The 72,089-nt window shown below is 42.1% G+C and overlaps 5 protein-coding genes, 1 long non-coding RNA gene and 1 pseudogene across 7 annotated transcripts; 6 read left to right on the forward strand and 1 right to left on the reverse strand.

The window, feature by feature from the left end:
• Positions 1-4,636: 4,636 nt before the first annotated feature.
• LOC308085120 (retinol-binding protein 2-like) lies at positions 4,637-7,121 on the forward strand (the record flags this gene model as incomplete). The annotated part of the gene is made up of 4 exons (XM_080428202.1): positions 4,637-4,764; positions 5,939-6,117; positions 6,455-6,556; positions 7,071-7,121. The coding sequence occupies exons 1-4, from the start codon at positions 4,692-4,694 to the stop codon at positions 7,119-7,121; spliced, it is 405 nt and encodes a 134-aa protein (XP_080284328.1). The 5' UTR covers positions 4,637-4,691.
• A 3,814-nt stretch (positions 7,122-10,935) lies between these two features.
• Positions 10,936-33,044, forward strand: LOC308084887 (coatomer subunit beta'-like). Its single transcript, XM_080427849.1, has 22 exons — positions 10,936-11,060; positions 12,376-12,513; positions 12,983-13,069; positions 13,326-13,452; positions 13,587-13,735; positions 14,946-15,092; positions 15,744-15,843; positions 16,057-16,199; positions 17,927-18,126; positions 18,454-18,564; positions 18,857-18,945; positions 19,154-19,260; positions 19,928-20,071; positions 20,265-20,395; positions 21,632-21,839; positions 23,978-24,088; positions 26,663-26,877; positions 26,992-27,084; positions 27,448-27,628; positions 28,149-28,220; positions 28,831-30,066; positions 30,774-33,044. The coding sequence occupies exons 1-22, from the start codon at positions 11,058-11,060 to the stop codon at positions 30,864-30,866; spliced, it is 3,885 nt and encodes a 1,294-aa protein (XP_080283975.1). The 5' UTR covers positions 10,936-11,057; the 3' UTR covers positions 30,867-33,044.
• A 1,173-nt stretch (positions 33,045-34,217) lies between these two features.
• LOC308085589 (succinate--CoA ligase [ADP/GDP-forming] subunit alpha, mitochondrial-like) lies at positions 34,218-35,212 on the forward strand (annotated as a pseudogene). Its single transcript has one exon. The product of its transcript is annotated as a succinate--CoA ligase [ADP/GDP-forming] subunit alpha, mitochondrial-like (transcript).
• Positions 35,213-38,288: 3,076 nt separating this feature from the next.
• On the forward strand, positions 38,289-38,837 carry LOC308085206 (uncharacterized protein; the record flags this gene model as incomplete). The annotated part of the gene is made up of 1 exon (XM_080428288.1): positions 38,289-38,837. One exon carries the CDS (start codon positions 38,289-38,291, stop codon positions 38,835-38,837), a length of 549 nt encoding a protein of 182 aa, XP_080284414.1.
• A 2,530-nt stretch (positions 38,838-41,367) lies between these two features.
• LOC308085552 (proteasome subunit alpha type-6-like) lies at positions 41,368-42,108 on the forward strand (the record flags this gene model as incomplete). The annotated part of the gene is made up of 1 exon (XM_080428751.1): positions 41,368-42,108. The coding sequence occupies one exon, from the start codon at positions 41,368-41,370 to the stop codon at positions 42,106-42,108; it is 741 nt and encodes a 246-aa protein (XP_080284877.1).
• Positions 42,109-44,905: 2,797 nt separating this feature from the next.
• On the reverse strand, positions 44,906-53,318 carry mrps22 (mitochondrial ribosomal protein S22). Its single transcript, XM_080428064.1, has 8 exons — positions 53,184-53,318; positions 51,145-51,305; positions 50,728-50,892; positions 50,012-50,155; positions 49,494-49,577; positions 48,979-49,124; positions 48,643-48,751; positions 44,906-45,592 (listed from the first exon to the last, which is right to left on the reverse strand). Exons 1-8 carry the CDS (start codon positions 53,311-53,313, stop codon positions 45,500-45,502), a joined length of 1,032 nt encoding a protein of 343 aa, XP_080284190.1. The 5' UTR covers positions 53,314-53,318; the 3' UTR covers positions 44,906-45,499.
• A 1,099-nt stretch (positions 53,319-54,417) lies between these two features.
• Positions 54,418-55,475, forward strand: LOC308084852. The gene is made up of 3 exons (XR_013933122.1): positions 54,418-54,497; positions 54,741-55,021; positions 55,381-55,475. It is a non-coding gene; the product is annotated as an uncharacterized lncRNA (long non-coding RNA).
• Positions 55,476-72,089: the final 16,614 nt, after the last annotated feature.

Below are 72,089 nucleotides of genomic sequence, written 5' to 3' on the forward strand. Positions count from 1 at the left end.
TGTGTAATATCGAGCCTAAAGGAGAGCTGTGTGTATTTTAACTTAACAGAACAGTATAAAAACTAATAGAATACGCACATAACTTCATTGAGGTGCTGGGTCGGAAAGTAATATGAAGAAAAAGAATAAACCTGCACACTCGTCTGCTCCAAGGATAATTTTATTGACAACGTTTCAAGTTCATCAGGTCAAACTCAAGAAATAATAAATACAGTGTTCAACATTTACATATCCACAGAACAGCAGTGGAAAAAACACAAATGGACACTTGATTAATAAAATCTATAGCAAACAGAATTTAAATAATCAGGTACATTAAACATAGGCAACAAGAGTTATAATTAAAGAAAATGGTTATAATTAAAGAAAATGGCTGATTGGAAAGTCCTCATTCATTCCTTTAGGAGACATCGTGTTTAAGGTATAAATCCAAAAGGATTCACGCTGTAGCAGTAATCTATCAAGATCTCCTCCTCGTCTAGGGCATTTAACATGTTCAATCCCCTGATATCTGAGAGTGGCCACATTGTGCTTAGCGGCAATGCACTTCATGTCCGCTCTCCTAAAGGAATGAATGAGGACTTAGGAGCCAACCAGTGCCTAAGCACTTGCCTGATTGCCTTTGCCTTCAAAAGAGAAAGTGTCCTTTTTATGCCTACATAAATTCTCTAAATTATAGCCCTCGTGCTGAACCATAGTTGTTCTCCATTCATGCTCTCATCTATCTATCTATACATTTTCAGCTTTTCGCACACACACAGCTGTTTGGTAGGTGTTTGGGTGGCTCCGTGACGTAGGCTCCGGTGTTGCCAGATTATGTGAGTGAAACAAGCGACCAGGTCTATGAAAAGCGCCGCTGTTTGATTGGGTGGCTCTGTGACGTAGGCTCCGGTGTTGCCAGATTATGTGAGTGAGACAAGCGACCAGGTCTATGAAAAGCGCGACTGTTTGTTTGGGTGGCTCCATGACGTAGGCTCCGGTGTTGCCAGATTATGTGAGTGAAACAAGCGACCAGGTGTGTATTGATGCAATATTAAATTGAAGGCAATACAACGGTTCCTGAAGGCCTGAACCATGTAGAATTGATTGCCTTAACTAGAACAGTCCTCCTCAACTCAACTCAACTCAACTCAAATTGTATTTATAGAGCACATTTCAATGACCGAAGCCAACCAAAGTGCTATACAACACAGCAAATAGAACAACAATGAAAAAATAGAATAAAAAAATAAAAAAAATTATACATTTGCAGTAATAAAACTATTAAAAAAGTGCATAGCCAAAAATAGTGAGGTAGGATCAGTGGTCATGGAGAATCGGATTAGCTGTGCTCAAAGGCAAGAGAAAAGAAATAGGTCTTCAGTAGTGATTTAAAAATGACTGAGCGGCTCTTATATTAAATGGAAGGCTATTCCAGAGCCTCGGGGCAGCCGCGGCAAAAGCTTGGTTGCCTCTAGAACTTTTTTTGGTCGAGAGCTCAGTCAATAGCAGCTGATCGGCCGACCTTAAGGGTCTGGATGGAGTGTAATTATTGTTAAGGTCAGAGAGAAAAGGTGGGGCTAGCCCATTACGTGCTTGAGGAGGCGGGCAACGGCATTTTGGATGAGCTGCAGACGTCTAAGCAGCAATTGGTCTATGCCAATGTAAAGCGAATTACAGTAATTCAGCCTGGATGAAATGAAGGCGTGGATTAGCCTACTCTCTCGAGGTCGCTGGGAGAGGTAGGGCTTGACCTTTGCCAATAGGCGCAGCTGGAAGAGTGCAGATCTCAGAGCGCAGATCTCCGCCAGGCCGGGTTGTCTACCCAGGGCCCGCAAACTTTGGAAGGCAGTCATAGCCACTTGGAATGCGAAAAAAGCGTAACTTTTCAAAGAATGTTAACTAATCTTCTTAAATAATCTGAAGGGGGCACGGTGGCGCAGTCTGGTTGGAATAACATGTTCCTTCCATGCACTAAGTCCTACGGGAGAAACTCCCCCTGTCAGGTGATAAGAAGCGGCCTGCTTACTCTTCATGCATTGAAGGAAGCATGAGCTCAGTTCGGGGCTCTCCCCAGGCTGGCAGAGGGAGAGTAGCGCCCAGGATTACATGCTTAGGCATTGGCACTGGATTTGAACCCACAACCTCTGTGGTGGTGGGCAGGGACTTTACCACTGTGTCACCGAGCGCCACAATCAGTCAATTCTTAGTGCGTGCGTGCGTGCGTGCGTGCGTGCGTGCGTGCGTGCGTGCGTGCGTGCGTGCGTGCGTGCGTGCGTGCGTGCGTGCGTGCGTGCGTGCGTGCGTGCGTGCGTGCGTGCGTGCACCTCCCCCCCAAATATTGCCCCCTACCAATTCGGAATGAGTATGAAAATATTATGGTTTTATAAACACTTTGCTGTCTTGTCTGTAACCGTAAATTAATAATGTGACTTTTTTTAGCCCTCTACTTTTTTCTGAAATGTCGCCTCTGTCTACTTGCTATTTGGTGATCCTCTTTTTCTACACCCAATTACAGATAAGCACAGTATAAGTTATGTTAATTTAACTCAAGGATTGATGCAAAGTAAACATTACACTCCCAGAGTAAAATGAACACTAAGGATTTCACTGCGGATTAATTTCATGTGCTCCATAATGTATTTTTAATCACTATTACTACTACAACTGTTACTTAATCTGAAGGACAAACATTAGCCCAGCAACGGACTGTTGTACCGAGACTAAAGACCAAAGATTTTTTTTTAGTTTTTTTCCGCCTGAGGCTTTACAAGGACAAAACAAAACAAAAAAACATTGTACACATAGTTTGCACATACTGCACAGCATGCCACAGCAATATTTCTCTGCTTGTACCTGTATGAGTGAGTGACAAATAAACCCTCTTGAATCTTGAATCTACTTAGTACTACCTCTGAGATTGCATTACTTCATATGTCACAATGAATGATAATGATCAGGACTAAAACATGTAGTGCTCTAAACCCTGAAGACGCCTCCTTATCAACAGAGGAATATTGGGCGTGAGATAACAGGCGTCAGTAAGTTCACCATTGCCAGTGGGTGAAATGTTCTTCAGTCATGTTCAGTTGCGCCACCTTATCAGATTCCTGATAAAACGTGTCCCGGTTTGACCACCTTAAAGGTCACCAAAAATTGGCCACAAATAGTACCACTCTCGGATGGCTCTGTGAAGGTTGTGAAATCTCCAATCGCGCATGCAGATCACTCTGAGAGAGAAAACTAGAGAGGTGAGACAGAAAGACGAGGCGAATAAAGGACAAGGTAATATCCGCTTCTGTTTCCCTAAACATAGACACTCAGCTGGGATCAATAACACCGCCAGTATCCCTGGCTGAGATTCTGCATTATCATCAAAGCCCTGCGCTGCGGTTTCCAGTCACTGCAACTCACCCACAGCAATATTACACAACGCATAACTGCACTGATATTAGGTCAACAGAGGCCAGGTCCGGACACACGTGTGCTGGCACTAGACGATACATATCTGTCTGGTCTGTCTAGGTCAGTGGTTGCCAAACGGTGAGCTCACGACAAGTTGCAAAGCGACTTGCCCTTGGCACTGCTTTAGTTGATAGGATGACTGATGTATGAACACAAATTATTGACACAAACACACACACAAATCCCCTTGTATGTACACACAAGCACCTGCATGAGCTCAGCCCACACACGCTGAAGTTCCCATGCTGACAAAGTAAACAAAAGCCCTGGTGCAGCCCCTGTCATTGATTCTTCAGGAGTTGAGAAATACAGTACACGTACGTATCAGAGGAATGAAGATCAATCAAAGCCAAAAAAAACTGACCACAAATATCTTCAACTTTCCTCTAACTTTTGCTCATTGCCTGCTATCACAGAAAGTTGGATTCCAGGCGGCAGGCCAAAAAAGTCCAGCCTAATAATGTGCTATATCGCAGAGTGGATAATATTGCAGAGTTGCGAATGTGTCACATCAATGTTCTGGCACAAGCAACTGCTTACTTAGGCTAATTCAAAGTCTGTGTCCCGTCTGAGAAACAGACTTTGGTTGGTGACATGAAAAACAACGGAGGAGCCTGTTTTCTGCAGCAACTCCCACAGGCTCAGAGCCCAGTCACCGAAATATGAGAATAATACAAATTAAATCCACTCTGCAGCCTTGCTTTGTGTGCTGGCTTCTAGAGGCGGCAGGGGTAATCAGCCCTCATTTGTGTGTCTCTTTCTCTCTCCATTCTCCTCCATTCTAATGCATTAGCATTGGTGAGGCTGGCCAGATAGAAGGAAGACCACAGCGGACTCTTAAGTGGCTCTCTGTCAGTGCATAATGCACAGATACAACCCCACTCACACACACAAACAGTGTACATGAGTGATTGTTTTCTCATTCATACGCACGCACGTGCACGCACGCACGCACGCACGTACGCACGCACACACACACACACACACGCACGCACACAAGCACACACGCACACACACACACACACACACACACACACACAGCCATCTCTTTCTTATTCACACGCGTGTGCATGCACTGCTCAAACAGTGAACCCTGGCCTTAGGTCCATACGTACAGACACCCAGCACGCTCCGTACGGTATATAAAGGGTGGAGCCCTGGGCCGTCCCTCCCCACTGTGTGCCCCCGGAGAGAACACTATACTGTCCTCTGGCTCCACAGCAGCAGCAGCACCTCAGCCAGCCAATATGCCTGCCGACTACAACGGAACGTGGGAGATGGTGAGCAACGAGAACTTCGAGACCGTTATGAAAGCCCTCGGTAAGCTGCTGCCTCTCTGCTGTCCGCTAGACTGAAATAACAAATAACACATTCTACCCGGGGAATGGGTTCTGTGGCAGGAGAAGAGACAAAGAGAGAGAGAGATGGGGGGGGGGGTACAAGAGACAGGGAAGCGAGTGCGAGTGACGGACTGACTGAGGATGCGTGTATGAGTGTGCACGTGTGTGTGTGTGAGAGAGAGCGAGAGTCAGAGAGAGAAGTGCAGAGAGTGACAGAGGGATAAAGAGGAATGCCGCAACCTGCTTGATTTCCTTATTGAGCTTCTGTCAGGCCGGGTTAACCTTAGCTCTGTTACCATGACAAATACATATTGATTCACTGCTTTACGCATTTTTATCCCTCTCATCCCGGAAAAGGGGGATGACGTTTTCTGACCCTGGATCAGGCCAGCCGGGCCTGCTCATCTTTCTGGCAAAAGATGGTTTCCACGCTCGGCATCTCTTCTCGGCACATCATTGATCAGGCCCGGGATGCCTTTCATTATTCACGACTTTATCTGCAATTGAAACCCCGAGTCCTGGCATGCTCAGCCATGCAAATGCCCCAAAACATCGTGACTCCCCAAAGCCTCATTTCTCAGCCACGCTGGCTCATTTCCATCGGGCGAATTGGAAAATGACATCCGTATGGAAATGGTTCAAAAAATACCATTTGGATGGATAAATAAAGAAGCTTAATTTAAAAGAGCGATGGAAAGAAATAGAATTTTCACATTAGGACAAATGGGATGTGAATATCTAAGCGGGGCAGTGGTGGGTGGTTTCTCTTTGGTTGAATGGGGCGGAGAAACCCATTTGGCCCATTCTGGCTGCAAGCGAGGTCATTTTTAAAGGCTAAATGAGACTGTCATCTGGGCAGTTGGAGAGGAATAGTAATAAGTAGCCAGCGGTGTCATATGCCAGCGTGTGTGTATGTGTTTCTGTCTGTGTGAATAATATAAAGCTAGAAGGGTTTACTCATTAGGCAGTGAGTAAACCAGTGGGACATTTGAAAAGGCAGATGATACATCGTCTGCAGCGAAACTACACGCCTAATGTGCTGTTGCGATTTTAATGACGTTCCCGCAAATTATTCATCATAATACCACTGTGATATGATCATTAAACTCTATCCCATCGTGTGTATGTGTGTTTGTGTATGTGTCTGCGTTTAGACATTGACTTTGCCACCAGGAAGATAGCTTCCCACCTGACCCAGACGAAGGTGCTCGTCCAGAATGGAGACAAGTTCGAGACCAAAACCCTGAGCACCTTCAGAAACTACGAAGTCAACTTCACGGTGGGAGAGGAGTTTGACGAGTACACCAAGGGCCTGGACAACCGCAATGTCAAGGTGGGCTTACAACAAATCCTAATTATGAACGGTTCCTAGGACCCCAGTTCTGACAATGAAGCGGTTGCACGCCATCATTGCCCTATGCCCGCGTTGGCCCTGTATCGTGCAAATATTTGCCTTCAATCATCTGATGTTGTCTGTGTGTGTGTGTGTGTGTGTGTGTGTGTGTGTGTGTGTGTGTGTGTGTGTGTGTGTGTGTGTGTGTGTGCGTGCGTGCGTGCGTGCGTGCGTGCGTGCGTGCGTGCGTGCGTGCGTGCGTGCGTGCGTGCGTGCGTGCGTGCGTGCGTGCGTGCGTGCGTGCGTGCGTGCGTGCGTGCGTGCGTGTCTCCTGCAGACTACAGTGGTCTGGGATGGGGACAAACTGGTGTGTACCCAGAAGGGGGAGAAGGAAAACAGAGGCTGGACACATTGGATCGAGGGAGATATGCTGCACTTTGTAAGAGACTGAGACATAATTATATCTGAATATATACAGTATAACTGAATTGAAACTAACAGTTGACAGTAAGACAAAGGGGGTGCATCATTATGGTGGTGATATGTATATGTATATTGTATATAGGGTTGGGTGATATGTAAAATTATTCCCATCGGCCACCGTCAGCCCAAATATCAGCGATTGCCAATTCAAGACACATTGCTGGAAATGCCGGCTTCAAAGGTTTCACAAGAAGTCAAATATTAGACGGCATGTCTGTTTAACAATCATGAACCAATATTTGCTTTATATTTCTGACCCAACCATAATTAGCTTAATAGTGTCTTATTCTACATTTATAGCCCATAACTGGCCTATCTATGAGGCCACATTATGGCGTCATAAAGAACTGATAAGACCCAAGTGACAGTAGTAAAGTACAACTCGATGATGTAACTCAGCAAATAGAAGATTGAACCTGACGTTGGGTTTCGTATTTTGTAGTCTGAAGACGACTCCCTTTTTCTTTCAGGAAATGAGAGCTCTGGACAAAGTGTGCACCCAAGTCTTTAAGAAGAAATAATAAGACGGGACCGTTTTTACTGAAGCATATTTCTGTTTTATGATGACATCTATTTATAATGAAATTGTAAATAACTGTAATATTTGTTTCCTTTCTTTTGTGAGTTAATGTACCATAACAAAACTGATAAACCAGTTTATGGTCTAATCAAAGGTGGTGTCAACTTATTGTAAAAGCATCCGAGTCTCTCTGATCAGGGTTTTGTGGGTCAACATTATCTGTCAAACAAGGTCATATTTAAGTGACTATTAAGTACTTTGACGAACCTTTGATCAATGGGAGAAAATGTGCTGAGTTCTCTAAATGCTCTGTATCAGTGGTTCTCAATCGTCTTCAGGTCAAGGACCCCCAAATTGATACATAGGCCACGGACTCCTATTTGAAAAGATTTTATGTCAGGGACCCCCATAAGAGAGAATTCTTTAATTCTACAACTATCTATATAGTTTATACTGGAGGGAGGGAGATAACAGTGGAGAGAATTAAACCAGTGACCTGAATAGTCATTCTTATACCTTCTCTCACTGAGCTATCTTCTACCTGGTGAAACAATAGTGAAATTAAACTGGTGCTCATTTTTCTGGGGACCCTCTAGAACCCCCTCGTGGACTCTTGGGGGTCCCCAGACCCCACTTTGAAAACCACTGCTCTATATAGTATATGATGATACACATGGCCTTTCACTGTATGCCACTGTATCTGTGCTTTCAATAACTGACAGCTGTGCTATGCTAATGACCAGGGCAGGCCTCTGAGCCACAGTCAGCACTGACGTGACAGAGAGGCCTTCAGAACCCTAGGATGCAGACTGAGATCAATAACACATCCACAGCCTTTGCCCAAACAGGCTTTCTGAATTAGCTCAGTAGTCGACATTCTGGTGCTCGCGCGGGGACCTGGCTTCAAATCCTGGGTAGGACATGAAAGAGGGATAATAATACATTTTCTTTGATATCATATTAAACAATGCTGTAAACATCTTACCAGGCAGTCTTGTGTAATACTGGATAGATTATGATGGACTGGACATCAGCCAACTTGGTGCCATTCTGAATCTGACAACCTGTTATGAAACAAAATGGCAGTATGATATGGTAAATGGTGCATACTGTGCATAGCGCCTTTATACAAAGCGCTTTACAATGTGAGATGGGAATAATGATTTTGTGGTATTAAAGGTTTGCATATTTTAAGTGGTTAAGATTTAGAGTACACCTATTATTGACTTTTAAAAAAAGAGGAAAAAAAACTAATTTTATAATTAGATTTTAGACACTGTAGCAAGCACCGTCATTCACACAAGTGTAGATATGTTGTGTTGGGTCTCTACAATGAGATGGTTCAGATATAGTATATATCTGAACCATCTCATTGTAGAGACCCAAACTGGCCCTTACTCCTTAGGGTCAGACCAGCTCAGGAGACAAGCTGTACAGCCAGTATGTCATGTCAGCTTCCAGTTAATGTGCTGTGAAGAAAAATACAAAATAAAATCAAATGGTAAACTTTGGTTTAGATGTATATCTCCAACTAGGACAAACTGGCTTTGGAATTGTCACAAAAAAAAGAAAAAGAAATAAAGTTATGATGACAGATCCTTTTAAATAGCTGTTGAAAACCGTAGTGCAGTAAACCTATTTAGGCCAAATGTCAAGTTTAAAACTGACTGATGTTTAAAAAAAGAACAAAGGAAAATGAGAGAATCTAAAAACAGGTGACATGTGAATGATGGGATATTTTTAATCCTATTTAAAAGACCTTTTGGCAAATATGGTACATAGCCTAAATATTGAAATACATAGAGGGTAAAGTAGGCCCAGGAGGGCTTTGCAAATTGCATGCAAAACCTCAAAAGTCTCATTTTTTCATATACTGATATTTACAAGGGCCCAAGAAACACATTCCATTAATTATTCTCAACAATACAAAAATACATTAGTGTGATGCCAGGTGGCCTGAAGATCACATTTGACACCATTATGATTAGCTATCATGCTTGTTGTTATTACATTAGCAATCTGGGAACCCATCTTCAAATAAAAAGGAAAAACAGCGCCCTCTGCTGTTTTTCTATTAATCTGTTCTTGAGAGATTATTACATTACTGCCAACAATAAACAACCACCATCAAAATTCACATTGAGAGTGTTTGTCACACTGTATAGCTATACATCCACATTAAACAAAACAATAGACCTTTTTCATGACAGCCATATTGACAAATAGTAGTGTAATGTAAGGTTACTTGAGAGATCAATAGCAACCACAGCCTTTGCCCAAACAGGCATTACTGAATTAGCTCAGTAGTAGAAATGTTGGTGTTTACACAGGGGGAAATATGGAACAGAGGACAGGAGAGCCTAATCAGTAGCTCTATCATTGGTGACATGACACCTGTGAAGGAAGTAACATATTACACAACTATTTATGTCAATAGAGCTGCTGTGAAAAAGCTCTAGTGGCTTGTAGGTCAACTCTGTTTATCTATTATAATTATGCCCAAAATAGGGCCATGGGTTGAAAGAGGTCAGACAGGTAAAGGTTTTTGTTTGAACACTGGACCAACTTCTGAATTATTTATTTTCTGCAAGTACCCAGTGGTGGAAAAAGTATTAGTATATTCAAAATGTACTTGAGTAAAAGTACAAAAGTATTGGCATCAAATTAGGCTATACCAGAAGTAAAATAACTCATTATATGCAGAAATGTCACAAGTTTTCAATGTTTGAAAATAGCAGATCTACAAGCTCACAATGCTTCTCCATGCATCTTAGATCTGCTATTTTCAAATGGCCGAAATGGGTTGAAGTGGGTAATGTATGTTTTGTAATAATAATCCAAATCTACAAAGTAACTAGTAAATAAAGATTTCAAATAATTGTAGTGGAGTAAAAAATATACAATATTTAATTTGCCTCTGAGATGTAGTGGAGTAGAAGTAAACTACTGAAAAAGTACTGAAATTTGGAAATACTCCAGTAAAGTAAAAAAAAAACTCAAAATTGTACTAAAGTACAGTACTTGAGTAAATGTATTTAGTTACTTTACACCACTGCAAGTACCTCGGTTCACCTGCATGTGTCGTCCATTCCATTACTGTACTGTGTCTGTGTGTTTTACTGTAATAAACGGGATGGTACAGCATGTTCTAGTTCGTCACCACCAGGCCTCGTCACCACCAGGCTTGGCGGCACCACCCGTGGAAAGCCTGGTTTCTATTCTGCATTAACTAGTGTGGTCCGGTCTAGAGCCCGCCCACTTTATCCAGCTATTTGCGTATACTCCATACATGCAAGCATCGTTTCCGTATCCGCTCTCGAATAAGACCGGATCTGTGACACGCAACGTGAACCAATCGCAAGTCTAGTTCTCCACCGGATCTTGCGAAGGGCTCCCACAGGAAGCTCCACAGGATTAGCGTTGCCATGTCTGCTTATTATAAGGGACCTTGGGGTTTTCTGTAAAAAATTACTTGTAAATATTGGTAGTTGTGGCCTGCGGATTGCGTTTATTTGGGGCTTGTTTCTAAAGTGTAGTTGATTATTTGGGCTTGTTTCTAAAGTGTAGTTGATTATATGGGCTTGTTTCCTAATGTTGTTTAAACAATTGGTTCTCCAACATTTTCAAGTCAAGGACCCCCAATGTATGTGTCTGCGGACCCCCATCTAAAAACATGTTATGCCAGGGACCCCGGCCCTACCAGATTTGTGTTGTTAAAATGTTTCAAAAAATATTTCTAATTTTTCATGTGGCCCAGTCGCTACTTTTGGGCTTGTTTTCCTAGACCCGGTTGCTTATTTCTCTCTCAGAACCTGGCAACACTCCAGAGGATCATCCACGTCGCCAAAAGATTGTCACCGAGATCGACTAGATCAGGCCGACGTGTGAAGCAGGGAGGTCGGGCACTTCTATAAACACCACCCGCCAACGTGGAATCATGGTAGGTTCAACGAAAATAACACGAACAATTGAGTAAAAATCAGCTATAATTGCGTGAACTTCTGTCACGATCAGTGCATACACCCCGATTCTGACAGTGGAAAAGGGGCTTTGAGTGATTGATTGAATACTTTATTAACAGTTGGCAAAAAAAGCACAGAAAGTACAGTTCAAAATTATGCTAAAAGGATTAAACCCAAGAAAGCGCTATGGCTTGTTTCCATTTGGGTTCCTGTGTATTCATTTCATCCAAATATTTAATGATTGTTTGCAAAAAGATTGTGTTTTTCTACTTCAAGTCCACAGTTTAAAATGAAAACAACCACGCAAATGTTATGTAGATAAACTGTTATATATTACCTATCAATCAGAAACGGGTTATTACGATTACATCGTGTCATAAAACAAACGTATGGTAGCCTAGCTGTTCACAACAGCACAACACTACCAATGGTCATTCTGCAGTTGTATTGGAAAAGTTACTTTTAGAGCACAAACAAACAGAGGCTTTGAATGATTTGCTTGTCTTGAAAGATTGCAAATAACCATTGGTTATTTGCAATCTTTCAACAATCTATTAAACACAGATGCATTCATGCAGCTCAAATGTGGAATGAATGAATAGTATAAACAGACACACCCCCTCCTCAATTAACTATCTCCAGGAGTTGCACAACATGTATTATAATATTTGCATCTAGTTTGTCATTGCCATCACAAAAGGAACTCTTACAGAGACATTCCAAACGTCCTTCCTAGCACAACAGACCCTTGATGTGGACAAGTTACCGTGATTGGTGATGGATGAATAGGCTCTATGCACAGCAGCCATATTTGAAAGAAATTGGGCCTCTTCCTTACTTCCTTCACAGGTTTTACCAATGATACTAATGAAGGCTCTGTTCCATTTCATGCAGCACAGCGGTTCTCAAACCTTTTAATTTCAAGGACCCCCATAAATCTGAGACTGTACATTACGGGGCCATTTGGTTCCATTTGTACACTCTCAGAGTTATGTTACACACCTTTTTAAGGGGCCATTTGGAACCCCCTCGAGGAACCATGAGGGTCCCTGGACCACACTTTGAGACCCACTGGTGTAGCAGTGTTTCCAGTGCACAATATCAGCACCCTGACCCTGTTTGACCAGAATGGAACAGAACCTTCCTTAGTATCACTATCATTGGTAACACCTGTCAAGGAAGTAAGAAGAGGCCCAATGTCTCTCCAAAATGGCTGCTGTGCATAGAACCTATTCACTTTCGCCCTGTTTCCCCTCGCTCCTGTCTCATTCTCGGCCTGTCTCTGCCCGTCAGCCTCTGCGGCTGGACATCAAGCGGAAGCTGACAGCTCGGTCAGACCGCGTGAAGAGCGTAGACTTGCACCCCACGGAGCCATGGATGGTGGCCAGCCTGTACAACGGCAGCGTGGTGGTCTGGAACCACGAATCACAGGTGACTCAAAACAACACACATTCAGTCAAGGCAGGTCAGCAAGGCAGCTGGCCCGAAGCTGTCCATGCACATCAGTCAGTGCACTCATGCACTGATATGCAGTCATTCGTGCACAAGTCCCGCATCACAAACACTCACACATTCAGGCAGGCAGTTATTCTGTCTATTCATGCTGCATAATCTCATGCATGCATTCACGCTCACTGCACAAACTCGACTTTCTCACTCCTTCATTTATTCATTCATTCACTCACTCACTCACTCACTCACTCACTCACTCACTCACTCACTCACTCAATTCATTCATTTACTCTCTCAAACATGCATTATTTGTAACTCACTTGCTCTCCATGCATTCACTCATCTCACTCATCTTCATCCATTTGTTCATGTCTTGAAGATTACCCGAGTCAGGGTGAAATGCATTCCTTCTGATGTTAATCCTGTGTGGATCCTCCTGTGTTTGTAGACCCTGGTGAAAACCTTTGAAGTGTGTGACCTGCCCGTCAGAGTGGCCAAGTTTGTGGCAAGGAAACACTGGGTGGTCGCTGGAGCGGTAAGCCGTCTGGATGTATCTCTGTATAGTCATGTTTTTGCAGGTTTCTGGACCACAGAAAGTGGTTCTAATGTTGCTGGAATTCTATGTACCGGTTCTGATCTATATTCCAATGATAAAAAATAAAAACGTGTTGGCCATCAGTATCAGCAGTATGTTTTATATCAGTACATTACTAAATACTTGGACACAAAAAGCTAGAATATGAACATCAGTATAATTAATCTTTTCTCTGTGTCTCATTATCTGATCACAGGATGACATGCAAATCCGTGTGTTCAACTACAACACCCTGGAGAGATCTCATATGTTTGAGGCCCACTCTGACTACATCCGCTGTATCGCTGTCCACCCCGTACAGCCCTACATCCTCACTAGCAGTGGTACAGGAAACAATCATCAACAGTACACAACTCGCCCTACAAACACTGTCTTTTTGAAAATCCACAGATTTGAGATGATTGTATGTGTATTTTTCATTTTGTCACCCCAACTCTGTGTGCCTGTGCGCGAGTAGATGACATGCTGATCAAGCTGTGGGACTGGGACAGGAAGTGGACGTGCAGCCAGGTGTTTGAGGGACACACTCACTATGTCATGCAGATTGTCATCAATCCCAAAGACACCAACCAGTTTGCCAGTGCTTCCCTGGACAGGACTATCAAGGTACAGTGTACACACACACACACACACAGGTACATTCCAATGCTCACAATTAAACCTACACCCCTAAACTTCTCTGTGATTCACACACATATTTCAACAAACACACGTCACCTACTCAGTTGCATGCAACTATTCATGAGTAAAGACATCCTTATTAAGGCATGCGAAAGGCAAGTAACTAAGGGACAATCACAACTAGGTGTGCGTTAAAGGATTTTAATGTGCGAGGTGGATGCGACCAATAACCCAATGCAAAGTGGAGGGTGGCTGCCTCTGCAGAGTCATTCCAGTAAGTATGCTGCTGGCTACGACCGAGCAGCCAAGGAATGATTCGAGGCCCTTTCAAAATGGGTGAGGTAAGCGATGGCTATACTACTGGAGCATCGCTGTCACATGTTATAAAGTATTAAACTTCAGTTTGATTGTTTAGGTCAGAATAGTCTCATATATTTTCTGAATAAGGCTATATGAGGCCTGTCTGTACGTATGTCTGTCCGACAGTGTCCGTACGTCTGTAGTTCATGTATTAAAATCATACAGTCGCACACCACTGTCAAAAAGATCAACACATAACAGCTTATTTGCATTGTGGTCCATTAAAGTGAAATGTGTTTGAGTGTGCGTGCGTGCGTGCGTGTGTGTGGACCACGAAAAGGAGCATGAGTGGCTGACAAGTGCTGATGGATTGTATTGGAGCCAGTTTGTGGAAGTATTGCACATATAAACATCAAGCTGCTTAGTTTACTCGTTAATGCAAATATATTGGAAGGAAAAATAAGGGTTTTAACTGTGCCAATAACATTAAAGCTTTGATTGTTTACTGTTGTTTACGCTAGCTACTGCATACTGTAACTCACTGCAGGCCAGCTGCAGCTATGGTTAGATAGATACAGTATAGAGTTATAGGTTAAATTTGCTGCCGGCGTAGACATTTAGAACGTTCATTAAACTTTAGCCAAACTACATTAGGGTTGCGGTTATATTCTGTATATAAAGTTTATATAGACCATAGTATTCATCCATTCCAGACCATTGTATAAGATATTTTAATGCACTAAATGTCTAATAGGTCTTACTGAAAGCAATTCCAAATTAAATATAGCATCCAAAAGCAGCAGCATCCAAAGCTCCTTGTTCAGCTCAACTTGACTCAAAATGGCTCCTACACACTGACATGCACTCAAGGCTGTGTACTTTGTGTGTTTTTAAGGTGTGGCAACTGGGTTCCAACACTCCTAACTTCACACTGGAGGGTCATGAGAAGGGGGTCAACTGTATTGACTACTACAGTGGAGGAGATAAGCCCTACCTCATATCGGGGGCAGATGACCGTCTGGTGAAGATCTGGGACTACCAGGTAAATAATGGACAGCATCATTATTTGCAAAAAGTACCATTTCACTTTTAACCCATTTAGACCTGAGGCCATTTTTTTAAAAGCCTTCTAAATCCTGTCCTAAGTTTTCTGAAAAACTTCAAATATTTATTCAAAAAATTACCTATTGCTATTTACTGTACATAGCAACAGGAACCTCAAAAGTGGTTCCCGTCTTGAAAGGTATGGTTACAAATAGGGGTTCCCGCCCTAAATGGGTTAAACTGATACACAATATTCAAACAATTTATTGCACTTGTCTAAGAGTAAGTATGTAACCTTGGAAACCAATGGTTCAATGGGTGATTGAACCTGACCTCCCCATCTCTGGGCGGACACTCTCTGTGCTGGTAAAAAAAAAAAGAGTAGTAGAGTAGGTAACTTTAAAAAAAATAATCATGAAATACAGAGACAAAATCTCTATATTTTAAAATAATGGACTGCAATTAATGATTTTTCCTGAATTTGACATATAATGTTTCAGTAATAGACTGTATGTAGACGGAGAGATGTGTACACGTAGTGTAAACGTATTGAATTTCCCCACTGATCTTGAGGTGTATTTTAGTAACTTCTCTCCCATTCTCTTCTGGCTTCGTGTTGACCGACTCTGACCCATCCTTTCTATATTAGAACAAGACGTGTGTGCAGACCTTGGAAGGTCATGCACAGAATGTGTCCTGTGTCAGCTTCCACCCTGAGCTGCCAATCATACTCACAGGCTCCGAGGACGGTGAGTCATAGGATTCATTGATTCAAGATGATTATACATAAATTACTCAAACCCTGTAACCGCATTTACCTCTGCTGAGAAAGTCCTGATACCTTCCTGCTGTTGATTTCAGCACAGGTAAATCATATTAGTGGACTGCCCAGTCTTCTCTACTTTAAAAACAAAACTCAGCATATCTTTGTCTGCATTCTGACCTTATTGTCACATTCTCAGGTACTGTTAGAGTCTGGCATTCCAGCACCTACAGACTGGAGAACACACTCAACTATGGCATGGAGCGGGTGTGGTGTATAAGTAGCCAGCGTGGCTCCAACAATGTGTCTTTGGGCTATGATGAAGGCAGCATCATTATCAAGGTATTCTGTGATATTATGTATTACCTCTATATTACACATTTCTCAGAGGTGTCGACTAAATCTACAGTTGATTTAGTCGACTAAAATGTTTTTCACTTAGCTGCATGCCAAACATAGCCGATCTACAAGCTCACAACGCTTTGCGCTGCGACGCGTTATTAGCTTGTAGATAAACTATTTTCGGTCTGTGACACCCACGCGCACCCTTGATGACTTGTCTTAGTTCTACTGGATTCAATTCAATTCAATTTTATTAAAGTGTCAAATCACAACAAGTTGTCTCAAGACACTTTACATGTAGAGAAGAGACCCGACATCCCACCCTGAGCAAGCAATTTTGCGACAGTGGCAACGAAAAACTCCCTCTTAACTGGAAGAAACGTCAGGCAGACCCTAGGCTCTAGGGTGGCGGCCTTCTGCCTCGACCGTGTCGGGGGAAAGAAGAGAGAGAGAGGGAGAGACAGACAGACAGAGGAGAGACAGAAAAGAGATACAGTGCAAGTAGTAACAATAACAATAGTAGCAAATATAATAGTGTAAGATAGTATATGATAATATAATATAGTACAGCAATAGTGTGTATGCAGTATATAATGGTATAATAAAAGAATGTTAAGATAATATACAGTATAGTGTAGTGGTATAGTGTAATGTAGTAGAAATCCACGGTCGTGCTCCATGGAGAGGCCCGGTCCGCAATCACAGTATTGAGCCGCAGCTGGGGGTCCATGGACCTGCGACGTGGGAAATAAAAGAAACTCTGGGGAGCGGGTCCCCGGTTGTAGAATTAGTGGCAGGCCTTACTAGAGCGTGAATCCGTACAGGGTTAATTACGATTGTAGCAATGGGACACAAACCCACACAACCAAAGGGAGGACGAGAAGAGAGAGGACGAGAGGAGAGAGGAAAATGGGGGGGGGGGGGGGGAGAGGATGACTATAGGGTGACTGAGTCTATACACTTCGGCTATAGGCTTTATCATAGAGAAAGGTTTTTAGTCTAGTTTTAAATTTACAGAGTGTGTCTGCTTCACGGACTGAGACTGGGAGAAGGTTCCACAGCTGAGGTGCCTGAAACTTAAATGCTCTGCCTCCTGTTCTAATTTTTTGGGGGTTTCCTGGAGCCGTAAGCATTTTTTCATACTGTGGACGCAATGGTGTTCTGGCTGGTTTATAGGGCTCGATGAGTTCTTTGAGATATACTGGTGCCTGTCCATTGAGAGCCTTGTATGTGAGGAGGAGAACTTTAAACTCTATTCTGTATTTAACCGGGAGCCAGTGCAAAGAGGCCAATGAAGGAGTGATATGATCTCTTCTTCTGGTTCCTGTCAGGATCTCTTCTCCATTCGTCCCTCCCAAACATTTTAGTCTAGTTTTTATTTGTTGACGAGATTGTCAGTATATTTAGTCATAGTTTTAGTCATCATAGCTTAGTTTTTATTTCGTTTTCGTAAGTGAAAAAAGGTAGTCGACAGACAATTTGTCATAGTTTTAGTTGACGAAATCAACACTGCTCAGAGGTCACTGGAAGTTCACTTCTCTTCTCTTCTCTTCTCTTCTCTCGTCTCTTCTCTTCTCTTCTCTTCTCTTCTCTTCTCTTCTCTTCTCTTCTCTTCTCTTCCCTCCTCTCCTCTCCTCTCTCTTGCACCATCTCCTCTTTATTTGAATTCCTAATGCCCCTTTCCCGCCCTGTCTCTGTCTCCCCCCCCCCCCCCCCCCTTGTTTCAGCTGGGCCGTGAGGAGCCGGCCATGTCCATGGACTCCAGTGGGAAGATCATGTGGGCACGGCACTCTGAGGTGCAGCAGGCCAACTTGAAGGCCATGGGGGAGGCTGAGATCAAGGACGGGGAGAGGCTGCCCCTGGCTGTCAAGGATATGGGCAGCTGTGAGATCTACCCCCAGACCATCCAGCACAGCCCCAACGGGAGGTGAGGGACCGGGCTTGATTCACATGCTGGTGGAGTGGGTTTACATAGAGAGAGAAGAAGTGTCATAATTATAAACTGTTGGCAATGAATATCATATTTTCACCCGTGCACTAGGCATCATTATTATAAACACCACAATAAAACAGAACTGTCGTAAAACTAATTTACAGTTTGTATTCAAGGAGCTCTGTGGAGAACTGTGTGAATGAATGAAAGATTGTGTGTGTGCGGGGCGGGGGGGTGAAATGTGTTTGTGCCGATTGTGGATGAGGTTGAGTATGTATTCGTCTTTGATCAATGTTCTTAATGTTAATTATGTACGTTCAGGTTTGTGGTGGTGTGTGGAGACGGAGAGTACATCATCTACACTGCTGTGGCGCTGAGGAACAAGAGCTTTGGCACAGCTCAGGAGTTTGTCTGGGCCCACGACTCCTCAGAGTAAGTTCCTACACACCTGGACCAGTCCCAACCAACACATTAACCACTTGAACCCTAGCATCCCTAGTCTGGGGCTATAATGGCCGATCTACAAGCTCACAACGTGTCGCAGTGCAACACTTTGTGAGCTTGTAGATCAGCTACTTTCAGTGAAGAGATCTGTTGTAGACGGAAAACATTTGCAGACCAAGTATAGAGCCCTGGGCTGCCCCGTCAGTAGTATACAGGGTTTAAGTGGTTAAATAAGTTACGCCACTTTCATTGAACACCTATAATATGTCCCATTTGTTAGGTATGCGACCAGGGAGAGCAGCAACATGGTCAAGATATTTAAGAACTTCAAGGAAAAGAAGGCTTTTAAGCCTGACTTTGGGGCTGAAGGTGAGTTTTACTTCCTGTTCTGCCATCAAGGATTGTAGGGCTGGAAGTGTTTATTGCTTGCAGGCATGTTTATACATCTGGGTTATTATAATTAAACACTCTAAATGGCACTGACAGTCTGACACCCAGTACAGAGAGAGAGAAAGTGTGTGTGTGTGTGTGTCAGCGTTATGTCCTTGCTAATCTTAACTATAATGATGTACCCCAGGTATCCATGGAGGCTTCCTGCTGGGTGTGAAGTCGACCAACGGTCTGGCCTTCTACGACTGGGACAGCACTGAACTGATCCGCCGCATTGAGATCCAACCAAAACATGTGTGTTTCACATTCTGTTGTTGCATATTCTGGAGACAAAGGACAGTTTAATGTCACTAGATGTTTGCGATTTATGCGATTCTCAGGAAAATCTAGTAATACTGAGCATTACATCACGCACAATCTGGGAACCCATCGCCAAATCAAATCCAGATGCTACGTTTGTGATATATTTGTGACCACATTTGACCTATCAGATCCGGATGTTACAATTGGAACCCGTTTGTGACCGGATTGTAGCCAATCAAATCTGCATGTTACGTTTGTAACATGTTTGTGACTGGATTTAGCCAATCAAATCCAAGTGTCACGTTGTGATGCCCAATTTTAATATATAAGATAGAACACAATAGAATAGGCTATTTCTGAATTACATAAAGTGGAATAGTTTTAGTTTTTGTGGATATATCTGCTATGTAAACAAAGCTTAAAATGCTTTTACGCATTTTATTTGATATAAGACACGAACAGGCTGTATTTCTTGGCAAGGGTGCTGACTAGGATTGATTAGACGGCTAGCATGACAGGAACACCTGGTGAATGCAATTAACTTCCCAGTAGGATAGAAAAGCCAGAGTCCCTGTGGACCAGGGTTGGAAAAACCTTGCCATCAGAGTGTGTTATGTGTGATGCCACTTAAAACCACCTGTCTTTCTCCTGTCTTAAGATCTTCTGGTCAGACTCTGGGGAGCTGGTGTGTATCGCCACAGAGGAGTCTTTCTATGTGCTGCGTTACCTGCCGGACAGAGTGGCTGCAGCCCAGGAGGCCAAGGAGACCATGACAGAGGACGGGATAGAGGACGCATTCGAGGTCTGCATATGTACATAATTAATGTTATTGTGTCTCGTAGTGTGGCTAATTGTTTTACTTATCTTAGATGGCGTTTTAAACTCTTTTGTTTACCTTGTCCGCCTGCTGTCGCCCTCTCTCCTTTTCCTCATCTGGTTCTCCAATCTCTCTCTCCGTCTCTCTCTCCATCTCTCTGTCTCTTATCGCCGCCCAGGTGCTGGGAGAGATCCAGGAGGTGGTGAAGACTGGAGTGTGGGTCGGAGACTGTTTCATCTACACCAGCTCTGTCAACAGACTCAACTACTATGTTGGGGGAGAGATTGTCACCATTGCTCACCTGGATAGGTGAGTCTTTATATAGTCAGTCAGCAATTGAGTGTAATTGCAAATATACAGAGAAGAACGTTGACTTATTGCATCTATGTTCGTTTTTACAATCACAACAATGACATTATGAAACAGTTAATAACTAGTTAATAGATTATGTGGTGTGAATTAAGATCTCATGACTATAACCTCATGGTGTACTATATGTTCAGTTGCCCCATCTTTCCTCTCTTAAGCCTAAAATAGATCAGACTGACTGTCAGCTATCATCTACTGTATCATCAGAACAAATTAAGAAAATGCCATGATGACTATTCTGTATCAAAAACCGGATGATATGTTTGCTGTGTGTTTTTAATATTCACAGCATACTCAACTGTATAGTGATTGGCTTACTACGACTACGGGTGATGGCCAAGAGTAGATCATGTTTTTTATCAGGCCCCGCCTACGACCTCTTCAGTGAGGTCTGAAGATAACTGAAAATACGCCATACTACCCTACTACACTAATTGTTTTTATTCATCATATCCGCAATATATCAGCAATACAATTATGCCAGTACACATAGATGCATCATGAATAAAATAAAATAAAAGACATTTATACACATATACAAAACCACAAAGGTTCAAGAAAAGAAAATGATAAGCAAACCCACCCACCCCTCCCAGGACCAACCATGCCACGAAAAGCAAAGGCCAAACACAATGCATACCTGTGCAAAGTTACACCACTGTGTGAGGACAGCCTAAATCAAGCCCTAACCCCTGCTGTTTTTAACCGACTGTCAAACTGGTCTGGGAATGCATCTCTGTCATTTTTTATTTCTTTGGCTAATATAAAATAGCAGATCTACAAACTCAGCGCGGCGCTATGAGCTTGTAGATCTGCTATTTTTGAAAGATCGTATTTTTGCAAATATTTGAAAATATATTTTTTAAAGCGAACATTTGTCAAATATTTTGTTCCAGGGACCCCCCAGAAACAAAGATTTGCGTCACAAATGTTCACTTTAAAAAATATATATATTTAAAGATTTGCACAAATGTTCCAAGATTTTAAAAAAAATAGCAGATCTACAAGCTCATAGCGCGGCACTCGGTGCCGCGCTATGAGCTTGTATATCTGCTATTTTTGAATAGCCAAAGAAATCTAAAATGACAGAGACGCGTTCCCGTATTGAGTGGGTTAACTGAACTGTGTGATCTAATAGGAGCTATAACTCGGTTGTCGTGTCGGCTGTACTTTTAGGACCATGTACCTGTTGGGCTACATCCCTAAGGACAACCACCTCTACCTGGGGGACAAGGAGCTGAACATAATCAGCTACTCCCTGCTGGTGTCTGTGCTGGAATACCAGACAGCCGTCATGAGGAGGGACTTCGGCATGGCCGACAAGGTCCTACCCACGATCCCCAAGGAACAGCGGACGCGCGTGGCCAACTTCTTGGAGAAACAGGTAAAATGTGATCCTGCTCGTCTCTCGTAAGCCCCGTGCAGACCAAGAAAAGCTTAAAGGATTAACTGGCTTTTATTTTAACGTAATCTCTATGCAAATGAGCGTTTTAATGTTTGTATTAGCGTCCAGAAGCTAGACAACAAAAAGCTTGTTTTTTTTCTCCCCTAGACCTCATTCTTGAAGCAGCTTTTAAAAGCTGCTGTGAAGGTCAGCCAATCAGAGCACAGCATGATCTGAGTAGGCGGGGATTAGCTCATTCAGCCAGGTCCCGACAAAATAAATGTCAACTCGAGTCTCGCATCAATCCTTCGACCCCTCTCCCCGGGCAGAGGAGAGACATAGTGCCTCTGCCCTACTCCTCCTCCTCCTGTTCACTGACAGGCCCCATATACTCCATTCTACTTCTCCCCCCAGAGAAGGGTGGGGGGAGCGGGCGGAGGGGAGAGGCAGAGACGGGCTCTTTACCATACCATGCACTTTCCCTGGGGCAAAAAAAAAAGTCCTGTGTCTGTCTACCCGACTTTCCTTTTTCCTTTTTACTAAATAATAAGTGTATTATAGAATAATGTTGCTCCAGTATTAGCGAAGCATCAAACCATGAAATAAACAATCGGTCTGTCTACTGGCTCCGAGTCCGACCGTGGAGGGAACAGGAGTCTCCTCTGCCCCGACACAGCAGTAGTTGCGCGGGGAGACCAGAGGCAACAGACTCCAGAAAACAGGATGTACTGCAACAAGATGCTTTCTTTTTACTTGTTAATTTGTGTATCTAAAATATAGATTCCCTGTCGAATCCCCTAATTACACCAACATTGTTGTTGTGAAGTAGTTAGTTTGTGCTTTTTTTTAAATTAAGTTAGCTTTTGTCATTTCTGGCAGAGGGAAGCACAGTGGTGCTTCGTGGTGAGACAGACTCCTCAGACAAACTCCCTGGAGATCAGGCAGTGATAGCGAGCAGAACGGCTCGTTCGGTTGTTTAGCAGCTTGTTTATAAACGTTCTATACATTTTTTTATCCATAAATAGGTTATGTAGTAACTAAATATAGACTCTCATCTACAGCTGCTATTTTACATTTTAGATTTCAAAATGCGCTCCTGTTCGGCCAAACAGGCACACCAGCTGAGACTTACTTGAGTGACAGGTAACCTTGGACACGCCCAATTATTGATAAAAAAGCTACTCCTACTGTATTTCTGCTTCTTTTTATGTTTAGCTTTTTTTGGTCTGCATGGGGCTTTAGTCCTTGCACATCTGTTATTTTCTTCCTTTGCCCAAGATGGAAAGACGGGATTATGCACATGCACAAATGTATGAGTGTGTATGAATGATTGATATGGTCAGAGCCTTTGGAAGCACAAGGCATCCAGATGTACTGTAGTTCACCCTCTAGGCAGGAATGTTGTCTGTTTTATATTTTATATTATCTTACCTTGATTTATTCATTTGTGGAAGGGTTTAAACTAGAGCATGCTCCTCCTCAGCTGTTGGCCACTGAACAGCTACTCTGGAGTAGATTTGGGTCGATTTCCAGTTTGTCCGGTCCGGTTAAAACTTGAAACGGTTTGGGCTCTCAGCCGACCAGCAACAACAAGGATACCAAATTTCAGGTGGCTGTGTGTTAAATGATGTGTGTGCCATGCGTATCTTCTGCGCATCTGTGTAATAAACGGAGGAAACTCGGTAAACTGAGGTGAGCTAAAAAACCTAGGCAACATGTAAATGCTGCCTGGAAAAAGTATGATTTTACTTGATAAGTGTGACCCCAAGTGGTTAAAGACTGTATTAGCGGTCCGATATCATGCTCAGTATCATCACACTGGTTTGACAATGTTCGTACTATAGCCCAAATCTATTCTGAATCGAGGGAAAAACATGATTTATTCACTATCCAAACACAGATAGTTTTTCCCCTTATGAATTCAATGACAACTTTCTGTTTGCAGAGCTCCATGTTCATCCTTTATGCTACTGTCAGCGCCACTGTCTTCCACTGCAGGGCTTTTGAGTCCAACATTATTGTCTTGCACATCTGTTGTTTGCTTCCTTGTTTTTTATTTTCCCTGAGCATGAATGTTGACGATGATTGATTGCAGTACTTGAAATCCTGTTGGTTGTGTCATTTGCTGTGTTCTATAGGGTTTCAGACAACAGGCCCTGGCGGTGTCCACTGACCCAGAACACAGGTTTGAACTGGCTCTACAACTGGGGGAGCTGAAGATCGCCCACCAACTGGCGCTGGAAGCAGAGGTCTGTACACATTGGCGCACGCGTACACACAAAAACACACACAGGAGCTAGAAGTATTAGTAGTCATCATTCACAAATCTTTCATCTTTCACAAGTTTAACCCATTAAGATCGGGGACGCATCTGTTTGTCATGTTAAGATTTATTGTCTCCGCCGAAGGTGGAGAATATGTTTTCGCTTTGTTGTCTCCGCCGAAGGTGGAGAATATGTTTTCGCTTTGTGTGAGCAAACATTGTTAGCCAAGCTAACATTGGGCAAGCTCCACGTGACACGTGTCAATTTGTTGACACCAATGCCTCTGATTGGCTAGAGGGACGCGTGACGAAATAAAATTCTATAAATAGGTGTGTCACTTCAAAAAGCCCCTACTTTTTGAAGTGAGGTAAAACAGGATCAATCAGACTTGATTGGAACAGTACCTTCAGTAAGTCCAAGTCACCCGTCTGTGCGTGTGTGTTTCCCTCTGAGAACACCTAACATTGGTCAAGCAAAGGCGCAGAAGGCCAAAGCTAAGAAAGCATACTCATCTACAATTGTAACGTAGAAGAGGACTAGAGTTGAAATGATCCCACAACAAAGCCGAACTCTTAATACGTGTCAATATGTTGACATCAATGTCTCTGATTGGCTAGAGGGACGCATGACGAAATACAATCCTATAATAAAAAGGTGTGTCACTTCAAAAAGCCGTTTACGTTTTTGAAGCGAGGTAAGACAGGATCAATCAGTCTTGATTGGAACAGTATCTTCTAGTCCAAATCACCCGTCCGTGCGTGTGTGTGTCCCTTTGAGAACACCTGACATTGGTCAAGCAAAGGCGCAGAAGGCCAAAGCTAAGAAAGCATACTCATCTACAACAGTAACACAGAAGAGGACTAGAGTTGAATTGATCCCACAACAAGACCGAAATCTTAATACGTATTAATATGTTGACACCAATGCCTTTGATTGGCTAGAGGAATGCATGACGAAATACATTCTATAAATAGGTGTGTCACTTCAAAAAACCGTTTACGTTTTTGAAGCGAGGTAAGACAGGATCAATCAGTCTTGATTGGAACAGTATCTTCTAGTCCAAATCACCCGTCCGTCCGTGCGTGTGTGTGTCCCTCTGAGAACACCTAACATTGGTCAAACAAAGGCGCAGAAGGCCAAAGCTGATCAAACACACCAATCAACTGCTGAAACTGTTCAAGACAATGAATTAGGTTATGAATTAGGTTATGAATTAGGTTACGACGCGGATTCTATGATACAAAGAAGAGACAAAGATCTGTCTGCATTCAAAGACATATTTCAGAAGTTAACGTCTACAACACACATTTTTTATAATAAAGTCGGACCGAACAATTACAATAATGAAACATTACAGACGACTGTTATTAAGATATTACCAGAAAACCATTCAGAAGATGCGTCATAGTATATATATATTTTTGTAATATAGTAATACATTTCTGTCTGTTCTATTTTAAGGAATACGTAAATATTACGTAAATATATTAATCTTTTTTTAATCTCTTTTTTCATCTTATTTTATTTTTAACATTGGAAGACAAGTATTAGAACTTTTTGTTTAACAAAAAGATATATATTTTACCCTACTGTATCTCATTAGTTATTGCTATTATAATATAATTGATATATATCAGATGCGTCATAGTATATACATTTTTGTAAGAAATACATAAATAAATAATTTTTTGGATCTCTTTTTTTCATCCTATCTTTTTTTAAACATTTTTTTAAACATTTTTTTAAACATATTTTTAAACATTAGAAGACAAAATATGATTTTTAAATCATTTTTTTTTAAATAAATATTTCTTTAACATACACCTTTTTATTTAACTACAGTATATATCTTTTACTCTACTATATCTCATTAGTTATTGCTATGATAATATAATTGCTATAGTCTGCTGGCGGAGACTTGTGCTCCGAGGAGCACATTTTCTAGTTTAAAATGTATTTAAAATGTAAAATAACAGATATACAAGCTATGAGCTTGTATATCTGCTATTTTTGAAAAATCGTGAAAATCTTTCAATATGTATATTTTTTTAAAGCGAACATTTGTAACTCAAATCTTATTGCTTCTGGGGATTCTACAATGTCTTCTAAATCCTAACAGTTTTCTTATTTTTTTTTACCTATGTTGCTATCAGTGGTTCTTAAACTTTTTCATGTCAAGGACCTCCCAAAATGTATTTGGCCGCGGACCCCCATCGGAAAATATTTTGTTCCAGGGACCCCCAGAAGCAAAGATTTTAGTTAAAAGATATATTCAAAGATTTGCACAAATGTTCAAGATTTTTCAAAAATAGCAGATCTACAAGCTCATAGTGCCGCACTATGAGCTTGTAGATCTGCTATTTTTGAATAGCCAAAGAAATTTAAAAAATGACACAGATGCGTTCCCGGTCTTTAATGGGCTAAATACAAGACCTCATTTGAGTTACCTGCAAACATTGGCTGTGTGTCATTAACTGCTTGGCACTGAATTTATATTTATATCTTTGACTTCCCCCTTGATGATGATAATCCTCACACCTTGGCACACCGGCCCTGCAGTCGGAGCATAAATGGAAGCAACTGGCAGAGCTAGCCACTACGAAGTGCCAGTTTTCTCTGGCGCAGGAGTGTCTGCACCATGCCCAGGACTATGGAGGATTATTACTGTTGGCCACTGCATCGGGCAACGCAGCCATGGTGGGCAAACTGGCCGAGGGGGCCGAGAAAGACGGCAAGACCAACGTGGCGTTCCTCACCTATTTCCTCCAGGGGAAGTGAGTGTCTGACAACATTAATCGGGTCAAGGGAAGGGGAGGAAGTGGTGTTTTTATCCAGATTTTGTGGATGTTGCGCTTGATTTATATTATACTTATTTCCATCCCTTACAGACTGGACAAATGTCTGGATCTCCTCCTCAAGACTAACCGGCTGCCAGAGGCTGCATTCCTGGCCAGGACATACCTGCCCAGTCATGTGTCAAGGTACAGCTGCCTGTGAATGCATACATGTACTGACCGTATCGTTTTATAGGCGTCTATAGCATGTCACACAGGTCTGTTGCCATGGTTTAATGCTTCCTGGGATCTGCAGTATAAATCTGTCAAGCAAAGACCAAGATATACAGTATATTTTGTCTATATAGTGTACATATATACAGTAGTTGGTGTCGGGTGGAAACCTCATATATATCCAAATTTGTTCCAAACTTAATTTACGAGAAAAAATACAAAATTTAAATATGGAGATATGATGTTTCTGCCCGACAGTGACGATATAGTAGTATCTAGTATCTAACTAGGTACATGATCAGTGACCCGTGCGCCATCTCATCCCCTTTCCTCCAGGGTGGTGCAATTATGGAAAGAGAGCCTGTCCAAGGTGAACCAGAAGGCAGCAGATGCTCTGGCTGACCCTACCCAGTACAGCAATCTGTTCCCAGGCCTGCAGCAGGCCCTGCTGGCTGAGCAGTACTTGAAAGAGACCCACGTCGGGGTCAGACCTGCTGCAGAGTACCCACTCATTATGGTCAGTGGGGCATATTAGACAGTAAAAATGTTTAATTTCTATTGTGGAGCATTTGGGGGTCTTATTGGGTGTTCAGTACAGCAGTGGTTCTCAAACTTAAAAATTTCAAGGACCCCCATAACTCTGAGAATATCCAAATGGACCCATAAGGGTCCTTTTGTATACTCTCAGAGTTATAGACGTGTAAGGGTCCATTTGGAACTTCCTCAAGGAACCCTGAACCCTGGACCCCACTTTGAGAATCGCTGTTGTAGAGCATTTAACTTTGGAGGTCTAATTGGTTATTCAGTGACAAATTATCCTACATTATCCTCCTAACCACATGAATCCTATTCTGGGATGAACATTTGGCAAAAATAGCTGATCCACAAGGGGGGGGGGCTCAGGACGAAGAAGTATATAGGGTTTAAGTGGTTAAATTAACATAGTGCTTAATGAAGTGATATACCTGCAACGCATTTTTAAATAAATACTCATTTGAGATAATGACAGCAGCTTGGTTGTTGTGTTTATTCTTTAGCCCAACGAGGATCGTAATGTTCTGGAGGACTGTGCAGGCTATGTACCAACAGGAGAGTCTGCTGAGCCAGAGGTAAAGTCTGTCTAGCTTCTCATATCTCACCCTGTGTCCTACCGCTGAGAACTAACAGTCAAATTGGAACTCCTCATTGGAATGCATTGGAGTTTTAGATGTTGTTGTTTTTAACCTTTTATTTAATCAGGCAAGACAAATTAAGAACATATTCGTATTTACAATTGTGGCCTGGCAAAAGGCAAGGCCTTCTGAGGGAGACGGGAAATGGGGCTAAAATGAATAAATCGGGTTAAAAGCAAATAAAGCACAAAGCACAGTAAAAGAAAGAGCATAATCAATAGTTCTCGATTTTATAATGACAATAGCTCATTGCAAAGCAAGGTTATGGTTGGCATCATGTTTTAGGTGACTCTTTTGGGTGAAACTTGCTGTTTGCTGCTAATGTTATAAGGGCAATAACACAAAAGAGGCTGTGATGTGATTATATTACGGCTATGGATGTTTAGGCCACTCCGCTTCATCTTGTGCATTATTGCTTAAATATACTATCACTTAAGCTGAAAAATATAGACACCCATTCTACCCGTTTGACTACTACTGTAGATGTTTTGTTCATATTTGATTGCAGCTGTCAGCAACCTACTTGTGTGTGTCATTTAAAAAACAGGTCATTGTTCAGGAAGTGATGGAGGGCGTGGCTGACACCCCCGCGGCAGCAGCTGTGGTAGAGCCTGCACCTTCAGAACCAGCAGCAGTGGAAGAGCCCATGTCCGAAGATGAAGAGGAGCTTATTGAGCCCGTCGCGGCGGCAGAGGAAGAATCCATCCCGGTGGACACGTTGCCGCCACCGGCCACAGTACTGACGGAGCATATTGAACCAGCGCAAGCAGAACCCGTCTCCTCTGAAGAGACTGCGGTCGAGCCAGATATGGAAGCAGCAGCGGAGGTGGATACCATCGCCATGTCAGAGGAGGCTCCAGTCAGCGGAGAACAAGACCTTTTGGAAGATGTCATCGCAGAGGCTTCCACAGTAGAGCCCCCAGTCATTACAGAGGCTCCCACAGTAGAGCCCCCAGTCATTACAGAGGCTCCCACAGTGGAGGCCCCAGTCGATTCAGAGGCTTCCACCGCAGAGCCCCCAGTGCTACCTCCCACCTCTACGGAAGACGTTGTATCTTCACTTGAGATAGGTGTCCAGGAAATGTCTCTGGCAACCGACACACCTCCTGTTGAAGTCATAGCAACAGAAACCATCGTTTCTGAAACAGTGCTGCCCGTTGTGGAGGCCACCTCGCAGACCATCGCAACAGAACGCACACAAACTGAGGCGGCACCAGCGGAAACCATAGCGACAGAGGATGTCCCAGTTACTGACACCCTAATATCCTTCACTGAGGAAACGGTAGCATCGGAAGCGCCCGTTTCTGAGTCGGTAGCAACAGATCTTCTTGTGGCAACGGACACCCTAGCAACGGAGTCGGCTACCGCTGAGGCAGCGGCGATGGTGCTTGTTCCAGAATCTGCAGCACCACCTGCTGCATTGGACGAACTCATCGCTCTAGAAGATCCAGTCAGTTTGGATGTGAACGAGCCGGTCCCTGACACTGTTTTAATCCCAGACCTGGCGCCCATTCTATCACCAGCACTAGTCCCAGTCCCGTCTGCAATACCGGTAATGGAGCCAGTGCCGGCCGAAGCCCCAGCCCCTGAGGAAGCGGTTATACTAACACCAGCAGTGCCAGAACCAATCCTGATGCCCTCGGTGGTGGATCCTCCAGCACCAGAGCCACCGGTACCTGAAGTTCCAGCAGCAGTTCCCTCCCCCGGGAAGGCAATGGAAGAGGCTAATTCTGGAGGAGCTGAGGAACCACCAGAAGACCTAGAGATGGATATGAATGATGAGGTAAAGCCTTGGCTCTCCCATATCGGCACGAAAAAAATAATTTATGTGTTTAACCCATTAAGACCTGAAGCCGATTCTACAAAATGTCTTCTAAATCCCAACAGTTTTCTGAAAAACGTATGTTTCTATATCTGTGGTGCTCAAACTTTTTCATGTCAAGGACCCCCAAAATTATGTGTATTTGGTCGCCGACCCCCATCTCAAAATGTTGTTCCAGGGACCCCCAGAAGCAAAGATTTGAGTTAAAAAGGTTTACTTTAAAAATATATATATTCAAAGATTTGCACACATTTTCAAGATTTTTCAAAAATAGCAGATCTACAAGCTCATAGCGCGGCACTCGGTGCCGCGCTATGAGCTTGTATATCTGCTATTTTGTAATAGCCAAAGTGTAAAATAATGCTTTTTAGCTAAAATAAAAAAATAACACCGATGCGTTCCAGGTCTTAAGTACATGTATTTGGATGGTCTTATGCACCACCCTGTTCCACATTTAAGACAGATTTATACTTAGTTGCACGTCAGTGTTGCATGTGAAAATAGCAGATCTGCAAGACGCGTTGCCCTCTCTCGATTGGCTATTTTCAGCACGTGACACTGGCACGCAACTACGTTTAAATGAGACTATACTTTGCCATGCGGCAGTGTTGCTTAGCTGGCTACCAGGTTGTTCATAATGCAAACTGTGACTTGTTTTCCTGTTCCAGGGGTTGGATGATCTCGACCTGGACAACTTTGACCTGGACGACGATATCGACACCTCGGATGTCAACTTGGATGAGGACTTTTTGGACGACTAGGGAAAAGACATTTTTAATAAGATAATATTATTTTTCTTTTTTTTATCCTTTTTCTTTTTTTTGACAAAGTGACCAAAGAACACAGTGTTGTCGTCTTTCCATATTTCTATATCAATGTGGACATGTTTGGAGGAGGGTGTTTGTTTTTAAGGCTTTTATGCTCTGTTTAGATTTAGAGAACAGTGAAAGAAGGGAAAAGGAAAGAAAGCAAAGGGAACAAGGCAGTTGAAAGGAGTGATGACATGAGATACAGGTCTAGGGCAAGGTTCAAGGTTTCTTTTTTATTACATCTTGTGTTCGGATACATAAGAATCCAATTATTGTACTCTTATGTACCCGTGCACAAGATGTAACCTCAGGTGGAATGTTTTTTCCTGTGCCGTTTACAATACTACACAGTAAATTCCTCTATTAATATACTCTGAGAGGATACAATGTAAGGGTCCATTGTAAGGGTCTATTTAATGGTCCAATGTAAGGGTCCATTTGGTTGCATATGTACACTCTCTGAGTCACAAATCGATAAATGAACACTGAGGATTTTACTGTGCAACTGGTTAAAGGGATATTTCACTTTCAAAAAAACTTTTGGCTCTTCCTATACAAACCCATTATAACCTCAAACTCAATTTTTGACATGTTAGATTCATCAAAAACACCCGCCCTTGGTTCTGGTGACTCACCCTGCCCTCCTAATACGTGAGGGGGCCGTGTTTTTCAATAACTTTTTTTCATATATTTTTAATATTGTTTTTGGAAAATGAAAAAAATTAAATACAATACAAAAATGTAATTAAATAAATGAAAAAAGTAATAAAAAAAACACGGCCCCCTCACGTATTAGGATGGCAGGGTGAGTCAGCAGAACCAAGGACGGGTGTTTTTGATGAATCTAACAGGTTAAAAATGGAGTTTGAAGTTATAATGGGTTTGTATAGGAAGGGGGCGTGTCTGATAAAATGATTATCAAATATCTAAATACTAAATCAAGCAACTTAAAAACGGTCTGGGGGGCTCACAAAAGCCTGAGTAGACGATAAAATGACCCAAAGTTTTTTTGAAAGTGAAATATCCCTTTAAGGATGTGTTGAAAGAGTTTCAAGGTGCTATAGGATTATTTTAGGTTATGGTCATGAAATCTACACTCAGAATATTTTCGAATGCATGGGGTTGAAATAATCACTGGGAGCTGTTGTCCACTTTGTAGTCGGTCAACATGGTGTGTGCGCACCTGGAATTAGATTGGTATATCACTGACCATTCATTTACACTGCCACTCTTAAAAAGTCTAGTTTGGGTAACAAATTGTATGAGGTTGTAACAGCTGTAATGACAGGTGTTTAAATGTCTGACACTTTAGGACTGATGGATGCTGCTCTGATGCAAGAATCCTTTCAACTGTAATCATAACATCAGTTAATGTGCAGTTGAAAATGTGACATTGAAAACTGTTCTGAAATGCGGAATGTATTACAGTTTTGTATGAGATCCTGTAGCTGTCTGCGATATATTTCATTTGGCATGCTGTTTTCCATTTCTTTTTTTTTTTTACTGCATGCATGGTACCTAAATCTTCATTCTTATACCTCAGAGAACACCACTGTTGACTAGGGGTGTTGTCAACCTGTTGAAGACTCAAGATTCAAGATTCATTTCAACATTCCAAATTGAAATCTAAAAGTAATTGAACCATGAACTTGGTAAAACACATGGTGAAAATGTGTAATTAGTAAGCTGTGTTGGAACCTTTGAATACCAATTTCAGGATATTATAAAATACAAAATAGAACTATTCCATATTTGTGCCAGTTAGGGCACAATACGTAAGTCTTGGGCTTTTGAAAACATTGGTCTCTCAAACAAGCCAATTTTTTTTTGTCATCACAAGTTTGTTGCACTTTCTCTTTTACTCACAAGGGACCATAGGACAATAGGGCAACATTTAATTCAATATTATTGTCTCCTCCTTTCCTCAAAGAACCTAGGAACTTGAGATTGCGGTCATCACAATCTGCTGCCTGTTAGTGCCTTTCCCATTTGATAGGATCTACTTTGTTATAACAGATTTGAATAAAAGTGCCTTATTAAGCTAGAACATTATTTTATGGAAACTGGACGTGTCTGGGCTATAAATGTGAATGGAATGATTTTCGTTTCAATAAAAACAGATACATTGTTTACGAGGCCTGGTGGTGTTTTTTCTTTGAGAAGGTCAATAAACAAGACATACTGTAATACACAAAGATGTTTAATGTTATGTACATAAAGTTGCTGTGCCAGGAGAACTTAGCTCTGAGTAAAGTATTAAAATGTGCTTCTGACAAAACCAGCTAACTCCATTGGCTCCTCAAACTTTCTGCTAAACCAGCTAACTCCAGCAAAGGGGGGTGGAGTTAGCTGGTTTTGCTGACTCCAGGCTCCACCCCCTTTTGACCTCCAACCTCATTGTGAGGTCCATTCAGCTGTTCTTATCAATGATAAACAAAACCTCCTAACTCCATTTTTGTTTTTGTATTTGTTTTTTTAATTTCCTGAAAAATGAACATTTTGGAGTTAGCTGGTTCCTGCCGGACAGCAGAGATATATAATATACATATATATATATATATATATATATATATATATATATATATATATATACATACATACATACATACATACATACATGTTGTGAGCCACTGAGCCTATAGATCTGCTGTTTCACTACTTTAGTATGTGCTCCATAGGCTACATGGTCACAAAAGGGGGCATGCCCATAAATGGGTATATACTGATGACATCAGCGATCTCCATAATGGGCATAAAAGGGCTATAGAGATCTCTATATAATGGTAGGACCGCGGCAGTACAACAAACCTCTATACAAGGACACTCCTGTTCTGTTTGTTTATATCAGGTTGCTATACTGTTACCCAGTATTGCCGATCAGAGTACTTGTACTGTAGGCTAGTAAGACTTTCATATTTGCGCAAGACAGACATGGCACTCCATACTTGAGCACCTCTAGAGATGGATATGAAACTGACATGTAACTCCCTTTTTGGCCTGGCGGACAACATAGGGACGTCATAGTGATGATGCGAGCATCGTTGCAGGTCAGCTTACGTTTACTAAGCCGCCCAAGAGTGCTAGGGCACTTGTGAGAGAGATACGGAGTGGCCCAGCACTGCCTCCCAGTATAACTTAATAGTGCTGGTAGTTACTGACTAACCATTACTCAAGACCAAATTGTGGATCATACGGTCAGACATTCATTAGTTAAGTTCTCTGGCTGGACACCCTATTAGGGGAATCACACAGAGTTGAATGGGGCAGATGCGACTTTAACAGTTTTCAAGGTGAATGATCAAAATGTCCCACTGCAGGTTGTTTTCCAGGCTGCTCCTGCAGCATAGTAGTGGAGTGAGGCACTGTTGTTATACTGGCAGTAGGAAGAACCTCTACATCGACAGGAACACCAAAGTCATTTGCCAAGGGTTCACAGGGAAGCAGGGGACACTTCACAGTCAGGGGGCTCTGGACTATGGCTCCCAGTTAGTTGGAGGAGTTTCTCCTGGCAAGGGGGGCAAGACACACCTTGGGCTGCCAGTCTTCAATTCTGTCAAGGAGGCGAGAGAGGGCACAGGGGCAGATGCCACCATGATCTATGTCCCCCCTCCGTTCGCGGCAGAGGCCATTATTGAAGCGATTGATGCAGAGGTGCCTCTTGCGGTGTGTATCACTGAGGGAATTCCCCAGCAGGATATGGCAGGATATGGTGCGAGTGAAGCGCAAGTTGCTGCGTCAGAACAACACCCGCCTCATCGGCCCCAACTGCCCAGGAGTCATAAATCCTGGAGAATGTAAAATTGGGATCATGCCAGGCCACGTTCACAAGAAAGGAAGAATTGGCATTGTGTCCAGATCGGGTACCCTCACATATGAGGCGGTGCACCAGACTACCCAAGTTGGCCTCGGTCAGTCACTCTGCATTGGCATTGGTGGCGATCCATTCAATGGAACAAACTTCATTGACTGTCTGGAGGTGTTCCTGCAGGACCCGAAGACAGAGGGCATCATCCTCATCGGAGAAATTGGAGGCAGCGCTGAGGAGGACGCCGCAGAGTTCCTCAAACGGCACAACTGCGGAGCTAAAGCCAAGCCTGTGGTGTCCTTCATTGCGGGTCTGACAGCTCCTCCTGGTCGTAGGATGGGTCATGCCGGTGCCATCACTGCTGGAGGCAAGGGTGGATGGAGCCAAAGAGAAAATTGCTGCCCTGCAGTCAGCCGGGGTTGTTGTTAGCATGTCACCTGCCCTGATAGAAAGCACTATGTTCAAGGAGTTCGAGAAGAGGCAGATGTTATGAATTGGAATCCCACCTCACCCGCCGAACAGCTGTGAAATGAACAGCCCAATTCTTGACATGCCTTTGCCTCTGCAGTCCTTTGCAACCTCCATGCACATGCAGTTTTAATGTGTGTCCATGGCCAATCTCGCAAATTCACTATTCATCAGTGTCCAATTTGTTGTGCATGCTGCCTACCAGCAGGCCAAGGAACTCAATCCTCGATAAGATGTTAGGTTCATTCTTTACCTAGTATCCTTTAGTTTCAATGTACAGATTTTTCTTTTTTATATATAGTATATTGCTTAGACTGATGCTAGATTCTTGGTTTTCCTAGTTTACTAAGGCACTACTACACTCTCTCTCTGCGTTTCATATACTGTATGTGTTTATCTCACTCTGGATAAGAGCATCTGCTAAATGCCTAAATTGTAAATTGTAATATTCTTTGAATCTGACAACTATAATGGCATGGCTCTGTAACCCATCCAACATCATGTGAACTTAACTGAGTGCCATGGCCTTTGGGGGGTAGCCGATACATACAGAAAAATAGAATCAACTAGATAAAGTGCTCCTCGGAGCACAGGTCTCCGCCAGGTCAGGTACGTTATTGTGGCCTCCTGGTGGTCCTATAATAGGCCAATGTGAAAAGGGTGCCATTTATTCTTAGGCCTTTCACGGCAATCGGACACTGCATTCATGATTTGCGGCATTTTGTTACGAAGATGTGTTTTGCTAAATTAGACCTGGTGGTGGCGCTATAACAGGCCAATGTGAAAAGGGTGGTATTTCTTCCTCTGCCTAGTGGGAATGTGCGTGTGAAATTTCACGGAAATCGCAAGCTGCGTTCATGATTTGAGGCATTTTGTTCAAAACGGACCAATCCTGCAAACTGTGGAAGCCAACCTTAGCCAATGAGGATGAAATATGGGAAATTGGACAGATCTGTGTTGATCAAATGACTATAGAGATACTGTGTACCGATTTGCATGACGTTTGGATAAAATCTGTAGGAGTAATATAAAAAAAAGATTTTGCACAAATCGGCCTCCTGGTGGCGCTATAACAGGCGCATGTTATCAGAGGTAGTGTGTGTGCACAGTTTCGCAGCGACCGGGCCAACGGTGCTGGAGATTAGCTGCTAACGGACAGAAAGGACACACGGACGGACGGACACACGGACTGACGGACAGGGTGCAAAACATACTCTCTCGCCATGGCGGAGACAATGATAAATGCAACTTCAACATACTAGACAAGTAAAGGAGTAAAGAACGTGGTACTGTAAAGGGAACCTGTTTAAACTCAACAAAATGGTAGTTAGATCCAGCTGATCTGATATTCATTCAGATGACTTGACGCTAACGATGGAGCTAATCAACTCCAACTTGCAAGTAAACCGTTCCACACAGCTGCTGAAGACAGAGTTTATACTCCGTCAAAATGAGTCCTCCCCATACAGCTTTTGAATCTGATATATACAAGGTCTGTGGAGTTCCCTTTGGTGGAATAACAGTGGACATCGTTAACCGTAGAAAAGTAATTGACTAGATATTAAGGTACGACTTTGTTAATCCTGTAGAGTGCGGACCATTCAATACACATGTGATGCTCTCTACTCTATACTGAGTCACTTGAGGCTTGTCAAAGCATCACGACATGTTTGTGCCGCTTAGCCAGTAGAAGTCCCATATGTAGGCTACAGTTAGTGACTGCAAAGTAACTAGTAACTAAAGTTTTCAAATAATTGTAGTGGAGTAAAAGTACAATATTTGCCTCTTAGATGTAGTGGAGTAGAAGTAAAAGTATTGAAAACTGGAAATACTCCACTTCAGTAAAAAAAAAAAATCTCAAAATTGTACTTAAGTACAGTACTGTAAATGTACTTAATTACTTTACACCACTGTCATTTTGATGACATCAGGCATCTCCATATTTGGGCATAAAAGGGACAGAGATCTCCATATAGTGTGTTGAGTACATTGTGTGTCCATTGAAGAAGAAAGGTAGCCTACAGCGATGATCCCTGTGAAGTCACGGTATTTACTGTGTGAAGTGAACGTGTCAGACTGCAACAGCTTATTGCTGCTCTGTAAAGACTCCATCGCACAGGCGGTCAGGGGAGCGGTGGCTCAGACCCACGGTGACTACGGAGCAGCGCATTGCAGCATTAGATTCTCTGTGAAATATCTTAATGCCCTAACTGGAATTGTATTCCTGCGCTGCCCGAAAAGCCATTACAGACTCATCTGGTCTGCATTGCCTTTCATCACCAGTTTTGAAAATCAAGGGCAGAAAGTGCCATGCTTCCTGAACTGTTTGCATGTGGGAGGAACAATCAGAACATGTCAGAAGTTTCTGGTTCGATACAACACCCAGCAGCTCCATAGAATGCTCCCTCAATGTAAAAGTCAAGAAGAAAAACAAGAGATTTGCCAAGCAATACTAAGCTGCTCTGCGAGTTTGTTTATTAAAGGATCAGAAGCTACTGAAGATTAAGTGGAAAGTGGGGAAGAAGGAGAATGACCATCTTGTCTACAGGAAGCACATCCTGGTTGTTTCCAGTTCCGCCACTTTTTGTTTTCAATCTCAACAGAAAGGAACTTAGTGCAACTGCTGTGCTGACTTCTATGGCTACTGGAGATGAATTAGGCCTTATACAGTACTTTTAACTGCCAGAGTATATACCCACTGTACTAGCTTTTTAGACTTTTACCCCAAGACAACTTTCAACCATGGTAGACAAATAAAGTGAACCTTGACCTAGAGGTTGACATAATATATGGGCATAGAAGGGACACAGGCAGACAGATACAAAGATCTCCATATCTGGGCATAAGACACAGACATGGGTATAATGGGTTCTCTGACAACGGTATGGCATAACTGGAGGGGTATGCGTCCCATAATCAGCTACTATGCAGTTCCCCCTCCAACTACAATTAGGCAACCTAATATAGTGATGATGTCATCCTAACCATCACCATCTCCTTTATTTGGTTAACTTTGACCACCACCCCACCCATATCCCAGAAGCTGAGTTTGGCATTTTGTTTTGACAGGGATTGTGTTGGGACTTCTGTCACTTTGCCCGATGACGTCTGATACAGAACAATGTTCTTGTTGCTCCCACAAAGTTGCCGTGTCTAGTACCTACCAGACACTGACTGAAATGGACTTTGAAAGAGGTATCTGGTCTGCAGCCATGGATGGAGACCTGGATAGAGTCAGGAAATTGGTCCGGAAGGGCACAGACCCCAACCTGAGAGACATGTCAAATTTCACTGCCCTGCACTATGCTAGTCGCAGTGGCCAGCTTACTGTATGCAGGTTCCTTCTTGAGAGTGGTGCATGTGCCTCGCCCCAGACGCCGGGGGGTGCAACGCCGCTCCATCGAGCAGCATACTGTGGTCATCTGGACGTGGTTAGGCTCCTGTTAGAACACAGAGCAGATCCTCAGCTATGTGATGATGACGGAGCATCCCCTTTACACAAGGCTGCAGAACGTGGTCAGGAGGAGGTTTGCAAGCTGCTCCTCCAGCACCGTCCCTCCCTCCAGGTTCAGGTGAACAAGAAGCTCCAGCTTCCTTACCAGCTTGTCAAAGAGGGTCGTCTGCAGGACCTGCTAAAGCCCCCACCGTGACACAGGGGTGATTTACATCTGTTTGTGTGCATCTATGCTGAACTAAGTCTGGATTAGGATATAAGGATAATTCCTTTAACAGGTCCGTGAAAGTCCTTGCGGTCTTGTTTCCAATGAGGGCCTGTGAGCAATTAGGGGTTAAAAGTCTTGCTCAGGGACAAATTTCATTTCATCGACACATTTGCTGGCCTGGCCTGGAATCGTACCTGGGGCAACCAGGGCCTCTGGCTCCCTAGGCGGGCTCACTAACCACTCAGCTATGACCACCCCTTATTGTTTAGCGGGGAAATGATATGCCATCAAGATAAGAATTATGATTACACTCAAACTCAAAGAGAAGAAGTCACGGTCCTGCATTTGGTCTCTATTTTCATATCTGAGTATCATCTGGTGGTGTGGATTTTTATGTTTTAGTTATTTCTCCCCTATACTGCACCACTATTAACCACAAACCGTAAACTAAATTGATAACACCTCCGAAAACCTCCCCAACATGTTCAAATGTCAAGACCCTGGGATTTTTTCCCCCCATGATCATTATCCACAGGGGGAATGGCACAGTATATGTACGGCATTACAAATCAAGTAATTCACTGGTGAATCTGAGATCATTGATCCAGGACCCAAAACTGCATTTTACAGGACAGTTAACTCAATCTTTGCTAAATCGTTTTGGAGCAGTTCACATGAATATAATTTATGTCTGATGGCGGCAGTCATCTTAACATTGTTTTGGTTAGAAATTATACATGAAACACTGAATTTTAAAACAATACAAATGACAATTGACAAAGCAGTAACTACAACATACACATTTAACAATCAATGTTTGTTTTATTTTTTATGAATGACTACAATCACAATAACAAGGCGTGTGGGCCTACACTACAGTACGTGTGTGCGCGTCTGTCCAGAGCTAATCTCACAAACCACTGGACCGAATGTCTTTGTAATGTGATTTTGAGTGTATACAGTACGCCTAGTCCATACCTACTTCAGACCACAGCAAGCTTCTGGTTGGCTGGCGCTCTGTCTCACCACAGTGACAGCGGCAAAGTTGAACATTTCTCAACTATGACGCTTCGCTTTTTGTTCCCTCCACCTCCTGCCGCAGTGGGGAACGTAGCAGTACAGTGATGTTTATAGAATGTGACAAAAAAATTGGCCTTTTGCAGACATGGCAGACGTGACATGTCCATATATGGAGACCAGGTGAATGAAGGGGCCAAAAATATAGGCGTGAAGGCTGCAGCCTGAACATCTAGGGTGTGTTCGGAAATGTAGCACTGAGCGCACTGGCCAATACAAACTAATAGGCGAGTGCGCTCCTGGTGCACATTTCCGAACGCACCCTATATAATAAATTACAAAAGATTGTGCACCTTTATTGTCACTACGGCATGCCTCTTTAAGAGCTAGTTATCCCTACAATACAATGCAAATAAGTGTGAAAATATATGCAGAACATCCTGCCGTCTCTACATATTTGAGCAAGACTATTATGATCAAAATCAGAATACATTTTATCTTCACAACACAGGTTTACATGTGTAAAGAAGTGGGTGAAATTCTTGTTTTGATCAATACGATGTCAGAGATGGAGGCATGCCATTTTGGACCCTGTCTTGTTCAGTTAATCATTGTGACTGGTTCATACCCAGGTATTTGTGTTGTATGTGATGGCCAATAGTTATTGTACACATGGAATAGTAAGTAAAGAGCATTGCGAACCAATGGTTCCTGAGCCATGTGGCCCATAGTTCAGGAGTCTATCTCCTGTTTCTGTAGCATGAGGCAGCTTGATGTATAAGTACTGTACACCCCCTGGACATGACGCTAGTCATGTCCAATCCAAGCCAATCCAACCCTTGATGCTGAGTGCCGAGCAGGGAGGCATTGGGTACCATTTTAATAGTCTTTGGTATGACTCGGCCCGAGGGTTAGACAACAACCTCCCAGTCTCAGGGCGGACACTGTAACCACAAGGCCACTAAACTGGCAACACATGGAAAACCCTGCCATTTATTGACAGTGGGAAAGGGTTAGTCTTATCATTTGGTTTGAATTTGCATAAAACCTTTTTTTATATTATGTTAGCTATTACAAATTTTATGCGCTTAAAGCACAATGCCTGTTTGTCTCTCAAGTGCTCTCTTCAGCAGATGACAGTACATTCTGTGGAAGTTCAAATTCATGTGAGGCCCAGATTATTCACCTTGCACTGCCTTACTAGGACAACCTCCTTTAGGGCCTTTGTATTGTATTGTACATATTTCCGAAATAAATCTTGGGGCGACTGTTAAAAAGGCATGTGTGTCAATATCAAGTTGCCATGGTTACCTGATATGTCCAACCCAGAGTACTTGGAACCCTGTGTAACTCCCTATTTGGGCAAGGCTGACATCATCATTTCATGATGTGAGATTCGAGGCAAACTCAGCCAAAAAGCTATAAGAGGAGAAGGGTTTTGATTAAACCTGTTTACATAAATACTTTTGGATGAGCAACTGGAATCCTTTCGGTGTCTAAAATGTCTCGTGGATTAAGTGCCGGCTTTGATCGTCAGATCACTATATTCTCTCCTGACGGTAAACTTCACCAAGTCGAATATGCTTTCAAAGCTATAAGCCAAGGGGGACTCACGTCCGTAGCAGTCAGAGGGAAGGACTGTGCGGTTGTTGTAACACAGAAGAAAGTACCAGACAAGCTGCTAGATGCCGCCACAGTCACCCAACTCTTCCGTATCTCAGAGAATATTGGATGTGTGATGAGTGGCATGACAGCCGACAGCAGGTCCCAGGTCCATCGAGCTCGCGCTGAGGCAGCCAACTGGCAATACAAGTACGCATATGAGATCCCAGTGGACATGCTATGCAAGAGAATTGCGGACATCTCACAGATCTACACGCAGAATGCGGAGATGAGACCCCTGGGCTGCTGCATGATAGTCATTGGCATCGATGAGGATAAAAAACCTCAGGTGTACAAGTGTGATCCGGCAGGCTATTACAGTGGCTTCAAGGCCACCTCTGCTGGGGTCAAGCAGAGAGAAGCCACCAGTTTCCTGGAGAAGAAGGTTAAAAAGAAATTCGACTGGACCTTTGAACAAGCCATCGAGACGGCAATCTCCTGTCTCTCAACGGTCCTGTCCATTGATTTCAAGCCCTCTGAGCTGGAGGTGGGAGTTGTCACGACACAGGACACCAAGTTCAGGATTCTGACGGAGTCTGAGGTGGATACACATTTGATGGCCCTGGCAGAGAGAGACTGAGGTAACTGAGACCAGTGTTGCCAGACTCTGTGACAGAAACAAGCAACCAGGTCTAGGAAAACAAGCCCAAAAGAAGCGACTATGGGTCACATGAGCACTTTAAACACACATCAGCTATTTGAAAATAGCAGATCTACAAGCTCACAGCGCGTCGCATCGCGACGCGTTGTGTGCTTGTAGATCTGCTATTTTCAAATAAAATCTTGGGGGAAAATTACAATAAGCAGACCAGTGGCAACACTGGCTGAGACCTGTGTCACCTGTGATGGAGCAATATAGTGCATGATGGGATATGAAGTTTCCCCTTGGAGATTCGCGACATATTTGTTTGCTGTATTTTTACCCCTGTTTCACTGAACAATAAAAGGTTGTGAAAAAAGAAAAGAAAAGAAAAATATATTTGGGGCTAAATCCAGGATGTTGAGCAGACATAACATTAATGTCATACTGTGTAACCTTTTCAAGTACCGTAAACAAGTTTTTTTTTATATTATCGGTCACTGATTTTTTTTCCCCACAATGGCCACATAAATTCTCTAAACCCGATTTCTAAAAAAAGAAACCATGTCTGCCCCGACACTTACCCAATGAAGTAGGCATTGGAAATGTGCATCTCTGCTGAACTACGTCTGGATTGATGGGGAAATGATACGCAATTAATATATTACCATACCAGTGAGCAAGAATCTTCATGAAAGGGCATCCCAATAGTCAGGGTTAGGGTGTGGTTTGATACCTTGCTGCATCCCCTACTCTCTCCCTGTGTTCTGTCTCTCAAATTAAGGTTTAAGACATGAGAAGAAACTAAGAAAAAACCCAGACTGAGAGGGAAGTCATGGTCCTCGTGTCATCTGTGATGTGGAATATGATCTTTTTTTTTCTCTTAATACTGCAAAATGCAATAAACAAACTAGGGATGCATGATATTGAAATTTTGGTTGATAATTTGCATGGTCAAATTGACCGATATTGCATTTTCCAGTAGGGTTTACCATACACTTATTATACAGTAACTGTAATATGGGTGCAGATTCAGAATTCTAACAAACAGTGCCTTCTCACTACCTGATGTATTAGGCCTACTGATGCACATTTTAGTTCAAACTATGTAAATTAATGAATTTAACATATTTCCAACAATATTGTTGACCCCTTTGAAAGCTTCTCCAGAAAACAGATTGAATCTGCAGTCTTCATCATCACAAGGCTTTTTCATCTTCACATTCAAACATAAATATTATAAAATAAAATATCGGGTAAGGTTATATCGATTTCGATACAGATATATCGGTGCATCCCTAAAATCAATCAGCTGAAAAGCCTTTAGTGATGAAGGCTGCAGATTCACTCAGTGTTTTCTGGAGAAGTACCTATTGAGGGGAGGATGGAGTCATATCAGCTTTAGTGCACAATTGAGACCACTTTTTTTTTATTACATTGGTCTCAAACTGAAAATAGAACAGACAATTGTGGCTCTGCGGAAGTCTTCCCTTTCATCTCAACTTCCAAACCTGTGGTACACAATTGATCTTGGAAGAACACCCTCACTGGAGCATCACCTATAACAGTGGTTCTCAAACTTTTTCATGTCAAGGACCCCCAAATTGAAACTTATTAGCCCGCGGACTCCCATTTAAAAAGATATGCCAGGGACCCCCATAGGATAAGATTTTTACGGCTCTTAGCGGTGATTCGCAACCATTTTAATTTGAAGGACCCCCAGTTTGACATGCATTGGCTATGGACCCCCATTTAATGGCATTTCTATCTCTGGGACCCCAATTTATATTGTAAAATCAATGTTAATTTAAAGGGATATTTCACTTTCAAAAAAACTTTGGGTCATTTTATCTTCTACTCAGGCTTTTGTGAGCCCCCCCAGACCGTTTTTAAGTTGCTTGATTCATTATTTAGATATTTGATATTCATTTTATCAGACACGCCCCCTTCCTATACAAACCCATAATAACGTCAAACTCCATTTTTAACCTGTTAAAAATGGAGTTTGAAGTTATAATGGGTTTGTATAGGAAGGGGGCGTGTCTGATAAAATGAATATCAAATATCAAAATACTTAATCAAGCAACTTAAAAACGGTCTGGGGGGATCACAAAAGCCTGAGTAGACGATAGAATGACCAAAAGTTTTTTTGAAAGTGAAATATCCCTTTAACTCTGAGAGTGTACAAATGGACCCAACAGGTCCATTTGGTTCCATTTGTACACTTTCAGAGTTACAGACCCATAAGGGTCCATTTGGTTCCCAACTATCCATCATTTAGCTGGGGACCCCCTGGAACTCCCTCAAGGACCCCTGGGGGTCCCCAGACCCCACTTTGAGAACCAATGATCTAGTCAATATGTGTGCTATTTAGGGCGTGATACACAAGCCCTGAGCATTAAACATTAGTCTCCATCAAGACAAAGTTTTGGATCCATCTGAAGTGTGTTCCTTTCCTCAAAGGGATCCTAAGAAAAAAGGGAAACTTCACACTGAATATAATAAGTATCCTCAAAGAACCTAGGAGGTCAGGTGCCATAAACTAAGCATATCTTGAGATTGCAGTCATCACAACCTGCTGCCTTTTAGTGTCTTACGTATTTGATAGGAAATGCACTTTGTTGTAACTGAGGAAATGCACTTTGTTGTAACTGATATTATAAAAGTGCCTTAACTAGACATCTATGTAAACTGGATGTGGCTGGGCTATAAATGTGAAAGTTGTTTCAATAAAGACATCTACATAGATTTCAAGGCCTGAGTTCTTTGAAAAAGTACAAAAAAACCAAACAAGACATAATACAAAAACATGTTTAATTTAGTTATATACATAAATTCACTGTGCCAGGAGTGTCTTGGCTCTGAGGTCTAAAGGTGCTGCAAGTGATATTTCTTGTTAAAATAAGTGTTAAATAGCTCTACATTAGCAGTCATTGCAGTAGTTTGTTCAGTAACTGGGAGTCTCCCCGTCTCTCCAGCTATTTAGTAAACGGAAGAAAAAAAAAATCTGTTCAGGATATCAATTTCATCCAATCAGGAGAGTTTTATAGTGTTCCAGTTCCGTTAGCTAATTTGTGACTTTTTGTTTTAACCACAAAAATATCACAGCACCTTTAAGCACATAGTTGAAGTACACAGCCCTATGATGTTCTCCCACAGACAATGAGTTACTGTATATGCATGGTACACAACGGCAATTCTGCAGTTCCCATGCGCATTTGACGATGTACAGAACATTGTTCTTTTATACAGTACACAATGAAAAGACAGAGCCCAGACTGGTCCACAAGGGTGTTGTTGGACAGACTGCCACAGATCCATGGACGGTTCAAATGTACCCAGGAAATTGACATTCCTAAAAAAAGAAAATGCCTGTCTGGAGCCGGTCCATTCACGCAGCAGTGCTCTCTGCAGGTGTCTGTTCGTAGGTCTGCAGAGCCAGCTCGATGTAGCCCGATCTCTGAGACTCCTTCTGGGCGTAGATCTGCAGGGAAGAAGGTCATAAGGTCAGCACTGTGCGAAGAGTTAGTATGACATATGGAATTAAGCTCTAGATAATTTGATCTGAGTACCAGGTTCTAAGTAGGTATTAACTTATGGGTTGTACAGAAATTCTAAGCAGGTAAATAAATACACTGGGGGGTCCATTTATTCTGACATTTGAGTTAATGAAAAGGAACCTGGTCAGCTCGTGACAAGGTTATTCATCAGCTGGTATGTTGAACCTGTGCGTCAGTAACTTCAGCATCAACCATGACTAAATGAGGGGGGCCCTACACTACAGGAACTCTGACGGATATAGCAGAAATACATGCACGCACACACATCCCCCTGTATTGCTAACCTTCCCACATCAATATGGCTGTCATTCTCAATGTCCCATCCAATTTCTCTGAGGCCAGGGGTCAACCTATGAGCCCTAATAGGAACTGATGTGCCCGTGGCCTGGCCCCCGAGTTCCCACACTAAAAACACACTCAACCTCGAACACAGGAAATCTCAGATGAGATGGCCTTGACGTGACCCCTCAAGAACCACGCCGCCCTCTGTTAATAATATGTGTGCTTTCGGACTCATGTGACCTTTACAATGCATAGATTGAAACGCAACTTAAGGCTGCAATAAAACGATTATTTTGATAATACGTTATCACGACGATTCTTAAAATGGTTAATCATTAGTATTAATAGTGCTTAAATGAACTCCATAGTTTGTCAACACAAAGACGCCTCAGGCTCTTGCCTATCGTCACTGTTGGGCAGAAACCTTGTATCTCCATATTTCATCTTTTTTTCATAAATGAATGCCCTATTTTATACTTCATCGTACAATAGTGTCGCACAGAGGTAACTGATCTACAAGCTCACATTGCGTCTCATCACAACATGTTGCGCTATTTTTTGGGGAAAAAGGGACACCAGGAAAGACACCAGGAAAGTGGTTAAGTCTGTCCGCGGGTTTTATGAATATTTAACCAATGAAAAGTATTAACAATAGCTTGTGACTAAATAATAACTACATACTGTAAGATCAATTGGAAGACAAGATCTTTTTTCCATTTCCTGAAAAGTAACAGTTTTGGACATACAAGTTTTCTATTTAACAGCGACAATATTTAGCATGTTAACAATACAATATTTTAGTATTTGAAAATGTTCCTGGCTTTGCCAACAAAACCCTTCGAAGTAAACGCCACATATTGGGCCCAAATGCTAAATGACACTTGAAAATATTGTCAGATCAGCCGAAATCTTTATATTTTGTGTCATAATACAAGAGACATAATAGCAGTGAATAATTCATAAACACTACCTGCCATCAATGCCATGGTACTGTACCTTGAAAACATGATTTAATTGTTGGATAAAAATCTAATCATGTGGATCTCGGGATCACATGGGAGCGGCATGGCTCCAATGTAGCCTCGGAAACCCATGCCTTTTTTTTGTTACAAAATTTGGGGGAACCATGCAGGAACGGTGGTTTCGGAGTGGGAGTGAACCTTGTTATCTCCTAACCAATCAGAGTGCAGAGGGGCGTCGCGCTAAATTTGGTGACGTCAGCGTGTTCCGTGCACAGGCCGGGGGGGGGGGGGGGGGGGGGGGAGACATAGATTGGTGAAGCAATAGACCATATTCACACGGCGGCCATGTTGCTATTAAGTCAATGAAGTGCCACCCCGGTTGCCATGGCAACGGGGTGGCACTTTCAATGTTAAATTCCAAAATGGCCGCCGTGTGAATATGGTCTATCCACCTGTTTCCGCGGGAATTTACTGGAGCAAAAATCCTGTGTGGGAAACATCCTGCGGGGGGACCGGAAGTAGGAAATAGCGGCTCAGTGTGTTTACATTTGCCAGCAGAACGTAGCTGTACTGCGAACGGGCCTTTTGCATGTAGTTGAAGCACAAGGGGGCGGGGGGGGAGAGAGTCAGCGCACTGAAGTCAAGGCACAGACTACTGTGTTGTTGACGGACAACGGATGCACGCTTATGAGAAACAACACAAATAAAACCTGGCAAAACAGTTGCGTGCATTAGCGCAAGATGAGGATAAATGAAACATTCAGTCTAAATGTCCAGCAACTACTACCAATACTTTTGTATTTGAAACCTTACATTTCTCTAAATATTATAAACTCTTAGGACAGCCTAATACAAATATAATTTATGAAAAGGCTACTATAGGCTACAGTGAAGTCGGACTGAATGACTGAAAAGTTTTTTCTTTTTTAACTCTCTTATTGATTATCTGGCACAGTAGTTGTGGATTAGCAAACTGGACATTAATGTTTCCTTTTCGCGTGCGAATTACTGGACATTTAGACTGAATGTTTCCTTTACCCTCATCTTGCACTAATGCACGCAACTGTTTTGCCATGTTTTATTTGTGTTGTTTCTCATAATAAGCGTGCATCCGTTGTCTGTCAACAACACAGTAGTCTGTAGTGTGCCTTGACTTCAGTGCGCTGACTCTCTCCCCATGCACCGCCCCCCCGCCCCCTTGCGCTTCAACTACATGCAAAAGGCCCGTTCGCCAGCTGCGAACGAGCTACGTTTTGCTGGCAAATGTAAACACACTGAGCCGCTATTTCCTACTTCCGGTCCCCCCGCAGGATGTTTCCCACACAGGATTTTTGCTCCAGTAAATTCCCGCGGAAACAGGTGGATAGGAAGCGGCGCTGGAATCCAACCGCCTGGGTTTGGATCCGCCCTTCAAGACCATCGATAGGGCTCGCTCTTTCAGGCTAGCTCCAATGTGGATCTTGGACTTCATGTGGGCCAGCCTGTGACATCAGTCACCTATGATATATCCATGAAGTATGACTCCAAATTTGGGCAAGGTTTTAGTCCAATCAGAGACACATTGTACAAATTTACGTTGAATATTTCAAAAAGTAAAAGAATAATGTGAAAACAATTAATGGAGGCACTTCTGTGGCCTACTGGCAGTGTGCACACAAGACATATGGCACTGATTGGTTCAGCAGTTATACAATGACAATAAGGTTTTCTTATGTGTTGCGTGCGCTCACCTTGAGCAGGTCTGTGCCAGTGGCCTGCTGGCTGGTAGCCTCCTGGGCTGACTCACTGTGAGGATGAACCATGTGGAACAGAGACACCAGGCTCACTGCATCCTGAAGCCTGTGGGACACATGGGTGTGTGTGAGGACAAAAGCAGGACAATAGCGCTAGGACTTATAGTGACTTTAAACTCATGTATTCTCAGTGTTAATTTAACTCCCAGAGTGTAGAACTTTAGTTACATTTGTACACGCTTCATAGTTACAAATGGATGAATTAACATTGAAGATGAATCACCATAGCCGTCTACAACATGGACAGATTAGCTACACAACACCCAAACTCACAGATCTCTCTGCAGCGTGTCTACGATGAGTCCATCCACCCTGCGTGCGTTGACCAGGTACCAGGCCATGCCTCCAAAGTGTCTGCTGGAGCGCAACAGCTCATATCTGCCATGCTTATCCAGGTCTTCATAGGTGGCTGCATGTATCTGAACACAAAGCGCACACACACATTTACTGGTGCAACGCATAACATCAACTTCTGTGTACGTTTCTCCAGTGTAAGTCTCTCGAGACAGACTGTCTGCTCACAGTTTTCAAATGCTTCTGCCTAACAGTCGCCATAAATAAAGCAGATGTCTCACCCATTTGCGTTAAATAAGTCCTTAAAAAAGTTATATATATATTTTTAAAGATATTTAAAAATATATTTTCAAGAACGGAAATGACAGAAAGATGACAGCCTTCTGTCACAACTTTTGCTGAGTACAGTTACTACCTGGGTTACACTGTCTGATTCTGACCCCAGCGAGGCAAACAATTGTCAAAATATAGGGAGAGAATCAGTGCCATCTTACCCTGAAGTAGTCCGCAGAATCTGGCTCAAACTGGACCAGGCAAAGGTCCAACACGTCTGTGTGACGCTCCTGGGAGAACACCAGCTGATGGAGTGAGAGAACCACGGAGGGATGATGAAGGAAGAGGAGACAAGAAAGAGATAATAAAGAGTCAATAATAATCAACCATTGTCCCTCCATAAACAGAAGAAATCGAGGCATCTTTCAGACAAAAACTAGCTCTTTAGATTTAAGGACATTAAGTAGATAAAAAATAAAATGAAATTTTGAAAAGGGTGATGGGAGAGCGACATTCAGTTCCATAAAACCTAAATTGCATATCGTCACTGTCTGCCGGAAACCTTGTATGTGCATTGAGCAAAACCGGATTTTTTCAACTTTCATAAAAAGTTTAAATAAGGTTTCTACCCGACAACATCTATATACTAGACTAGAGCACTGTACCACGGTGTAGCATAGAGTAGCATGGAGGGATAAGGACAGCATAGTTGATTAAATCAAACTTTCCCATCTCTCACTTTGAGGTTCTCCTCCTTGAAGATGGCGGGCGGTGAGAGTTTGCGTCCCTCCTTAGGGAAGTAGACCTGGATGAGCCTGTCTCTCTCCTCCCATGCGGCCTTCCTCAGGGTCCCGCTGGGCTCCCGCACAACGATGAACCGCTCCTGACGGGAAAACACAGCATGAATCTAGATGGCTATGTGGAGTCAGACCAACAAGGCACTGTACATAACACATTCAGTGCCAAAAACCTAATATTACGTTTTTGCAAATATAACCTTTGAGTGGCATAAACGTAATATTAAGTTTAATATATATATTATATATATATATTTATTTATTTTCCCACAAGAGGGCACTTTAAAGCAACTCAGGAATGATCCTAGGACCTTTTAAAATAAAAAGGGAATGGACGGATGTGGCGTCAGCCCCAAAAAACGGACGTGCATCCGCCCCAATGATGGGATCTTTTTACAGTGGTCAAAACCAGCCATTTTCGACGGGCGATCTCTCTGCAATGGCGGATCGCGGTAGAAATGTTATTGTTCCAGTCGTTAGACGGGACCCTCGGCCATCGCCCTGACACCCTTTGTTTACATCCGGGTCCTCGTGGTGGCTTCTGCGGCTCTAAAAAGATCGCCGATAAACGGTAAAAAAAACGCTGGCACTGGATGTGTACCCTGTTTTAAAAAACCCTCTGGCACTCAATGTGATAAGACAGACAGCATTTCCCTACCCTGTGTGGGATGTTGTACGTAATGTCAGTGAAGACATATCTGGCTGTGTCCATGCCGTCCAGGATCGGGTCCACAGACAGAACATCATCGATTGGTTTCCTCTCAGGCAAGACAGGAGGCCTTCTCAGTAGCTTCTTTGCCTGTTCAGTCGCCTGCCTGGTCGCCTGGAAAATACCATAATATTGCTTAGGATATTCAGATCGCTCTGCAAGTCAGTGTGGTACGTGCGCACGCGTGTGTGTGTGTGAAGGAGAGAGAGAGAGAGAGAGCCAGAGACAAGACACACACACAGCAAGAATATCTAAAAGATTATGAGTGTGTGTGCACATCAGTATCATCTTAGTTTGTGTGAGAGGGAGAGATACAGTACATGAAGACCAACAAACAGTGGATACACAGGCAGAGTGACGCGGTACCTCTTCCAGTTGCACATCAGTCATGAGTTTGTATGTGGGCGGCTTCAGCTCCTGTTTGACGGGCCGGAAGACTTTCTGCAGGTCCAGGCCTGTTATCCCGGTGAGGATGTCCTGCACCGCTGGGTCCATGTACTGAGGCTTCGCATGTTCGTCTGAGGGGGCTGGAGGACACATTCTAGTTGAATGGCTTGTGCAAGTGAAGCCATCTATAAGTAGTATGACGGTGCCGCTTGTAAAAAGAAAAAGAACTAGAAAAAGTGCTCCTCGGAGCACAGGTCTCCGCCAGGTCAGGTAGGTTATTTTGGCCTCCTGGTGGCGCTATAATAGGCCAATGTGAAAAGGGTGCCATTTATTCCTAGGCCGTGCACGGCAATCGGACACTGAATGCATGATTTGAGGCATTTTGTTCTAAAAATGTGTTTTGCTAAATTTGACCTGCTGGTGGCGCTATAACAGGCCAATGTTAAAAGGGTGGCATTTGTTCCTCAACGTAGTGCAAATGTGCATTCAAAGTTTCACCGCAATCGGACGCTGCGTTCATGATTTGCGGCATTTTGTTAAAAACGGGCCACTCCTGCAAACATTACATGTCAATGTTAGCCAATCAGGATGGAATATGAAAAATCAAACAGATCCGTCTTGATCACATGACTATAGAGATCATGTGTACCGATTTGCGTGAAATTTGGATCAAATCTGAAGGCTTAATATAAAAAAAAATGTTTTACATAAGTCTGCCTCCTGGTGGCGCTATAAAAGGCAAATGTGAAAAATGCTGGGCAAAGGTTTTTCCTTGGCCTCTAGAGAGTGTGCATACAAAGTTTTACACTGTTCGGTGCAGTTATAGGTAAAACACGAATCGGCCTGTTACAGCGCCACCATGAGGCTGATTTGAACATTTTCAAATGGCATTTCTTCCTCGGCCTAATGGGAATGTGGGTGCAAAATTTCACGGAAGTTGCATGCTGTGTTCATGATTTGAGGCATTTTGTTCGAAACGGAGTACTCCTGCAGACTTTGAAAGACAATTTTTGCCAATCAGGATGGAAAATGAAAAATCTGAAATGAGCCATTTCTTTTAATGACTATTGAGATACCGTGTACCGATTTGCGGGATTTTTGGCCAAAATCTGTAGGAGTACTGTCCAAAAATGTGTTTTGCACAAATTGGCCTCCTGGTGGCGCTATAAAAGTCCCATGTGAAAAATTTGGAGCAGAGGTTCTGCTCTGGCATCCAGGGAGTGTGTGTGCACAGTTTCGCTGCGATCAAGCCAACGGTGCCAGAGATTAGCTGTCCACAAAATGACAGAATGACACACGGACACACGGACGGACGGACGGACGGACAGGGGGTAAAACATACTCTCGCCATGCCTTTCGGCCTGGCGGAGACAAAAAATATCTACAAGCTTACAAGGTGTTATATCACAACACCGTTGTTAGTGTGTAGATCTGCTCTTTTAGGCAAGCGACACCCTTGCACGATGGTACATGAAATACGATGCATCTGTTACTAAGAGAGCTGCAATATTAACTTGACATAATGTGTTCACAAAGCTACAGAGACAAGAACATGATGCCTGGCTAGCCATAGAATGGAATACATGGCTGATATTACATACCACATACATACATACATACATACATACATACATACATCATGTATGGGAGGGGGGGTCCATTTTTACCATGTTTTATACTTTGGCTATTCAAAAATAGCAGATCTACAAGCTTATATCTGCTTTTTTTTTAAATCCCTGGCATTCCCTGGCAAATCCCTGAGCTTGTAGATCTGCCATTTTTGAAAAATCTCCGGCATCCCATTTTTTTAGATGGGGTCCGCAGCCAAATACACATCATTTTGGGGGTCCTTGACATGAAAAGGTTTGAGAACCACTGATATAGAATATGGGGGTTGTGTGATCATAGAGTTAGGCTGTGATGCTAACGACACACACGTACGCTGCAAGGTCAGCGGTAGGAATGAATTACAATACATTTATTATCATGCAGACAGTTTATAAACATACAACTCTTACAATGATCGGGTGTCGTTCCGCTACACAGCGTCCTCCTGCTGAACCTGACAACAACATGCGTCCGTTTATCGACATGTTTTACCCGAGAATAGCTTCGGAATAAACACCGTGCTGCACCGAGCGCCGCCATGATTGTTGTTACCTCACTCACTGAGTGAGTGTACGACCTTTCAACTTACAACTGCATGATGGGACATGTAGTCAATACAGCCAAGCCCGTATTGGCTCGACTCCAGTGGGGGTAAAAGTACTCAAATGTCTTACTTAAGTAAAAGTATCAATACTGCAATGTAGAAGTACTCTGTTACAAGTAAAAGTCCGGAATAAAAAATTTACTTGAGTAAAAGTACAAAAGTATTGGTATCAAAATGTACTTAAAGTACCAAAATTCAGCTCTGGGATTTTCAATTTTTTTTTTTTATATACTTTTTTTTGGGTGGCCCACCGGCCGTTTGGCGGCCCGTAAATGGCGCGGCCGTTCTGGAATTTTCCCGAATTTCCCAGTGGCCAGCACGTCCCTGATTCAGAGATAGTTGGAGTCTAGTGTAGCCTAGTGTTACCTAGCTTCGTTCCCAGCCTCACTCATCTGCGAAGAGAAGAGCCTGGTCACGACCTAAAGAGGCCTAACCATAGAGTTAAAAATAACCCACAGCGGGTCACGTGACGTCTGTTTACTTCCTGGTTTCCATTAGAAGGGGATTCGCGTTTTTGGTCCATTGACTTACATGCATTCTGCTCATCAGACACAAGCCATTTAACGTCTGAGAGAGAGAGAGAGAGAGAGAGAGAGAGAGAGAGAGAGAGAGAGAGAGAGAGAGAGAGAGAGAGAGGCAAATATTATACTTTTATAAAAAAACTTATTATATCTAGTTGCTGTCTCTCTGTTTTCCCCCATACAGCAAACAGCTCTGGCCTCTGCCAAACAGAGAACAGCACGCTGCTACCTGATGCTACTCCTGCTCGTGGCTCCTACATCGATTACTTTGCCAGCAAAAAGTCCTCACCGGCTATACTTTGGTACGCTAGTGTGCACAAAACACATTTTGATTACTTGGAAGGGAGAGTGAAAGTGTAGACCAGTGATTAGACCCATAGAGGAATATAATATAATATGATATAATATACATTTCTCCACTTTCTCAAAGGTCACCTTTGTGTATAAATGTTTCTCTGCCAAAATCAACTAAATTGATGTTTCACTGTGGTTTCTCTTTTCTGCAGGTGTTCTTCTGGTGGCGAGTTGTTTTGGCCCCACTTTTGGTGTGCTTGTGGGTGGCTTCACGCTAAGCTATTACGTGGACTTCAGGTCACCAGGTGAGCAGAGCATTTGTCATTATGATAAGTGATAACCCCTAGCTGTTTGTAGATATGTACGAATATAAAGGAAGAAAGAAGTGGTTCACAGTAGGGTAAAAGGGTGAAGCGTAGGGGGACATTTTTTCATTGTACTTAAGTAAAACATTTGAGTAATTTTTCTACTACTGTCACCATATTATATCAAAGCAAACATTACCATAGAGATAAATCATTGTTGTCCTCTTTTCTTTCTCACAACAGCAGTATGTCACAACACTGCAGTGTCCCATGTTGTTCCAACAACAAACCTAAATCCCCCCATTTGAGCTTCCATGACTTTCCAGCTGATAAATCAGTACGTGCTAAATGGGTGAGGGCAATCAAGAGGGATGAGGGACCAAGTTTTGTAATAACCCGTGGAAGCACCCACGTGTGCAGTGAACATTTCAATCCAGAGGATCTACATAGATCAACCACAAACAGTGGACGAACACGCATTAAACAAGGAGCAGTGCCTTCAAGATTCCACTGGAATGACTGGGGTAAATATCACATCACGATGTTAAACCTAGCTATTACAGTTGTCTCCCTGTCTCTCCAGCTCTTTAGTAAACAGATCGGGATACCATTCTATTTATCAATCAGTAGACTGAGTGAGGAGAGATAACTCACAGGTTTAGCTAAGTAAGATTTAAAACCCTTTATAAGACGTTTTAACCCAGACTTATGTTAAAGTCCAATTTATCACTGGCATTTAATGTGTATTGATTAAATATTGTTTTATTGCTGTAAAGACTTTGTTTTACCCCACTGATGAAACATAATCCTGTAGGTATATAAAGCATTTGTGATGTAATATGTTAACTTTTGTGGGATTTTTTTTTTACTGTTCTCGGGATAGGTTCACAAGTTCGGGAGCCAGTTCACCAGCGAGTACGCAAGCGTATGTGTGCTGCTGTCCTGGATGACTGTGTGGAGATGTCTGTCCCAGGGGACAATTCAGAGGACAGGGGAGAATCCAGTGGGCAGAGGATTGAGGACAATGCACAGGGAACGGTACAGACGAGGCAATGCACTGCAGGTGCCATAGCAAGTGACCATGATTATGACTGCCGTCCATCTCCTGGTTAGTATGCAAAACTTAGTGTAAAAGCATGTTGTCTTACAGAAAATATACATGGGAGTTAATTACATTGTAAAAAAGGATTGACAGCACGTCACACGTTCTTGACCAGAAAGTTTACTTTTTAATAATAAAAAACACAACACACCTGTACCTGAGTTGAAAATCAGGTGGGCTAAAGACCTTGCTATATAGAATTCGATTGTAAAATGTATAGATGGATTAGTGATGTGTATACTTTGTCTTCCCCTTAAGGCAAACTGGACACAGTGTCAGTCTCTGGAAGAATGCGGGAGTTGGAGCTGAAAGTTTCATTGCTTGAAATGGAACTTGAGCAGATGAAAGTTGATGTGCACCGGCCCCTGGTTTACCAGTTTTGTGTCACAGATGATGACTTTCGGTATTACACCAAATTCATCTCCAAGGAGGTTTTCACTGTGTTTTGGGAGTCAATTAAGCCCTCTGCTTCCAAACTAGTCTACTGGTCCAAGGCACAGCGAACAGCACAAGATCTACCTACCTGTAGCCCTCGTCGCAAACTCCCACTCATTGACGAGTTCTTCATGTTTCTGTGTCGTGTTGCAGCTGGGCTTCATGAGAGAACATTGGCCTCCATATTTAAGGTCAGCCAGTCCACAGTCAGTCGCACCATCTTAACGTGGACTAGCTACCTTTTTCTTGTTCTTGGCTCACTGCCATTGTGGATGTCAAGAGAGAAAGTGCAAGCTACACTGCCTGACAAGTTCAAGCTGTACTGCCCTGAAGTCAGAGTCATAATAGACTGCACAGAGATACGCTGTGAAACGGCATCCTCTCTCTCACTACAGTCAGATATGTTCTCCAGCTATAAAAACCACACCACCTTTAAAGGACTGATTGGAATCTCCCCATGTGGTGTAATCACATTTGTTTCCAAACTGTATACAGGCTCCATCTCAGACATAGAAATAACTCGTAAATCACAGCTGTTACAGTTACTTCAGCCCGGAGATGGAGTAATGGCAGACAAGGGTTTCCTGATTGAGAAGATGCTTTCTGACGTGGAGGCAACGCTCATTATCCCTCCGCTTAAAAAAACAGCTCAGCTCAGCGAGGAGGACACCCGGAAGACCCAGGCTATTGCCCGTCTGAGGATTTTGGTAGAGAGGGCCATACGCAGGGTCAAAGAATACCATATTTGGGATGGACTTGTTCCTCTGTCCATGACAGGCTCAGTCAATCAGCTGTGGAGCGTCTGTTGCATCCTGACTAACTACATGGGGCCTCTAGATGTCAAAGGGGACAAACCAGTCTGAAGCCACCTCTTCCAAGTCAAGTCCCTATAGATTGAGCTACTGCCACCCCTTAACTAATTATCTTTGTGTGGCACGACAATTACTTTATTTTTCTTATTTTTTTTATTGCACAAGATAACATTTAATTAGACATGTTATTTGTTTCTAGAATTAATGTACATAGTTTAATTCCAGCAATTATTCCTACATGTATTTCAACCCTCAGGTTGTGCATCCATAGTTTTTTCCTCAAAAGATAAGTTGGTTAGTTGCATCACCATCTGTGATGTTTCTTTTAGGCTAATGAAGTCTTTCTCGTGGATGTACTATTTCTGCTGTGTCAAATTAGACAAACAATTTGGCCTTTCTTACCAGTGCTAGTAGTTTAGGATTTAAGCTTCAAACCACTAGTTATACAAAGTAATGGACCATGGCTTACAGTTTGTACTGTGTGTATACTGAGTTTTACTGGTGACTCTGTAGTTCATTGGTTCTCAAAGTGGGACGACCGCAGCCAAATACAAAGCATTTTGGGGGTCCTTGACATGAAAACGTTTGAGAATCACTGGCTGCTGTAGTGCACAGAATTAAGATTTGAAAGGCCTAAGCCTCATACAGCTAAAGACAAATGTGTACGTTAATACTGCTGGCATGGTCAGTAGAAGAGTTTAAATGCATCATCAATTACTGTCAGGCAGAAATCTTGTACTTATAGTAAACTGGATGTGGGGGCTTTGTACTTTGGGACTGCCATCTGTCTACACCAAATCTAATTGGCCAATGTACAAGCTCACAAGTGAGCTTGTTGAATGGGGTTCAAGTTCAAGTGTTAAGTTCAGCTTGTTTTGTCCACGCTGTCGGGTGGAAACCATATTGTATATCCGAAATTTTTACTTTTCAGGAAATGTTAAGAACCTGTGCTCAAATGTGCTCCAATGGATCCAGTCACAAGGCGTTAATACTTTTCAATGACTCAATATTTATAAAACCCACAGACAATTTCATTAAATAAAATAAATCTACAAGCTCACAAGATGCAACGCGTTGAGCTTGTAGATATGCTATTTTTGTACAACACTCCAGTATGATGGGCAATGATTTGTGGAAAAACATACATTGAAATGCGGAGACACAAGATAAGTGTAGAGGGGTTTTACTGGTTAAATGTGCATGGATTAAAGTTCTCAGTCACTACGACTGATTTCAGTCATTTGGATTCCATACAAGGCAGCATGTCTCCTAAGGAAGCATACCGAAAATAGCAGATCTAGAAGTTGTACTGTTTAAATGATCTCAATTACCATGTCCTCATTAAAAGACCTGTTAAACATTTATAAATGGCATGTTTTTTTCTTTACACAGTTTGCTCAAATAAGTGGATGAAAAACTAATGTGGCAAACATGTTTAATACCAAACAGGGTATTCACATTTGTCCAAAATAGGGATGCCAGGTTGAAAGTGGTTAATGTAAGGTTGCAGACTAGAAAACACATGTCTATAACATGTACCACTTGTAGATGGACGGGCATGGATTGAGATGCACTCAGCGTTGATCTGGAATCAGATTCATGTCCAAAACATGTTCAGAGTGGGAGAAATTATGCGAAAAATCGGTTAAATGTGAACACTAGGGGGTGGCAAATAGCCATCCCATGAGAACCAAAATGGCAACCCTTCATACCACTATGTAGAAATACTTAATTATAATTACAAATATACTGGCATCAAAACATAAGTACCAAAAGTAAAAGTACTTATAAAGCAGAAAGTCCCATTTCACAAGTTCGATATATACATATTATACACACACACAAATCTCAATGTGATTACAGAAATACTCGAGTAAAGTAACACACTTGAGTACATTTACAGTACTTAGTTACTTTGGTTTACAGGATAAGAAGACATCCATGTACACATTATAAAAGAAATCATCAAGCTTCTGTCTCATTGAGTGGATAATCTCCTCATCCCTGTAAATCCTTTCAACTGTAGTCATTGAGGGTATCTGTGACAAAATCACACCACTGAAGTCCACTAATGGCTAGTTGACCTTGAACCTGATAATAGTATTTGTGGGTCTTCTTAAGGTAGGCCTTGCCGTTTACTGTGTTCAGATGTTTAACTTGTGTCTGGTCTTCAACACCACAACTCTTTACCTCAGCCAGCCCAAATGGTGGTGTTCCCTTTGGGTCATAGACCTTAGCATCAGGGCTAGCTCCAAGGTGAGGTGCGTCAGGGTGGATGATGATCCCGCATTGTGTCACAGATACCTCAAAGCAGTCTGCATATCGCCTCAGTATTTCTGGTTCCAGATCCAGCCCTCTTTTCATGGCGGCTGTCTGAGGAGCTCCTTTTATAATGCGGGCTGCCAAGGCTTTGGCGGAAGAATCCCCACGAACATGGCTAATTTCCCGGAATCTGCTAGCTGTAAGTCTAGGTTTGCGAATCTCTGTCCACAGATTGCATTCTGACTGCTGCCGGGTTTCTGCTTCAATAGCAGCAGACATCTCCCTTGTCACCTGTAAGTTGTCCAAGTGGCATTGTTGCTTGTAACTGGGCTGAAAAGCTATTTGAGATGTATAAGTGTAACCATCTACAGGCAACTGAGGAAATTCTGGGCCACCAGGGTGTTTAATAATGTCCCTGCTCATTTCAGGAGGGCACTGATATGACAGCAGTGGGCCAAATCTTGAGTCCACCATCTGTAGTTCCTTAAGCCCGTGCAGCACTTTAGAAATCCCAAGTTGTGGACGACGGTCTTTTAGTTTCTCCCCGCTCGCCATGACATCTGGGTCTGGAAGAGGCCCTGGGAGAAACGTCAAATTTAGATTTAATTATGACACCTGCTCTTTCACAATAGAGCAGACACCCACACTTGTCACCTCCCTGTACATATTCGTAATGAAAATTGTCAAAGGAGAAAACAAAACTGCACATTTTGTTTTTCAACTCAGTCCAATACACTTCTTTTTTTTTACTGTGTGCACTGTTCAACAGAAATTCATGTCAGGAAAAAAGAAAGGCCAGCAGCACACACAAACAAGTCCTGAACATTTTAATTATATATCATGGCACAGTTCAGAAGGCCCTCACTTGTTTCTGAGTGCTGGCTTTTCTTCTTTATTTACATGTAATGCAAACTGTCCCTAAAATATTATATTTTATTATAAAGTGTTTAAGCTGCCCCCAAACCCTGGTACTAATAATAAATCATGAATTCCAAAATACATGTATATGTAATGTATGTTATGTAAGAAATGCATTAAGATTATTGTACTGGTGGGAGCTCATTAATACTTACCAGCATATGCTCTGTATAGTGTGCACTTCACACCAGTCCTGACACGATCCTTTGTCCTAGGAACTGGTTTACGCACCTCCATGTCGTTAGTCGCCTCTGGTGCGATCCCCTGTAATAAAATAAATATGAATAATGAATTGACAAGACAATACAAACTGTTGAACTTTTTCAACGTCAAACAAACATCAATATCTGACCTGTGTCCTTGGGCGGTGCCAGGTTTGCAGAGAGCTGGTGCATGCCAGAGGTAATGGTACCGACTTGACTCCTAAGGTACTATACCTTAAATCCCCCAAAATGTTAATATAGTTGAACGTTATATATATAATGTAGGGGAAAAAATCTTTGATATCTTCTAGCTACATATAAAGTCAAATATTTCACTTTATCTGTAATGAATCTAGAATATATGAAAAACATTAATTACATTACAGGAAAAAAAAAAACGTTTCCATTATCTTACATTTTTTGTGACGTACCTGTAGTGTGCTGTTTGAAAAATAAGTGCCACAGTTCCACAGGAACCGTTTCTGAATGAAGTGTCACCTGTTAATAGGGAAATAAAGATGAGTGTTGTTGCTGTACACGTTATATTTACACATCTACGTTTAGTGTATACTGTTATAAAGGGACTTTCACCATGCACATTTTTGTTTTGTTTTTATGGGCTTGTATGCCTTTGTTGATAGGACAGTAGGCTGACAGGAAATGGGGAGAGAGAGATGGGGAGTGACATGCAGCAAAGGCCGTCTGGATCGGGACTCGAACCTGCGACATCGCTGTCAGGGTACACTGAGCTTAGGTGCCTGGACCGCTACGCCAGCGATCCAGGCCAACAACCCTTGAATATATGTATTTTGATCACACAGAGTCTTTCTCAGTCTTTTTTGTCCACCAAAGAAAACTTGTGTTTTTAAACATGTAACTGTAACATAGGTTTTTGGAGTTTAGCTACACAAATCATTGACAGACTGAGAAACACACTGAAGTACTGCATGCAACTTTGTGGGAACACCGCAAAGTTTCATCTGCAACTGCAGGAAAACGCGGGAAAACCATCTGCAACCAGCCAACCGCCGCAGGCGCAGGATAACAACTATATTCATTTTGAGAAACCTGAAGGTAGTGAGCTTCCTCATGTTTCTTCATTGAACGGTGACATCGCCCTCTCACCGTCACAGCATGATCAACTACATTAGAGACTGTGTTCCATTGTTTGGGAAGAAGTGTGCAAGATTAACCATGCATATTACTGACTTATATTTTATGATACAGATTATGTAGTTCTCAAAGTGGGGTCCTTGAGTCGGTTGTCCCAACAGAATAAATTAAAATAGCATCAAAATCAGTTTAACCACTATAAATCTCATCTCAGTGCCGTGAGCTTGTAGATCTGCTATTTTCAAAATAATAATTAAAATCTAACAATAGTGGAAAATTTGGAATTATTAAGACAAACTTTTACACAAATCTTCTCTTCTGCAGGGTCTGACACTAAACCTATTCCGATGGGGGTCCACGGCCTAATACATATCAATTTGAGAACCACTGCTGTAGCAGACAGCAGCAATATGGAAAGGTGTAAGTTTGCAGGTGGAGCTACAGTAACCTAATCAAGAATATAATATGCTGATGTTTTGTTAAAAAAGACAAAAGCACTTTACCTTCAAAATCAAACAAGTACTGTTCAACGAAGAACTTGTAGCCCTTTTCCTGTTTGGAATGTGGTGTGTGTGAAAACGCAGCAACATTAACAAGTCGTTCCACATCAATGAAACGCATTTGCGGCAGATGGGCAAGGGACTTGGTGAATTCCATACCCTGAAAAGAGCAAATAATAATTAATAATGATCTACATGGAAATGGTTTAGATTAAGAGCTTTGATCATGAGTCAGTATGGTGAGTAGTTATACATTATTAGAAAGAAAAACAATAATGGATATCCACTGAGGATTAATGTCTCTTATTAGTGGTTAATCAAATAATTGATTTATAAAATAAATACAATTTTATTTTTACAAAATTAATAATCGCCAATAAAATAATCAGTACTTGCAGATTGCAGGCTTAGAGCTGTTTGCTGCATGGGGAACACAGAGAGACAGCGATATAATCTAATAGAATAGAAAAGAATAGAATAGAATCAACTGTCCACAGCAGAAAATGTATAGATAATTTCATCATGCGTGTTACTTTTTGTAAGTGGGCATTCATCTACTGTATATATGCAGTGGTGGAAAAACAGAACAGAACAGAACTAACATTCACTAACAAACATACAAACATACACTAACAAATTTACAGAACAGAGCTAACGTGCATAGAGTAATAAAACGATGTAAACTGATGAAGAACAGATACATGCAGACAACCATGTGGATTTTAGCTCGACAACATTAAAGGAAATATTTGTAGACCAAAGATACTCAAGGTGATTTTTTGTACTAACTTTAAGATAAATCAGTTTTTCTGCGATAACTTTCTCTAGTCTGGATGAAAATACTTCCTACTTCTTGGGCACGTTCATAGAGACACACGGCCGGAAGCGGAAGGCCTACAAATCCACGCCCACTTTTGACACTCTGGGTCCGTTAGAACGATGAACTGCAGCTCTCAATGCAATCTCTATGAGAGGCATTGTAAAATACCGTCATTTCACTGGTTAACTACTGAGGCTGTAGCGATATTTGTTGTGTTCTAATAATCTGTCCCATTTGTTTAATTTGTCCCTTTTAATGTCCCATATCTTTCATCTCGATATACTACCCACAATATACTATAATATACTCCATCAGTCAATGTCAAAACCGCTAGCATTGGAGATCCAGAGTTTAAAGGTAGGGTAAGTGATATTTTTTGGTTAAAACAAAAAGTATTTAGTTAAAAGGTTAAAATACTATATTCTGATAGTAATCATTGCTATAGAGTTTATCTTCAGTAACAGATGTCTCCCTGTCTCTCCATCTCTTTAATAAACAGAAAATAAATTTTTCGGTAGGTGTCAAAATCTCAGCCAATCAGGAGAAAGTACCCATTTTTAAGCTTAATTTGTATAGTGTTCCAGTTCCAATTTTGCATGCTCATTTCTTAGTGTCATCACTTCCAATTTCACTTGTTTAATCTGTATCCTGATTGAGTTCTCTGTCCTGGTTGGATAAAATTGGAAATGAAACTGAAACTGAAACGAAACATTTTCTGTTTAATAAAGAGGTGGAGAGACAAGGACACTCCTAATACTGAACAAACACTCTATAGCAAGGAGTACTATCAGAATATAGAGCTATTTAACAATTATTTTAACCAACGCAAATCACTTACCCTACCTTTAAGTGGTCGCATGGTATATACGTCACGGACGCATCCCTTGAGGTTTTCAATACCCAGAAAACTGGCGAAAGTGGCCGTTTTGGTCATTATCTCTGGAACAGAAGGTCCAATCTGCTCAGTTCAAAGCTTGTTGGATGCGTGACTGATAGAGTCATTTCATTTGATCTCTTATCTTAATTATCATAATGTGTCTAGGGTCCTTAACCTGGTTAAAATGTCCTATTAATGGTCCCATATGGGCCTGTACCTCAGTCATGTTAAAAGTACTCTGTACTCTCTACTAGCAGTCTCTCTCTGTCTGCAAGCCAAGGTCGAACTCATGCAGGCTTTCTCTGCTATCTATTGTTTTGGGAGCACGGTATCTGGATGTTCTTTTCTCTACAGCTGTCTCCCTTTAGTGTCACCCAAATCATCATCTGACCAGTGACAGGTCAGAGCAGTCAGATGTCAAACGTGTTTGACCCAGACATGGGGACGCTGTTGTCCAGAGATAAACTGTCACACAATCATCATCTACCATCATCTACCATCATCAGACGACGACGGAACCTCATCGCTCTCCACCAATGGCAGGATTACACCTCCGACGGCTGGACGATTGATCTGTCATCCTATGACTCTCATCCAATCCGAGAAGTCCACCTTCACCCGGAACCTCATCGATGTCACATCCTATGATGTCATATGTTTATGTTACTGGACTCTGTTAAAAGCTACTGTTTTCTCTGTTACACTACGGAGAGACGCGACCGATGTTGCGGACCTGTGATATACTGTAAACCTTCTATTGTCTCTCTGATCTGAATACAAACATGTTTCCTTACACCCTTGGTTGCCTGTCTGAGTCTGGTTTTTCATTATTGTCTCCGTGCTACAAGTATCTGTACTTTGTGTGGGTCATAAGGTGAAATTCAACTCCAACAATTGGTCCTGATCGAGCCGGATATGTTTGAAATATGGTGTACGGGGGGGGAACTGTTATTGTCAGACTCTCTTCCCCGGCAGGCCATGTTTTAATACGTATCAAACGAACCGGCCTTGGGTGTAACGACTTATCACTTCTATTCAGATGAAGGTTAACTTTGAACAGTATCACAATTTATTTTTGTTTTGGACCTGGACGCGATCGCTGGACCTTTGGACTGGACCCTCGACATGTCTCAAATTCCACATGGTCCAGCCATCGGGGTCGGGATCCCTGAACCAACATCAGATTTGATAAGTATATAATTTTATTTTTATTGTACCATGGTCCAGTGATTGGGACCTCCATGTAACTTATCCCTGCCTTGATCTGATGAGTATACCTTTTTCTTTATTGTCTTTACCAAACCATGTGTCTCATAATTATCAGCCTGTTTGTAAATGACTGTTTAACAAAGCTCCGCCAGGGAGCCTGTCAAGTAAAAATGTTTTATCACCTTATATTCCTGGGAGGACATTCCTGAATGTCTCATAAATTCTCTTATCTAGTGGTCAATTATTTAGCTCGTTATTCCTTTTTCCGTTTCTAAGTTTCAGAGTGTAGTGCAAACACCCTAATCTATTTTTATCTACTACTCCTCCACGGTTTTCAGACTGTATTTTTTCGGTGCGATTTCTTTATGACTCAGGCAGACTCAGGCAGAACCCAGCAGACTCAGGCAGAACCCAGATTATGTACTTTAGACTCAGGCAGAACCCAGATTCTGTACTTTATTCCTGTTGTAATCTGTACCGAATAATATCTATATCTTTATTTTATCTGCCTCTCTTTCTCTCACCACCTCCGGCCGGGGTGGTGCGGGGGGGGAGCGTATATATATTTTTTACCTTTGACCGGTTTTATTTTGACCACTGTAGTTAAATCATCCATCCATTTAATATATTAAACTTTGACAATAACTTTTAAATCCCTTATCCAATATACAGCCTCTCACTTCTCCCGTGTCTTATCTGTTTACATTCTCTTGTTCAGAGCTGGTATCATAACAAGGCTATGCCCACAGAAGAATACAGTCACACTATAATGTTATACTATGAAGGCTTGTTTTAAAAGTTTAAAATATATATATTTTAACTCTGTTCTAAATTCCTTGAACCATCAGTATAATTATTTTTGCATTAAAAAATAAGTTTTAATTTATTTAAAATATTTTGAATATAATTTAAAATAATAAGTAAACCAATCAGGTTAAAATCTTTTTCATTCCAAAATTAGTTTGTTGCTGGAAGATATCTATGTTCGGTATGTTTGTATGTCTGTGTGTAGTAATGAACGGTTTCTCTCTCTATCTCTCTCTCTCTCTCTCTCTATGGGTCAGCAAGCTGTCGTCTACAGTGTGTGTGTCCGAGCGGGCGAGAGAGCTAAGGAGTGAAAGTCTATCTATTTATCTTTGTCTCCCTTCTACTATCTATGTATGAACGATTTCAGCTATGCAGGAATGCGTGAATGTTTGAGTTTGTCTGTCTCGCTAGTTCTAACCATTTTAGTCCAAATGTAATTAATTCCCCAGTCAGTTAGAACAAAGTAAAACAATTTCCAAGGATCTGTCAGTGACAAATCATTAATTTAACGTCATCAGCTCATCCAAAATGGTCGCTCTGATCTCTTAAAACTCAATTTCCCATAATTCCTTCTGGGCTACTTAGACTCCATTTCCCATAATTCCTTCAGCAGGAAGTGTTAGTGGTATGTTAGACACGGTTCCATGGCAACATCATCCTACCAGCTGAGTCTATATTGAATTCCATTTAAAACATAGATCCGTTACATTAACCCTAATAAGATTCAATTTGTTCCATATCAATATTGGTGAACATTAACTATAATATTAAGTTTATTATAAAGTCATTTTGATTTATTTTAAAAGTTTTGAAAATATTTTATCATTTTAACTTAAGATTTTTTTGTAAGCTTGCAGAATTGCTCTTTTTCTGTACTTATCTCATTTCAATATACTCTTCAGAACAAAGATGTTTATTCCTTATTTTTCATTGTTATATTTTAATTTTAAAAGTTTTAATTATAACTTTTTAATTTTAATTTTTTCATAATTTTTTTCTCATCCCCTTTCTCATCAACAAATCATCTGACACACACTATATTATAGATATATGGGTGTCAAATAGAGGGGAGTTTGATGATTCTGATTTAAATATGATTCTGATTTAAATGTTTAATTACTGTGTTTTGTGTTTGTGTTTCATTTTAGAACGAGAATGTAAGCCACCCCATTACCAAAACCCAATTCCTGGACAACAGTCACAATACCTGCTAATTGTACATACAATTGTACATACAGGGCTAAACTTTAATTTTATATCTGGTTCTAAACCTGTTTTAAACTGCTTATGTTTTGTCAAATACATTTCATGTGCACTTTCTACACCCAGTAATTCTGTGTTTAATTCATTTACAGATTAAATAATCTTCCTGGTTAAATTGAGTGACAGAAGCCTCTCCTCTCGACTGCTCAAAGAGGAAAAGTAGGTCCTATACGTCTGTGTGAGTAAGTAAAGAGGCATCACGTGAGTTTTTCCCGCCATAAATTATTTTGCTTAGGGTTAACATATCTACCCACAGTATTGCTTCAAGGAGAAGTAGGGCTAAAATTCGACTGAGCCGATACACACTTGGGGGCGGGACCTGAAACAACAGCTTCTTGGAAACAAGACTATGTTGGCTAAAGTTCCTGGTGGTACATATACATTGTGGGATTTTCAGGAAAAGTTAAAAGTTAAAAAATTCAGATCCTGCCAAGGGATGGCCTTCAAAATAAAATAAAGAAAGGTTTGACAGATCTGTTCATAATTATAATACCTTATTCTGGGAACTTATGAGGTGATGTCATTTTTCTCATTTAACAGCATATAGAACCCACTTACCATTTTAATTATTCTATAGTCTATGTAAGATTTCATCCTACTAACGCTGATTATTTACTCATGAACTATAAACCCTGTTTTGCTTCTTATTTGAATAAATTAATAAATTATACAGTCCTTTTGAAGAAGTATAAATGTGTATGTTATCTAACACCATTTATTTTTGGCCTTAAGTCCTTTAAATCTTTGCCTGTCTGATTTGATTTTGAATAATGTCACAAGGTACAATCAACTTGACCTTTGACCCTATCCAAATCATGATAAGATGTAGGCTTGATAGAGTCATTTCATTTGATCTCTTATCTTAATTATCATAATGTGTCTAGGGTCCTTAACCTGGTTAAAATGTCCTATTAATGGTCCCATATGGGCCTGTACCTCAGTCATGTTAAAAGTACTCTGTACTCTCTACTAGCAGTCTCTCTCTGTCTGCAAGCCAAGGTCGAACTCATGCAGGCTTTCTCTGCTATCTATTGTTTTGGGAGCACGGTATCTGGATGTTCTTTTCTCTACAGCTGTCTCCCTTTAGTGTCACCCAAATCATCATCTGACCAGTGACAGGTCAGAGCAGTCAGATGTCAAACGTGTTTGACCCAGACATGGGGACGCTGTTGTCCAGAGATAAACTGTCACACAATCATCATCTACCATCATCTACCATCATCAGACGACGACGGAACCTCATCGCTCTCCACCAATGGCAGGATTACACCTCCGACGGCTGGACGATTGATCTGTCATCCTATGACTCTCATCCAATCCGAGAAGTCCACCTTCACCCGGAACCTCATCGATGTCACATCCTATGATGTCATATGTTTATGTTACTGGACTCTGTTAAAAGCTACTGTTTTCTCTGTTACACTACGGAGAGACGCGACCGATGTTGCGGACCTGTGATATACTGTAAACCTTCTATTGTCTCTCTGATCTGAATACAAACATGTTTCCTTATACCCTCGGTTGCCTGTCTGAGTCTGGTTTTTCCTTATTGTCTCCGTGCTACAAGTATCTGTACTTTGTGTGGGTCATAAGGTGAAATTCAACTCCAACAGTGACTTTAAGGACATTAAGCACGCAATGACACATTTTCGGGTTATTATTTTTTTTTTAGGGGAGGTGAGATCTTAGTTGGGCAGGCGACTGCCTCTCCTGCCTCTACAGTGGGTACGCTACTGGTCGGCGCTCGGTGCTCGTAAAGACAGTGATGTCACTGAAATGCCCGTCTGCTGTCTACCCTCTGCTGTGTTAGCATTATGGGTAACTCGTTAAAGTGGCAAATTAAATGTGAAACACATCAACTATTAAGAAAACAAGAAGATATGTTGACAAAGACACTCCATACATTTGGAAACATATTTTTATTTAAATCAATATCGTCTTCAGTTAATGCAGGATAATTTTAAAAGTAGGCTAACTTTCATATCCTCTCATAGGGAATGCATTGGCAGCTGCTGTTCATCGTTCTAACTGACCTCGAGTATCGGCGCTGTCTCAAAAGTGGGCGTGAAATTTGTAGTCCCCGTGTGTCTCTATTACAGCACTGGTCACATACTGATGTGATGACGTTATGAGAAAATTGACCAATCAAGAGAAAACATGCTTGTTGCAACCATGACGCGTTACAAACATGGCGGCTCTCCCCTACTTTATCTTTATATAATAAACTCAGTGGAGTGCATACCTCTGCCAACACTATGCAACTGTCAAGATATGTCACTTCCACCTCAGATATGACAAATTTTTGCCCTCGACTGTGATGTTTTCAACACAAATGTTCAATCATTTTAATGGTGACAATCATTCCCACCAAGTTTCATGAAAATCCGTCTCTGTCAAGTCTGTTCAAGTTATTTTACTAACAATCAATCGAATGGGGTGAAAACATCACCCCCATCCAACTCTGTTTGGTGGAGGTAGTGATGATGGGCATTATGGTTAGTTTCAGTGTACTGAATCAAAATGATTCTGTCACCAAAACACTCAGTTGCCCCGCCTGTGTCCCACTCCCAACACAGTCGGGTGTTCAGTTCATCTCGTTGATTGATTTTAAATTAATGAACAATGAGTAAATATAAATTAAATAAAGATAGTGGCTGTATTGCATTCCTAGGTGATATTAGTGTTATAGTAATGGGGTACTAGATCAGAGGGTGCCTGGTTAGAGTAAGTTTTGGAAGTCAAAGGCAAAGACAAGCATACTATATTTTCATCAAAACATTAGTTATTTGAAAAACTTACAATGTGTGTACACTACAGAAAGGTGACTGGTGAGAACACACAAAAGGAGCAATACACCTGTTTGAGGATGTAATCCTCTTCAAAAAAATTTAAGTCAGGTTTTCAAACTCACCAGCGATGAACCAGCAGAAGAGGAAAAGAGCGGTCAGGGAATTCCAAGCAGTGCAGAATCGGATGAGGAGGCTCATGGTGCCATCCTCGGAAACCTGGGTACATGGCAAGCAGGAAAGCACAGCCAGCAGCAGGCCAAAACATCCCGACACCACCAAGTAGATGGGGATGTAGGGCTGCCTGGGGCATTCACCTAGGTACACTGCACCTGTAGGAGGGATAAGGGTGAGTCTATAGCAGTTTCTCAATGGGGGGCGGTACCGTCACCCAGTAGGCATTCAGAAAATTCATGGCCGTTTCAGTCTATTTGTGAAAATAGCAGATGTACAAGCTCACAATGCGTTGCATCGCGTGGGAACTCAAGCGATTAATTCAGAATGTAGGAGCCATTTTGATGGTAGTATATTATTTTGTAGGTTGGCATTATTACTTTTGGACACTGGGTGGCGGGCTCTAATTTGGACAGCACTGGGTGGTTATTTAAGGGGTTACAGGTGCACTGATTAGGTAGACCATAGGACACAGGGTGGTGAGGAGCCACACCGTTTCTACCAGCAGCAAGGGAAAACAGACAGAACCACAATACAAAGATTCACAGAAATAACCCTGCAATATTCTAATCTATGGTATGTTCATCATCAACTGCAACTACAATAAATGCACCTAAACCTGGATTTTTGGACTGGACTTCCATCTGTTATGTTATGTACTTTTCTACTGCGTAGGATCACTCCATACACCACTCCTCTGAAGTAATGGGCAATATAGGAACAATGGAAGGTTAAAATTGCCATTACATTCAGTAGAAACGACGCTCTACAAGGACGAGTGAAAATTGGACATCAAAGGACTGCAGAAGGACAGATTGTATCACAGCCAACGCTACTGCCGATTAGGGTGATTGGAAACACCTGCGCAGCTCTATAGGGTGAGTTGTGAACGCAGACGCTGTTGGAAAACTGAATGAACAATCATGTCTGAGGGCAATGGCGATGCCCAGCCACAAGATGGCGACATTGGACAGGATCCTGAAAAGGAAAAAAGAGTTGTCAAACATACCATAAGGGGCTTGGAAATGTTGATTGAAAAAGGTCAGAAGCAAGGGAAAGTCATTCCTCATTAGTGGTTTTTCCCCTGCCTGAGGAGGAAATTGAAAGGCAAAATACATGGTTTCAACCAAAAATGTATATTCTGGAAGGTTTTGTACATATGTACACCTGTCTGTGGCTATCCGAGGTGAAACAGCAAATGCATGTCACTGCTCAGAATGAATCACCAATGCATATCACTATTGAAAATGAACCACCAACACAGGTCACTGCTGAAGGTGAAATATTGAGTGTTGTACATTCTGATGATATTGGACCCCATGACCGCATATCAAATATTTCAAAGTCAAAATCCACACACAAATCCACTGCATCTTCAACATCATCTGCTCGCATCATGGCTCAGGCTGAAAAGGCTGCTCTCATGGAACAGGTTGCTGCCTTGCACAAAAAACATCAAATTGAAGTACAACAGGATCAACTCAAAATGCAACAGGAACAACTGAACAGAGAAAAGGAACAATTGGAAATGGAGACTCGGCTGGCAGCAGCAAATGCAAAAGCAAACATACTGGAAACAATGGGATCAAGGAATTCATCTAGAGTGTCAAGTGGGACAAACTCGAAGAAAGGAGCTGCTGCTCCAAGGGAAAGAACCACATTCAATGCAAATACATACTTACCTGATCAACAAAAAATAAATGTGACAATGGAAACCACAATGCCTCCCACCCAGCCACAGGTTGTGAGGCCAAAACAACCACTTCAAGAAAAATCTGCCAAAGCTCATTACATGACTCCTCTAATGCAATATTCTCTCCCCAGGCAAAATGTTCAAACCCAAAATATAACACATCAAACTGAAAATGTACAGGTTCATGGGGAAAAGGCTGTTCAAGGTCATGTCATTCATACTACACCCCTTGCAAGTGATGTTTTCAATGTGCTAACAAAACAGAATGACATAACTGCTTTATTGGTTAAACAGAATCTGTATTCCACTTTACCACCAAGAGATATCCCTGTTTATGATGGTAACCCATTGGAATATGAAGGGTTTATCAGAGCTTTTGAAAGAGGAGTGGAAAGAAAGACTGACAATTACAGTGACTGCCTACACTTCCTCGAACAATACACAAGAGGGCATCCAAAACAACTGGTCAGCAGCTGCCAACATCTACCATCATCACAAGGCTATGACGGGGCAAAAGATCTGTTAAAGAAACATTTTGGAAATGAGCGCAAAATTGCAACTGCATACATGGAAAAGGTTTTTGACTGGGCAGCTATTAAGCCAGAGGATGTGAAAGGA

Source organism: Gymnoscopelus braueri (genome assembly GCF_963280865.1).
Source record: "Gymnoscopelus braueri genome assembly, chromosome: 5".
Taxonomy (NCBI): Eukaryota; Metazoa; Chordata; class Actinopteri; order Myctophiformes; family Myctophidae; genus Gymnoscopelus; species Gymnoscopelus braueri.

Excerpts from the sequence above, each read along its gene's own strand:
- LOC308084887 (XM_080427849.1), top strand. Across the intron at positions 15,093-15,743 it reads TGAAGATCTGGGACTACCAG|AACAAGACGTGTGTGCAGAC; the intron begins GTAAATAATGGA and ends TTTCTATATTAG. Across the intron at positions 20,072-20,264 it reads GGATAGAGGACGCATTCGAG|GTGCTGGGAGAGATCCAGGA; the intron begins GTCTGCATATGT and ends ATCGCCGCCCAG.
- mrps22 (XM_080428064.1), bottom strand. The coding sequence starts at position 53,313 with ATGGCGGCGCTCGGTGCAGCACGGTGTTTATTCCGAAGCTATTCTCGG. Across the intron at positions 51,306-53,183 it reads CGGAACGACACCCGATCATT|CCCCCTCAGACGAACATGCG; the intron begins GTAAGAGTTGTA and ends TGTGTCCTCCAG. Across the intron at positions 49,125-49,493 it reads ATTCTGCGGACTACTTCAGG|ATACATGCAGCCACCTATGA; the intron begins GTAAGATGGCAC and ends CTTTGTGTTCAG.